This window comes from Hyperoodon ampullatus, assembly GCF_949752795.1.
Source record: "Hyperoodon ampullatus genome assembly, chromosome: 3".
In the NCBI taxonomy this organism is placed as follows: domain Eukaryota; kingdom Metazoa; phylum Chordata; class Mammalia; order Artiodactyla; family Ziphiidae; genus Hyperoodon; species Hyperoodon ampullatus.
Window position 1 is genome coordinate 179324279 of NC_136916.1, and position 60948 is coordinate 179385226.

At 64.8% G+C, this 60948-nt stretch overlaps 2 protein-coding genes and 1 long non-coding RNA gene across 5 annotated transcripts; 1 reads left to right on the top strand and 2 right to left on the bottom strand.

Moving 5' to 3' along the window:
* Positions 1-9629: 9629 nt before the first annotated feature.
* On the top strand, positions 9630-10841 carry LOC307050612. The gene is made up of 2 exons (XR_013810802.1): positions 9630-9765; positions 10655-10841. It is a non-coding gene; the product is annotated as an uncharacterized lncRNA (long non-coding RNA).
* Positions 10842-23680: 12839 nt separating this feature from the next.
* JAG2 (jagged canonical Notch ligand 2) lies at positions 23681-47252 on the bottom strand (the record flags this gene model as incomplete). 2 transcript variants are annotated; one of them, XM_079700962.1, is made up of 26 exons in its annotated part: positions 23681-25051; positions 25323-25479; positions 26919-27050; positions 27626-27874; positions 28245-28360; positions 28454-28567; positions 28909-28994; positions 29076-29103; positions 29561-29677; positions 29810-29923; positions 30017-30130; positions 30400-30513; positions 30598-30750; positions 30853-31003; positions 31847-32017; positions 32105-32151; positions 32234-32347; positions 32464-32577; positions 32754-32867; positions 33016-33135; positions 33244-33374; positions 36826-36886; positions 37029-37280; positions 39092-39149; positions 46670-47014; positions 47187-47252. In XM_079700962.1, 26 exons carry the CDS (start codon positions 47250-47252, stop codon positions 24588-24590), a joined length of 3702 nt encoding a protein of 1233 aa, XP_079557088.1. In that variant the 3' UTR covers positions 23681-24587. The 2 variants fall into 2 exon arrangements, with proteins under 2 accessions (XP_079557088.1, XP_079557089.1); XM_079700963.1 differs by lacking the exon at positions 32234-32347.
* Positions 47253-52700: 5448 nt separating this feature from the next.
* On the bottom strand, positions 52701-60688 carry NUDT14 (nudix hydrolase 14). 2 transcript variants are annotated; one of them, XM_079700299.1, is made up of 5 exons: positions 60547-60688; positions 57471-57514; positions 56795-56826; positions 56356-56593; positions 52701-53015 (listed from the first exon to the last, which is right to left on the bottom strand). In XM_079700299.1, exons 1-5 carry the CDS (start codon positions 60625-60627, stop codon positions 52775-52777), a joined length of 636 nt encoding a protein of 211 aa, XP_079556425.1. In that variant the 5' UTR covers positions 60628-60688; the 3' UTR covers positions 52701-52774. The 2 variants fall into 2 exon arrangements, with proteins under 2 accessions (XP_079556425.1, XP_079556424.1); XM_079700298.1 differs by having other exon boundaries at positions 56795-56859.
* Between the last annotated feature and the right edge of the window lie 260 nt (positions 60689-60948).

Sequence of the window (60948 nt, forward strand, 5' to 3'; positions counted from 1 at the left end):
GGCCGGCGCTGCGCCCTCCGGGCCTCGCTCCCGAGCTGCCGCTCGGCCGCCGGCGGGCGCGGGCGCCTCCCTCGCCTCGCGGCCCAGAGCCCCTGTCCGGGAGGCGTCGGTGAGGGCAGAGGAAGGCGGAGGTGAGGTCCAAGACCACCGACTCAGCCAGTGCTCAGGGCTTGCTCCTCCCCCCAGTGCCGCCAGCGTTCCCATCAGCAACCCAGGGGGTACCCCTCAGCCCCCCGGGCACAGGGACACAAAACCCCAGCCCCGCCAGATGCGCTGCAGACCTGGACCCTTCGTTTCCCCCGCAGTGAAACGGGCGTGCGGCGCCCAGGGGCACGGGGAGGGGCGGGGCATCCACCGGCGGGAGTTGAGGGTTCCGGGTTCTCAGCCGTCCCGCAGCCCCTCCCCCATGGGGGATCCCGAGATTCCCTTCTCCCTCCCCTCCTCCCCTCGCCCCGTCTAGACCCTGAGCCTCCTCGTTTCTCCCCCGGCCCCCGGCCCCTGAGCTTCCTTGCCCCCTCTACCCCGGCCCCCGCCCGGACCCTCCCAGCCCTTACCCCCAACTCCCTGCCCCTTTCACCCCCGACCCCTCCACCCCTACCCCCTTCCATCCCCTACCCCGACCTAGAGCCGCCGCTGCCCCCTCCGATCCCCGGCTCGCCCCGGGCCCGCCGGCGGGGCAGCCAGGCTGCGGCGCGCACCCACCCTCGCCCGGCGGCGGGCCTGAGCGCGCCGGGACCTGTTGAGGCCGCCGGCAAAGCAGCGCCGGGGCGGGCCTGGGGCGAGCGAGGAGATTTCGGTCTTGGCGGCCCGGAGGGGGCTCCAGGCAACCCCCAAGGGAGCCAGGGCGGACAGAGGCGCGGGGCAAGCGGGCGTCCTGGGTCCCCGCACGAACGCGCGCCGGGGAGGACCGCGACCGGGTTCCCAGGCAGGGCCCCATCCCGGGCACAGACGGGGTTCCCCGTGGTGTCTTTTATTTGCACAATACTCTGCAAGGTAGGTACTGCTATGGTTCCCATATTCCAGATGCGAAAATCGAGGCACAACTAGGATTCGCACCCAAGATCCAGACGCCGCCCTCAACTCACGTAGAGGTTTGCACAGAAACAGTTGGTGGGTCATGACCTGGGGGATCGTCACCGAGCCCCAGGGTCTCACCTGTCTGTCGGGCAGGACCCGCCTCCCCCAAGGTGGTGAGAATTCCCGACGCACGTGCCGGCACCCAGGGCCAGGGGCGTCCACTTCCGCAGAGTTATCCTGTGCCAGCCCTCCCCGGGGGAGCGGCGACCCATCGGGGCGTGGAAACTGGGAGGCGGCGGAGGGGAGACCGGCTCCTGCCAGGGCCGCTCTGGGGGTGCAGGGCTGGGCCCCCGATCCCGCCCTAGGCCCGGGGGTCTCCCCCGCCCCCTCGGGAATCCAGCTCTCCGCGGGGGCCGAGGAGGTGGCGAAGCCGAGCGCGCTGACACACGCGCCTGGAATTCCCAGGGGGGCCGCCGGCCTCGGCGACCCCTCCGAACTGGGCCGGCCCCAGCCCGCGGGAGCAAGAGGAGGCCAGCTCCCCGACGGGGCGGGGCGCGCACCGAGCTCCTCCTCCCCTCAGGGCCGCCGGGCGCGGTGCCTCCAGGTGCTGCAGCCCTGCCGCCCTGCGCGTCCCCGCCCGCACCTCACAGCCAGCGCGTCACTGGTGCGCATTCCAGCTGCCTCGGTTGCCCGCTCTGTGCCAGGGGCGTTCCTTCCATCACTGGAGGGTTCACCAGGGTCTGGGAGTTGATACATGAACGGTGTCTGGAACGGTGTCTGGTGAACCCCCAGTGAGGGGGGCTTGTTACAGCTGCCGTGGAGGAGAGACGGGCCGCAGGACCCAACGACGAGCCGTCCCCACCCCTTCGGGTCGGCTCACACGTGCGTGTGTGGGGATGGGTCATACAAGGGTGTGTGCCCTGTGCTCCTTTGTGTGTGACGGTGTGGGCCTGTGAGTGCGTGCTGGTGTGAATGTATGCTCACGCGAGCGTGCCTGTGTGTCCATGTGCCCACAGGAGTGTGAGTGTGTACACACGCACATGTTGGCCACTTCCATGGGGAGTTGTGCAATGCAGTGGGGGGTCACGGGTGCCACACACACACACACACACACACCCTGTCAGCCCTCACCAAGGAGCACTTTGCCATCTGGGGGTCCAGGTGTGTGTGGTGGGCCCAGCTCCTGGGGAGGGCAGACCTGTGCCCCGGCCACAGATATTCAGCCCAGCTCATCCTCCAGGCCAAGGGATCCCCTGGGCTCAGGTGACAACAGAGCCCAGGAAGGGGAGCCAGCGCAGGAAGACCCCACTCCTGACGCACTGGCCACGGGCACCAAGGATGGGGGGCACTCATCGAAGGCCAGGACTGGCCGGTCCCAGGGGGGAGGGTCCTCTGGGCAGAAATGCTGGGGAGCTGGTAGCCTGCAGGGGGGCTGTCAGCAGAACCAGAAGAACTATGGTGCATGGAGCCCCCTCCCTGGAGGATGCTGGGAGTGCCCTTGAGGTGAGGGGGAGAGCCAGTGTCTGTCCTGCCCCGCACCCACCGGTAGTGGAAGGAGCAGGGATCACAGGCTACAAGCCAAGACTTGTGCTTTTGCCCTGTGCCCAGAGGCCAGGCAGGTGTCCCTGAACCCCAGCCCAGCCCTTTACCCAAAGGCCAGCGTGGCCCCATGGACTGGCCCGGCCCCTCTTCGGCCTGTGAGCCCCGCCCTTCAAGCCTCCTCTCTGTGCTCCCCCCCGTGGTTTTGGGGGCCGGTGGATGACCCTGGGTTCCGTCCACCCCCAGCCTCGTCCCTCCTGCTCCGACCATCAGTCTGCTGGCTCTGACCAGACAGGCAGCATGGTGCCTGTGGCTGGACCCCAGGCGGGGGCGGGCAGGCAAGGGGGGAGCCCGGGTGGACAGAGAGCCCCACCATCTATTCACTCACCAAGGCCCCGTTCAACAAGCACTGTGGGCCTCCCAGGCCAGCGTGCTGGTAGCTGCTCAGGGACAAGTTAGGGTCAGGGTGGGCCTCTGAGGGTGGAGGAGCGGGAAAGGTCCCCCGAGGTGACACGCACTCGGGTCTGAAATGGAGTGGGCGTTGCAATCTCCGGAAGACCTCGGGAGACTGGCCAGCACTTCCCCCAGCCTGGACTGGCAGAGGCCTCAGACTGACCACACCCCACAGCTGAGTACCCCCAGGGCATCTGCACCCCGCATAGCTGGGGCTGCCCTCCTCTCATGTGCAGACCCAGCCCTAGTCCCTGCTTCCCCTGCGGTCATCCTCCGGGGGACAGTGTGCCTCAGCCCTAATGGCCTTCAGCTACCCACAGGATCCACTCCAAACTCCTGACCGGTTGTTTGCAGCCTCCCCTGCACGGACCAGCCCCCAGGGACGCTGCTCCGGCCCAGCAGCCCCACTGCCTGTGGCCCCCACAGCGCTGTCCCCAGGGCCTGCCCACTCCCCTGCCCCTCTCCCCCTCCCCTCTTCAGGTCCTTCCTCACCCACCTGGCAAAGGCTCTTCCCTCACCCAAGGGCAGAGGGCAGATGGCTTCATGCCACAGTGGCCACCAGGGGGCGCCATGTTTTGGATGTGGAGTTGGGGTGCATCAGAGCCTCTTACCTGGGAGCTGGGAGTGGGGACTGGGGGCAGAAGAGACTGACTGTTGGCTGTCGCCTTCTGGGCTTCTGGAGGGCTCTGCCAGGTGGTTACTGTGAGCCCACTCCCCAGATGAGGAAACTGAGGCCGGAGACGGGGATGCCACCCAGCCTGGCTCTTGGGAGAGTAAGGTTCGGGTCTCCAAGGGTTCTCCAAGTCCACCTTGTATCTGCTGTGTTGCCTCCACCTTGCTGTGTGACTTTGGGAAAGTCACCTGACCTCTCTGGGGCTCAGTTTCTCCACCTGTAAAGTGGGGGTGGGAAGGCACTGCCTTGGCTGGGCAGGGCCAACTACTAGTCAGAGCACTGGGCTGTGGCCTCCAGCCTGTGCCTGGCTGGTCTCCATCCCCCTCTTCTGGAGCAGGGCTCCGCCCCCCACTCCCCCAGCACGGGGGCCTCTGAAGGCTGCCACCTCAGCAGGCCAGGCCTTGTGCCCGTGGGGTGGGGGTCTGCAGGGCAGTTCAGCTCGGCTCCAGCCAGCAGGGAACAGACTCTTCCAGGGTGCTTCTGGGGCTGCAACCAGGACAGGCGAGGTCAGCTTTCTGCCAGCAAGCAAGTCACCGCAGGCTGCGTGCGTACGTGTGTGAGCACATCTGAGTGTGCCAGGATCCTGTCCCTCAGCGTGACCCCTACCAGGGCGGCCCACCAATACCCTCTGCCTTCCGAGGCCCCCGTTTGCCCAGACGGGGCAGGCTCTGCGCCTCCCCTGGGTGGTGAGAGTGACCCTGCCGTGAGCAGAAGAGACCCAGGCCCCACCCACTGCCTTGCACCCTGGACCCCACTTTGGCCCAGCAGAGGCCCTGACCCCAGGCCGGCAGAGGGTGCCGCCTGCCCAGGTGCTGGCAGCAGCAGGGTTCCCACACTCCCTGGTGCCAGCCTTGGCACTCCAGCCCTGCCCCACCCTTGCCTTGTGGCGACCAGGGCACCCGGAATGTGGCTGTGGATTCCGTCCCCCGGGGCCACAAATTCCTGTCTCAGTGGGCGAGGGTGGAAGACGGCTTTCCACCCTTTGATCCTTGCCAATTCCAGGGAGCTGGGCACACCCAGGCCTTGCCAGCCAGGCCACAGGGGAGGCTGGGAGGGGGGCAGGGGGCAGGTCTCAAGCCCCTGCTCCCCCAGGCTCTGAACCCCAGCTCCCCGGACGCCCCAGGGAACTCCTGCCCGCCGGGAGGTGGCCCCTGCCTCTCACCTGGGGGCCCAGATCTGCTCCCCACCTTCAGCCTGCGAATCTCCAGCACCAGCCCTGCCCCTCCCCCAACCCACCCTGGGGTGTCCGGAGGCCCACTCCCCCCTGCCAGCTGGGCCTGCACCCTCACGCCCCTGCCACAGCTGACCCATTCTGAGACCCCGGGACGCCCCGGCCTCACCCTCGACCACAGTGGAGCCCGCGCTGATCCTGGGCTCGTCACCCCCAAATGTGCTTGCTTCCTGCCCTTCCCCCACATCCTCTCGGAGCCCCTGACAGTTGCTACTCACTCAGTACAGTGGGTCACCTACCTACCCCATGTTCCAGCGCCACTGAGCACCCTCGGAGCCTCGGTTGGGGGACAGAATCTCAAAACCCCAAGCGGGAGGGCTGGCGGAGGGGTCTCATCGGGAGCTCAGGAGAGGCGCCTCGGCCCTGCCTGTCAGCCAGCTGTCCCTGGGTTTCCACACCTGCAGATGTTAATTACCGTAATTAGCACCCCTCCCAGAGGCCAGTGGGCCTTGGAGCTGGCCTGGGACCTGCTCCTTCAGCCTCCGCCACGTGCCCCCAGCCAAGGAGAAGGGAATCAAGGAGGGCTCCACCGAGGAAGGGGAGGGGCCGGCCTCAGAGCCACGCCGCAGGGCTCGCAGGGCTCGCAGGGCTCGCAGGGAACCTTCGGTGTCAGTCACTCTCCTGCCCATCTGGTGTGTGCACACCCTCTCCATCCGGTCAGGCCTTGCCCCCGACCCCTACCCAGCCACGGGACTGCCAGAGACTTGGGGTGTCCTTTCCCAACCGGGTGCCGCCCTCTGGGGACACGGAGAGGACGAGGCCAGGCCCTCAGGGTCTGCACGCAGGGGCTGAGGAGAAGGCATCCTGCGACCGGAGCAGCCAGGGACGCTTCCTGGAGGAGGGGGCACGGCGAGGCCCCTTAGGCGCAGGAAGGCATTCTTGAGCAAAACCGAGGTGGAAAGATGGAGCGCGGCGGGGCCCACGGAGAGGCGGGCCCACGGGGAGGCGGGCCCACGGAGAGGCGGGCCCACGGAGAGGCCGGGCCTTCCACGCGGCCGCGCACCTCTCCCCACGCAGCGGCCGGGCCGGCTGGGCCTGCAGATTCCTGCGCCACCGTCGGGCACTTGGCCGGCGCGGGGGAGGGGAGGGAGGACGGGACCCCGATCCCCCCACACCTGCCCGGGCCCGGGGATGGCACGGCCCCCTGGCCAGACGGGGCGGCTCGGGGCGCCGGGCGGCGGCACAACGCGGCGTCCCCTAGCGTGTCGCGGCGGGCCCGGCACACGGCCGCGCTCCAGCGCCCGCCCTCAGCCCGCGGCCCGGCCCCGCGCGCATTCCTGGCGAGGCCAGGCGCCGCCGGCGGGAGGGCGGAAGGCACCCCCGGGAAGAGGTGAGTTCCTTCTCCGACAGCGGGGACCCCGAGGCCGTGTCCACCTCAGTCCTGGGCCCCGGGCACGCTGGGGGTGGTGACGGGCCCAGGGATGGTCCCCAGAGGGGTGGAGTGACGGCGCCAGGTGGCAGCCGGTGGGGACGGGCGCTGCTGAGCCCGGGGAGCCTGTCTCGACGCTTCCCAGCCGGCGGGGGTCGGGCAAGGAGCGAGGCGAGAGCGGAGGCCGAAATGCGGGCGGCCTGTGTGGTCGCGCAGGGAGTGGCTGGGGTGGGAGGTCCGAGCAGGAGCTGGGAGGCTTGATGCAGCTGGTGTCCATCCCTTCAACCGTGCCTCCACGCCTCCGTTCGCTCACTCAACACGCACCTGCTGGGCGCCAGCGTCCTGCTGTGAGCTGGGCCAAAACATCCGCCACGACCAGGGAGGATGCACACCCTCTCTGCCTTCAAGGGAGGGGGAATCTCCACGAGGTCTGCAGGGGCCGCCAATAGCCGGGTGCGGAGTGCGGGAGGGCGTTCTGGGGCCCTGCCGGAAGCGGGGCCCACCAGGAAGGGCTGGGCCCTGGGGACCAGCTGGAGGGCCGGCTGGGCTGCAAGGCTGCTTCCCCCAAGCGCCCAGGTCCTTTCTCATTCCCATGTGCTCAGCTCACCTGCAATGACCACCGCTCCCCCAGACCCAGGTTGGGCACTGGACGCGCCCGCAGGCCCCAGAGGGAGGGGATAACAGAGGAAGTGTCGGGGGAGAGCATGTGGTGGCACAGGGGAGAGAGAGGCCAGACGTGCGGAGAGGGCAGGAGGGTCGGGGTGAGTCCTGAGAGGTACAGGAAGGGGCCCCAAGGAGTGAAGGTCGACCTTTGAGAAATGCCTGATGTGGTGCACAGGGCAAAGGTTGAATGCCAGCTCGCAGGTGAGGCTGGATGGAGAAGCCTGGGCTGCAGCACAGTCGTGAGGGCAGTAGGGGCCATGGGAGGTGCTTGAGCAGGGCAGTGATATGGTCAGATGCGAGTTTTGGGAAGATCACCCCAACAGACACCGCGAAAGCACGCTGCACGGGGTTGTAGAATAATCCGTGTTTCAGGCTGGACCCATGTTTATTGAAGAAATCCCCTAATATTGGATATTAATTAAGATGGTTTCCAGATTTCCAGTTACAGGTAGTTCTGCGTGGAGCATCACTGTCCATTCATCACTGATGCGTTTTGACTCATGAAGACAGATTTCTAGAAATAAGTAAGGATTCCTGATGGTCCTCACCTGCCTGCTGGTGAAGCTGGGCCAGCTGCACATCCCTCCAGTGGCATGTCATAGGGCTTCCCCTGCCTCTCTGCCCGCCATGCCTCGATCCTCCCCGCAAGCCTCTTCTCTGTCACTAGGACCTGACACACCCTCCTGGGTGACTTTCAGGAACCCCCAGCTCTGATCTCTCTTATGTGCCAGGGACCCTGCCCTCTGTCCCCAGCCCAGACTCCTTCTGAGCACCGACGGGGGTGCCAGCTGGCCTTGGGACACTCACTGATCCCGCCCCCCAACTTCAGAGGCTCCCCCTCCCCCGGCTGCTCAGGCTGGAGCCTGGGGGGAGTCATTCCTTCCTGTCCAGGCTCCTAAACTTCCATCCACTCCAGCACACCCCAGGTAGTCCTTCCTCACCTGCCCCCTCCCTGCCCTATTCCAGCTGCCAACACAGGCACACATGTGACAGAACCCTCCCCTGCTTTAAAGCCCACCATGGCCCTCCAGTGCCCACGGGAACAAACCTGCGCTCCCGTCAAGCCCCTGCTCAGCTATTTGCACACACCCCTCCTATGTCCATCCTCCGTGCTGGGGGACACAGAGTCTGACCTAGACTCGGGGGTGGGATGTGAAGATGTTGGGGGCTCTGGGGCCAAGCTGAGGAAGCTCAAAGAGGCAAGGGCTCAAACATGGCCAAGTTTGCAAACCCTGTCCTGATGCTGCCCCTCTCCTCCCCTACTCCGGACTCACGCAGCCTTGGCACGCTCAGCCCACAGCCCCATACCTCCTCCCTGCCCCCGGCCCTTGCCTCTGGCCTTCCCAGGGCCCCAAACCTCTTCACATGTCACCCCTGAGCCTGAGTCAGACCCTGTGTCCCCAGCTGTGGCAGGGAAAGCCCTCACCAAGGGTCCGCAGAATGAGACCCTCAACCAAGGCCAAGGCCCGTGGCTGTGACTCACATCCCAGAAAGATCAGGTGACTGGCTTGGTGTCGTGCAGCCAGCCCAGGGTCCAGGTGGCTGGGCAGAGGGGAGATCCCCTGGCCTGCCCCCTCCAGGCTCAGGGAGGAGCTGACTCCAGACCTCCTGCAGGGTGCAGGCCCAGGCCCCATGCCCAACGTGCACACACACACAGGAAGCAGCTCTGCTGAGCCAGATGGCAGACGGGCATGCTCCAGCACGCCCTGGCATTCCTGGCCAGATGGTCTGGGAAGAACCAGTCAGGCCTGGTCACACCACAGTGTCTCTCTCAGGAACTCAGACCATGGAGGGCTGAGCAGAAAACACCAACATGGCCCACTGACCTGTGACCAACTGGGTGGGGCAGAGGGGCCAGGACGTCCTGTCCCAGGAGCCACAAAGCCCAGCATGGGATGGGCAGCTTTGGGGAAGGCCAGGTCCCAGCACCATGGATTAGGAGACTAGAGCCCAGCCCATGGATGCAAGTGCTGGGGGCCAGGGCAGCTCCATCCAGCTGTGGGCCAGCTGGGATCAAAGGCAGACCCAGAGGGGCCACGATGCCTACAGAGCAGAGACCCACCCCACTGCTCAGAGCCTCCTGCAGGTCTCCAAACCCACAGAAATTTGGGCACCAGAACCGGCAAGTGTAGCCAAGGCGACAGCAGCCTGAGGGCAGCAGCATCACCCTCACAGACTGGCCCCAATCCACAAACATGGCAGAAAAGTGTCATCTATTCCAGTTTTCTGTTAAAGCTTGGAAAGATATTTCAGGGTTTTTTTCCCCCATAAAGGACTTGTGGATTTCAAGATTAACTCCTGAATATTTTACAATTTTTGTTCTTTTTTTTTTTTTTTTTTTTTTTTTTGCAGTACGCGAGCCTCTCACTGTTGTGGCCTCTCCCGTTGCAGAGCACAGGCTCTGGACGCGCAGGCTCAGCGGCCATGGCTCACGGGCCCAGCCGCTCCACGGCATGTGGGATCTTCCCGGACCGGGGCACAAACCCATGTCCCCTGCATCGGCAGGCGGACTCTCAACCACTGCGCCACCAGGGAAGCCCCAATTTTTGTTCTTTTTGAAAATAACATCTTTCCTGTTATATATGTATTTTTCAGTGACTTAAAGGAATACTATTGACTTTTGTATTGGGCAGCTCTGTTAAACTCTTATTAGTACTAATAGTTAATCTGTTGACTATTTTGGCATTTCAGCATAAGTTAACATGTTATTTGAAAAGACATGATGATACAATTTTATCTCCCTTCATCTAGTTCCCAAACTACTGATTTCTTTTTCTTGTCTTATTGCATTGGCCAGGACTTCCAGAATAATATTGAACAGTAAGTGTGAGAATGAACATTCTTACGTTATTACCAACCCAAAGGGAATGCCTGCAAAGTGTCTCTGTTAAGCTTGCCACAGATTTGAGGGAAATAGTTCTTATTAGTTAGGAAAAGTCCCTCTAGCTTCTATTTCCTAAGTTTTTGTTTGTTTGTTTGTTTGTTTTAAATCATGGGTATGTGTTAAACTTCATCAAATGCTTTATTCTGCATCAGTGTAATGATTATATTTCTTTTCTTCTTTAACCTGGTGAATTGCTGTGTTAAAATTTCTGACATGAACTATCCTTATATTACTGAGAAAAACGTTATGTGACTTTAAATATGGTTAGATTTTAGTTAGCTAATACTTTAAGATTTTAAAAATTCATGATCATAAATAAAACTGGTTTAGAATTTACTTACCATGTGCTTTTTTTTTTTTTTTAATCTCTATACTAGCTTCATAAAATGGGTTGGACCATTTTCCCATTTCTCTTTTTCTGGAATGACTTATACATCACATGGGTTATCTGTTCCCTGAGGGTTTGGTAGATATAACCTGTGATAACTGCTGGGTTAGGAGCTTTGGGTAGTGTGTGTGCATGTGCACGCTGGGAGAGAGGTTTGGTTACTATTTTAATTTTTTAAACAATTATTAAGCTCTTGTGGTTTTTCTCTTCCTTCTTGTTTGGATTTCAGTATTTTCAATTTTCTATGCATCTATGCATTTTGCCTAGGTTTTCAAACTTATTGGTGTATACTTAAAAAAAACACCTCCTGTGTTTAGAATAACGATCATATGGCAAGAGTTATTTACCCCCTTTGTCCTATATTTTGTTTTACCTCTTTTTTCCTTAATCACTCTTTTTTCTAAATATTTATTTATTTATTTATTTGGCTGTGCCAGGTCTTAGTTGCGGCATGCAGGATCTTCGTTGCAGCATGGGAACTCTTAGTTGCAGCATGTGGGATCCAGTTCCCTGACCAGGGATGGAACCTGGGCCTGCTACATTGGGAGCGTGGAGTCTTAGCCACTGGACCACCAGGGAAGTCCCTCCCTTAATCACTCTTGAAATAAACTATTTAGAGGCCAACTTTGATTGTGTCATCACTTCGACTCTTCATTTTTGTTCCCTCTTGGTTTATGTTTTTATTATTTCCTTCCTTCTTCTTAATTTCTTTGGATTTATTCTGTGCTATTTTTATAGATCCTTGACTTTTTAATTTTCAGATAAACATAATCAAAGGTATACAATTGTCTCTAATACTGTTTTAAACGTGTCCCACAAATGTTAACTTGTAAAGGTTCCATTATTGTTAAATTCTAAGTATTTTGTAATTTACCTTATGAATTCCTGTTTAATCCAAATGTTATTTTAAAACATAACATGTTATGGGAGGAGAAGGGAATGGGGGAGGGGGAGAAGGTCCATCACGCCGCGGTGGACAGCACAGGACAGACCTGCGGGGCCTCCTCGCTCCCCCCCTTTTCCAGGTCAGAGGGCACTTGGCTGTGACCTGCTGCTGTGAGGGACTCCCCTCTCCCTCCCGCGTCCCATGTCCCTAGAGGCTGACTGGCCCTGGGACCTGGGAAGTTCTGCCCTGAGAAGATTGTTGCCATGTGGCTGCACTGAAATAATCAGGTTGAACAGCATGAAATCATTGTTATGTGTCTGATTTGACCTAAAAAAGGCAATTTCCCAGGGTTCAATCTAATGGGAAAAAGGCCACGTGGCATGGAGCGCGGATGGGATGCCGCTCGGCAGGGCAAGGATAGATGTGCTGCCCACAGTGGGTGAAGACACGGGGGTGGGGGCGGGGGTGCTGCCCCCGTCTCTCACTGCAGCCCCCGCCATCAGCGATCACACCGCTCCAGTGCTCAGGTTTAGAGACCCATTTAAAAATGGAGCTTCGGGGGCTTCCCTTCCCTGGTGGCGCAGTGGTTAAGAATCCGTCTGCCAATGCTGGGGACACAGGTTCAAGCCCTGGTCCGGGAAGATCCCACACGCCACAGAGCAACTAAGCCCATGCGCCACAACTCCTGAGCCCGTGTGCCACAACTACTGAAGCCCGTGCGCCTAGAGCCCATGCTCCACAACAAGAGAAGCCACCGCAATGAGAAGCCCGCGCACCACAACGAAGAGTAGCCCCCACTCACCGCAACTAGAGAAAACCTGCGTGCAACAAAGAAGACCCAACGCAGCCAAAAATAAATTAATAAATATAAAGAAATTCACCAAGACCTAAATCAATGGAAAGGTACACTACAGGGATGGGTGAGAAGACCCAATTTTGTTAAGACACGGAATCGCTCCAAATTCAACACAACTCCAATCAAAATCCCAGCAGGAGTGGTAGGGCCATTCCTTAAATCAGTCAGACAGCTTCTTAAAAAGCTAAACATACACTTACCCTACAGCCCGGCACTCGCACTCTTGGGCATTTATCCCAGAGAAGCGAAAGCCTCCATTCACACCAGTGCCTGAACACTAATGTCTATGGAGCTTTCTGTGTAACAGCCCAGACCGGAAACAGCCCAAACGTCCTTCAGCAGGTCAACAGCTGGACAACTCTTGGGGCGTCCATGCACCGGAGCAGACCTCAACGATACATGGGGACAGACTGTCCATCACAGCTCGATGGATACAGAGGAGAGGACGCTGTGGGAAGAAAGCCCATCTCACATGTTGCAGGTTGTGTTGTTCAACTCACACAACAGTCCTGAAACGACAAAACTGCATTGGTGGACAGCAGATTAGCGGCTGTCAGGGGTGGGGATGGAGGGGGACTGGGAAAGGGCAGCAGGGTGGGTGCCTTTGTGGTGGTGGTGATCTTGGTTATATCTAACTTGCGGCGGCGGCGGTTGCAGGAATCTACGTTTATGATAAAGTATCAAGGAGCGATACACAAAGACACACCCAAAGAGGAACGTCTGCAGAAACTGGCAACGTCTGAGGAAGGTCTGTGGGCAGGTTCCTCATCTCGTGTGGGTCAGCGCGCTGCCTTTGGTAACACACCACAGTTACGGAAGATGCTGCCAGAGGGGGATGCGGGGGTATGGGCATGCAGGACCCCTCTGTACTGTTTTTTGCTACGTCTTGTGATTTTATAATTACTTCAAAGTAAAAAGTTAAAAAACAAAACAATCTCAGCAGGTTTTTTTGGGGGGAGGGGGTAGAAATTGACCAACTGATTCTAAAATTCAGATAGAAATGCAAAGGACCTAGAATGGCCAAAAGAACTATGAAAAGGAAGAACAGAGTTGGAGGAAATTCCCTGGTGGTCCAGTGGTTAGGACTCAGCGTTTTTGCTGCTCGGGCCCAGGTTCGATTCTTGGTGGGGGAACTAAGATCCTGCGAGCTTCGCAGCACAGCCAAAAAAGGAAAAAGAAAAACAGAGTTGGAGAACGAACACTACCTGATTTCAAGACCTATTATAAAGCTATAGGAATCCAAAAACTGGAAACAGTCCAAACGTCCACCAACGGGTATGAATGGATTAACCAATGGTGGTCCGTCCATACATGGAAAACCACACAGTAATAAAAAGGAATAAGCTACTGACTCGTACGACAGGGACTGACCTCAAAATAATTAAGCTGAGGGAAAGAAACCAAGTCAAAAAAGAGTACATCCTGTATGATTCCATTTGCAGGAAATTCCAGGCAATGCAAACTAATCCATCATGAAAGAAAGCTGATGAGAGGCTGCCTGGGGCTGGGGGGGTCACAGAGGGGCACAGGGACACGCTGAGGATGATGGCCGAGTTCACTCTCGATTGTTGCCATGATTCTGCAGGTGTATACTCATGTGAGAACTTACCAAGTGTGTACTTGTAGCATGTGCCATTTATTGTATGTCAAGTACACTTCAATAAAGCTATTTTATAAAGGAAGGAATGTGTGATGGTAACTGTAAATTTTTCTTCACAGTTGAGCACATATTCTGTTCCTTGGGAGAAGCCCTGGTTCTTACAGCAGGATCTGCAGGTAGAAAGCGTCTGCAGCATTTATGTCCCTGAAGCCTACGGTCACTGCCGTCCAGTTTGGGGAATGCCTGTGAGGTCATATTATATGCACATAATGCACATAGATGGATATGCATGTATGACACAGATAGTCATGATTTATTTTTTTTAATTATTTACTTATTTATTTAAGTTTAGGCTGCGTCAGGTCTCAGCTGTGGCATGCAGGATCTTTCATTGCGGCGTGCGGGCCTCCTCTCTAGTTGCGGCACTTGGGCTCCAGAGCGCGAGGGCTCTGTAGTTTGCGGCACGTGGGCTCTCTAGTTGAGGCACGGGCTTAGTTTGCCCAGAGGCATGTGGGATCTTAGTTCCCTGACAAGGGATCGAACCCATGTCCCCTGCATTCTTAACCACTGGACCACCAGGGAAGTCCTGTCATGATTTCTTTTAAAAGAACACACATAGATCATCTCAATATCACTAATCATTAAATAAATGCAAATCAAAACCACACTGGGACACCACATCACACCCATTAGGATGACTACTATAAAAAAAAAAGACAGAAAATATTGAGTGTTGGCGAGGGTGTGGAGAGATTGGAACCCTTGTGCACTGTGGATGGGAATGTAAACTGGTGCAGTCACTGTGGAGAACAGTATGATGGTTCCTCAAAAAAATAAAAAATAGAGCTACCATATGATCCAGCAATCCCGGTGTGGGTATTTATCCAAACAATTGAAAGCAGGATCTCAAAGAGAGATCTGCGTTCCCATGTTGATAGCAGCGTTATCACAACAGCCAAGAGCTAGAAGCAATCTGAGGTCTACAGACGGATGGAAGGATGAACGAGGTGTGGTCCGTTCAGACAACAGAATGTCGTTCAGCCTTACAAGGGAAGGCAGTTCTGACACGGGCTACAACATGGATGGCCCTCGAGGACATCATGCTGAGTGAAATAAACCAGTCACAGAAAGATAAATACTGCATGATTCCACTTGTATGAGGTACCTAAAGTAGTCAAATTCCTAGAATTTGAAGCCAGGGGCTCTAGGGAGGAGAAAATGCAGAGGTGCTGTTTAATGGGGATCAGGTTTCAGGTTTGCAAGATGAAAAAGCTCTGGAGAGCTGTTGCATGACATTGTGAATTTACTTAACATTACTGAAGCATGCACCCCAAAATGGTCAGTATGGAAGTTTTACATTGTGTTTTTTGCCACAATTGAAAAAAATTTTAAATAAATCGTGATGGTTACACAACAGTGTGAATGTACTTAATGCCACAGAACTGCATGCTTTAAATGGCTACGGTGGTAAAGTATTTTATGTCTATTTTACCACAATTTCTTAAAATGGAATTAAGAAAAGAACACAGAATAGATATCATGACTCCTTTTCTGGATCTTTCCTTTCCAGCTCAACCATCCAGTGGGGCAAGCTTCCCAAGGCCGCGGATAGCGCTTCAGTGCCCTCTTCGTAAACCTCGCCACGTCCCACACCGCATAGGCTGTCGCAGCTTAGGTGACCTCCCCGACGGATGGCATGGCTTGGGGTCTGGTCCTTCGTGACCACTGGCCACGCGCTATACACAGCCCAGACTTAGGACCCTAACGCTCAGTGCTCTCAGGCTGCGCCAAAGGGCACAAGCACCGGACGCTCGTGATTTCCCGACGGCTGCAGCTCTTCCCCCTTCTCGGCCACCAACCGTCGGCTCCTGGCCACCCCCAGCTTCCCTCCACCAGCCAGGTGCTCGATCCTGATGAGGTCAAAGTGCTATTTCACTCTGAACTTAACTCGCATTTCTCAGATGGTTATGAAAGTGGAACCGCTTTCCTATGTTAGTTTCCTAACACAACAAATCACCACACACTTCACGACTTAAAACAAGACACACTGATGATCGCGTGGTCCTGGCGGTCAGAATTCCAACCTGGGTCTCCCTGGGCTAGGATTAGGGTGTCAGCAGGGCTTTGTTCCTCCCGGAGCCTCCAGGGGAGAATCTGTTCCTCACCTTTTCCAGCTTCTGGAGGTGCTGAGTGTCCTCGGCGCGTGCCCCCTCCTGTGTCTTCGGCAGCTCTCAGTGGACGTGTCTCTGCCCTTTCCCGGGGTATCGTCTCCCCAGCCTCACTCTCTCCCCAGCCACCAAGGTTTTCTAAGGACTCATGAGAAGACCTGGGCCCCTCCCGCGTCTCCCAGGACCATCTCCCTAGTCGCATCCACAAAGCCCCTTTGCTCAGGTACCGTCTCATCCTCACCGGTTCCAGGAACCAGGACACGGAACTGCCCGGCACACTCTTCCCTCTGTTGCCGTTTGATTTTCTCTTCCAAGAATTCTTTCCTCGCATTCCTCACCTAGTTTTCTATTGGGCATATTTGTCTTCCTGCTCGTCTGTAGAAGCTCTCTGAATATAATAGATAGTAGCGCTTTGTCAGCGTTATATTTAAGTCTTTATGCATTTTGTTGTATAGAAGGTGGAGCCATGTGTGCGAACTCCACTTACTAAACGATCGATCCATCAAATCCCACTTTGTCACGTGGGCTCTCTTTATATCAGCGTCTAATTTTATTTTATTTTATTTATATTTATTTATTTATTTTTATTTTTTTTTGCGGTACGCGGGCCTCTCACTGTTGCGGCCTCTCCCGTTGCGGAGCACAGGCTCCGGACGCGCAGGCTCAGCGGCCATGGCTCACGGGCCCAGCCGCTCCGTGGCATGTGGGATCTTCCCGGACCGGGGCACGAACCCGTGTCCCCGCATCGGCAGGCGGACTCTCAACCACTGCGCTACCAGGGAAGCCCCTCCGCGTCTAATTTTAGACTCTCTTCCGCCGAGGAGTCAACGTGAGTGCCTGTGAGCCCGATGAGCACACACAAGTGGGGTCTTGGTTCCTAACCCAGTTGAGCACCGGCCCCTCCGAGGGAGCACTGCTGGGTGTGCTGGGCCGGGAGCCGGGATGGCAGGACTCACCGCGTCTCGCTCCTCCCGTGCTCCGCCCCTGCCTGGCTCCTCTTCTTCCTGCTCTGGATCCCGAGGGTTTGATGCCCCTGCTGTTCACTCCGTCTCTCCCTGTTCACAGGAAGCTCTGCTCTCCATCCCTCTCATCCCCCCTGTGAGTGGAGACTTACCTGCTTTTCTGTTCAGACATGACTCTCCTGCTGTTAGCAGCTGGCAGCCAAACACCTGTGCCCTGACCTGCTTCCCGCCACCCCACACAGCAAGAATGAGCCTGTGGGATCACACTCCCCCCACCCCCCCATGGGATGAGATGTGCACACGCCCACCGCCCCTCCCCCCCATGGGATGAGAGGTGGACACGCCCACCGCCCCTCCCCTCCCCCCGAGGTCCTCACCCCGACTCTGGCCGAGCTTCCCCTCATGACATCTTCCCCCCCCTCACCGTGTGGTTGCCGGCAGCGTGGCCACTCCCGCGGGGCCCTGCCCCCTCTCCAGCCGCCCAGCTGGTCCCACCTGCGCCCCACAACCAAGGGCAGCAGCCAGGCTGCAGGGTCCCTCGTGCACTCTACACTCGTCAAGCCCCCCACACCCTCTCACGTCCCCACCTCGGGCGTCCACACCGAGGATTCCTGCAGCTGGGCAGGCCCCCAGCCAGGGCGAGGGGCAGGCTCCCTCCTCCAGGCGCCCCCATCTCTCCTCACAAGACCCCGGGGTCGACCCCCACTCCTCTCCCCGAGGGATGGGGAGGAGAAAAGCCACCTGCCCCCAGGACTCCCTGCAAGGAAGGCAGGTGTCTCTGCAGCCCCCGCCCCCCAGGCCTGCAGCCTGCACCTCGGCCTCGGGAGGGAGGCGCCCTCCGGCCTGGTGCCCCAGGTGGGGCCTGGGAGCCCACTGCTCTGACGCGGGGGCCCAGCTGGGTGGGGAGCCCCACCCCACACCCGGGCAGCCTCTCCTCCTTCCCTCTATCGGGTGACAGGTGCGGGAGGGAGACAGCCGTCCAGCGTCCTCCACATCTGCTCGTCTGGGGCTGGCCTGGCTCCCTGCTCTGGACACTTCCCTCCTCTTTGTGGGTCGTGAGGCACTCTCGGGGCTCCCAGACCCCAGGTCTCTCCCGCGCCGGCTGCAGTGGGGTCCCCGCGCTGGTCCCCCTCCCTTGGGAGCCTGCAGGGGTCTGGGCGCCCGGGGTGGCGCTGGACGTCTGGTGCCCCGTGCGCGTGTCAGGTCGGGTCAGGGGGCGGCCGGTGGCGCTTTTAAATATGTTCCGAGTCCTCCTCCCTCGGGTGTGGGCAGGACGCCCAGGTGGAGCTGGTGCAGGGACGGCACTGGCAGGTCAGTCAGCCAAGCCTCGCAGCTTCTGTCCTGAGGGTCCCGGCCCCCGGCCCCGCTGTGAGGACGCTGTGGGGGCTGCCGGTTGAGGCGCTCAGGCCCCACCAGCAGCCACGTGAGGGAGCTTGGAGGCAGAGCCCCTGGTTGCGGCCAAGTCTTCAGAGGACGTGGCCCTGGCCGACACTTTGGCCGTGACCTCGGGAGACCCCGGGCTGGAACTGTCCCACGAAGCCTCTCCCAGACCCCTGACCCACAGAAACTGTGAGATGATAAAGGTTTGTCATTTTAAGCCACTACGTTTGGGGTAACTTCTCACTCAACAGCAGATAACCAATCTTAGCACAGTCAGACCCTGGAGACGTTGCAGTTCAGGTCCAGACAACCCTGATAAAGCAAATATTGCAAGAAAGTGAGTCACATGAATTTTTTTGGTTTCCCAGTGCATATAGAAGTTATGTTTACACTATACTGTAGTCTATTAAATGTGCAATAGCATGACATCTAAAAAAAAAGTGTACAGACCTTCATTTTAAAATAATGCTGTTGGATGTACTGAGCCTGCGCTCTAGAGCCCACAAGCCACAACTACCGAGTCCACGTGCCACAACTACTGAAGCCCGCGCGCCTAGAGCCCCATGCTCCGCAACAAGAGAAGCCACTGCAACGAGAAGCTTGCGCACTGCAAGGAAAGAGTAGCCCCCGCTCGCTGCAACTAGAGAAAGCCCGCATCAGCAACGAAGACCCAACGCAGCCAAAAATAAATTAATTAATTAAAATTTAAAAAATAATAAAATAAAATAGTGCTGTTGGATGAATGGCGCTGATGGCCTTGCTCGACACAGGCGTGCCACAAACCTTCAATTTGCAAAAACGCAGTGTCTGCGAAGTGCAGTGAGGCGAGGGTGCCTGCACGTCGGGAAGTCCAGGGCCCTGGGCACGTCGGGCTGGGAGAGCAGGCGCAGCCGGAAGCAGCAGCCCCCAGTCTCGGGGTTTAACACACATGTGGGCTTCTCGCTCCCACTGAGGCCAGCTGCGGGCGTGCTCGGCTCCCAGGTCGTTACGGGTGGCGGGTCCCAGTCACCACGGGGCTTGGGGGGGTTGGAGGGCAGAGAACCAGGGCGACAGGTCACTCATGTGTCACCTGCCTGGGGAGGGAAACGCCGGGGGCGTCAGTGCTGCCTGCCGCACAGCCCACCTCACTCTTGTCCTTCGTGGGTTGGGCTCATCTCCCTGGATCCACGTGAGCCTCCTTAGGCCCGGCCTGGGGCAAGGCCCTTCCCTTGGAGCCAGGGCTCTCACGCTGCGCCTGCTTCTCCCCCTGCTCCTTTCTCTCTTCCTGGAGCTCCCGTTACTCATGTCACCTCCCCTGAATCTCTACCTAAGAATTTCATCTTTTCCCTTGTCATCTTCAAGACTACTTTGCGTCGCAGCACTGACCACCTGTTCTTTCGATTCTGCTGTTGAATCTCTCGCTGGGACCTCATGTTTTAGCTGCAGAGCCATTTCGAGCCATCCTTTGATCTCCTGCAATGGTTTCTCTCTCTCTCTCTCTCTCTCTCTCTCTCTGGCTTTGATAATTAGTTCTGTGGCCAGTTTTTCCTGCAGCCGTTGTCTCATGGGGCAGGTGCTGGGGGTCCTGACAGGGCCTCCCTCTAGATACCGACCCCCACTGAGGGCTATTTTTGTGTCTGGTTCTGGGGGCCCGTGGGAGTGGATGGCGCAGCAGCTCTACCCACAGGTAACGGGGAGGGTGCAACAGCCCCCAGCCCCATGGGGACCTGGGAGGACGCAGGGAGGTCTGGGATGTGAGGTGTGGCTGCCACAGGGCCTCTTGCAGGTTTTCTCCCAGGTGCAGGTGCGGGGGGGGCGGGGGGAGTGGCCTAAGTGTGCAGAGGACGCCGGCGTTCGGGAGCTCGGGGGCGGGGAGGCTGTCTCTGAACGATCCCCACGTGGCGCACCTCTGCTTGATGAGCGGTCTCTCCCACCTGAGCAGACACCCGCCCCCCACCTCCCCAACTCAGAGCCCGTTTCCTGACCTTGTCTGAGCATCACCGGCGCCGTCCTTGCCAGCTCTCATGCTCAAGCGCCGCCCAGCTGCCACGCTGGCCTCATTGCTGGCCCTGAGCCTGGCCGAATGTCAGCAGGGTTCTGATGAGCCCTCCGTGGCCCCATGGCAGGCTTCCAGAATCTGCCGGGACCAGGGAGGCCACAGACAGTTGCAGCCAGGTCCTTCCTCTCAGACCTCAGTTTCCCTTTTGTATAGTGGTCTCCACGCCCCTGGCACCCAGATGCTGTCAGTTGGAGACCCTCACAGGTCCCTGACGACCCAGCACCTTGGAAGATCTGGGTCTGGGGGTCTGATGAGGCAGGGGCAAGCCGGGCTGGGTCCCAGGATAGCTGGAGCTGGGCCACCACGAGGCCAACACCAGCCCAGCCCGCAAGGGTTAATGGGCCCGGCAGCCCTGGGGATGAGTGTGGGATCTCCTCCCTGCTCCCCAAGGCCCGTTTTCTTTGGAGACTGAGCAGTCAGAGCTGTCGCCAAGCAGAGCCACCTGGTGCAGTCCCTGGGGCCGAGCACTGAGGAAGAGGCGGGCAACCCTGGGGTGGCGGGTACGAGAGGCCCCGATGCTGGCCTCGGGGCTGCCCCACGCCTGCAGTGGAGGCTGGGTCGTGACACGGCCCTCAGTCCAGGCCCGGCAGTGATGGAGAACTGCTCCCGGCTCTGACCACGTGCAGATGAGGGGGTGGGAGAGGCTGATCCGACGCAAGCCTGAAGGAGACAGTGTTGCCATGGGTGGGCGCACCAGTGCCGCTGCACCCGTGCCGTGGAACGTGCAGTGATGACCGCTGTGCACTGGCCACCCTTTACCCGGTGGGCAGGCAGAGGCTCCCTGGCCTGGGCCCCCTGCCTGGGGAGAGAGTGCCCGCTGCCCAGGGCAGCTCCCAGCACAGTCTCCAGCACCTCTCCCAGCACAACCCGGCCAGGCTCCCACCTGAGGCCTCGGACTCCGCCTGGACCCATCCCATAGGATGGGACCCATCCCATCCCCAGGCCAGCGCCTCAGCGCACGGCTGAAGCCCACCTCCCTCCGTCCCGATGGCTGCCCTGACCCCACCAGCATCCTCTCTCGACTGGACAGCATTGGGGTCATAGATGCAAATGAGGGGGACATGGAGACCCTGCTGGGCCCACTCAGCCTCCCCAGACCCCAGCTGGGAGCAAACCAAAGGTCCTGGCCGGGCTGTCCTCTCAGGGAGGCCCGGGCCCCCCAGGCCTACAGCCCTGAGCCTCGCGCTGCCCCAAAGCCCACTGCCCACCAGGCTCCGGGGAGGTCCAGATCCTACCGTGGTGACACGCGCCTCAAGGACAGTGAAGAGGCCCACTCAGCCCCTCCCGTCTGGTTCCCCCAGACCCATCGACCAGGACGGGGAAGAGGTGGGGCCGCTGGGAGGAGGCCCTCAGGTGCTCAGAGCAAGGTGGCTGCAGAGGGGACCCGGGGACCCCTCACTGCTCCTGGACTGCACGTCCACTCCCAGCTGCCACGGCTTGACGCTGCTGCATCACACAGGCAAACGGAGGAGCCTCAGTCTGGGGGCCAGCTGTCCCTCGGCCACAGCTTCTTGCCCTGCCGGGGGAGGCGCAGGAGCCCAGCGCCAGCCTCGGGGAGACGCGGGGCAGCCTCGGGGGCAGCACAGGCGCCCGTGAGCGTGCTTGCCTTTGAACTTCCTAATTAAGCGGCTGTCCCTCTGGGGACCACCTGCCCACCTACCCACCCAGGAGAGGGCAAGGTGCTGGCAGGGGTGGGACAGAGGTGCTTGACCCTTGCCGCAGGGGCCGGCCTCTGTGCAGCCAGCCTGAGAGAGGGCAGAGGCTGGCAGGGAGAGCAGCGCCCTGGGGGCCGAGGGGCTGCGATCCCACCCACCCTTCGTGGCCTCACCAAGAGCGGCGGAGGGCGCCGTGCTGAAAGTGAGAACGAGCCCCACCAGCCAGGGCCACGCCAGCACAGACGGCGGAGGACGGGACGTGCCAGTGCGGCCGGCAGTGTGAGCTGGGCCTGTGGAGGCACGTGGACGGCCAACCCTGCCGGGCACCGGGTCACGCAGGCCAAGCCTGAGGTGGGCTTAGGATGCTGGCGGCAGGCTGGGAGGGAGGGCCAGGCTGCACGTGAAGGTGCACACGTGGGCGTGGCGTGCACAGTGGCCTGCGACAGCCAGCCTCCCCCCAAGCAGGAAGTATCCGGTGAGCCCCCCAGGCCCAGGCCAGACCCACCCCCTCGAGGTCACGGGGGCTTGCCCAGAATGTGGGGGACCCGCTGGCATCGCCCGCGGCACATGTCCTGAGGAAGGGACTCAAGTGGCCCAGCCGCTGCTGCCTCTGCCACCTCTGCTTGCACCACACCCGCCAGGCTCCGCTCGCCTCGGGACACCCCACGGGCCCCTGCAGCCACACCAGCCGCTTACACTCTTCCCACCTTCTGCCTCTGGGCGGCCTCGGGACCACTTTCTTCTGATCTCTTTTTCACTAATTCTTTCTTCAGCAGCATCTCAAAGTGACTGCTGAGTTTTCAGTTTAGGGGATGGCGCTTTGTCATTTCTAGAAATTCCACTCGTTTTTTTTTTTCAAATCCACTTGGTTATTTTCCAGCTCCCATCCAGCCTGTTGGCATTGCTCAGCTGTCTTGTTTGAGCACGGCCAGCAAACACCTTTTTTTAAAAAACATTTATTTATTTGGCTGCACCAGGTCTTGGTTGGGGCATACGGGATCTTCGTTGCTGTGTGCAGGATCTTTAGTTGCAGCACGTGGCATCTAGTTCTCTGACCAGGGATCGAACCCAGGCCCCCTGCATTGGGAGCGTGGAGTCTTAGCCACTGGACCACCAGGGTAGCCCCAGCAAACACATTTCATACTCTGGGTCCGAGCACCCGATGGGCAGCTGCAGCCTGGCAGGGTTCTGATGGCTGCTCTCCTGGCGCTGGGGTCCCTTTCGTGCTGGGTCTGGACTGTGGTCTGTTTACTGACTTTGGAAAATCACGAGGCGTAGACAGTTCCAGGACAAAGGCCATTGGCATTTGTTTCTCCCAGGCACCTGGGGGCCCAAGTTAGGTAAACATGACTTAAAAGGAAACTGGAAGCTCAGGATCTTTCTGGCTGACCGGCGGTGGCAGCGTGAGCTCCACACGTGCGCGAGGCTGGCGTAAACCGTGACTGAGTTAGCGACCACCTGGTCTTCTCAGCGACCTGTGCACAAACTGACAGGTGCCAGAGCCTCCAACGGCCGCCCCGAGGCCACCACGCTGAGTCCCAATTTGCCCAACCCACGGGAGCCAAGAGCCACTCGCGGCGCAGCGTCTCACACTCTCAAGTTTTGACCTAATTCCCCGAAACCTTGAGAGCTCTTCATTGCTAAGCGACTTGACACAATTTACAAAGCTCCGCTCACCTGTTTTCAGTTCGGAGCGGATGCAGAGTGCCTCCCCTGCCTCATTTCCAGGAAAGCTCGTGTCAACCACACGGATGCGAACGTGTTCCCCGCCCGCAGGAGCCCTGGGGCCGCAGGACACGCCCACTGCTCACACACAGCCCCCCCCCGCCCCCCCGTGCCTGGCTCTGTGCCGTGGACGCCCCCATCCTGCCCTGACTCCCAAGTAACAAAGGAACAGCACCCAAAGAACAAGTGAGGACAGAACATTTAAGTTATTAAATCAAATATACAGAGGGATTCATTTAATATGTACATATTTACAAAAATGCACTTTCACGAGGAGGGGGGGCCGGGGCCGGCAGGTGGGCAGCGGCCTGGTGCCCACGGCAGACGGTGACAGTTGCGAGGGGAGAGTCTGTGTGAAGGCACTTGTCACAAGCTTCAGTACTGCCACCGTCCCGGGGAGAACAGAGCAGTCAGGAAGGGCACTTCTGAAAGCACAGTTGAGAGATCTCTGGGGCGAGTGCTCGGGGCAGCAGCGAGCGAGGACGGCGGGCTGGAGCGGACGGACTGGCGAGCTGGCGAGGGTCTGCCTGCCCACGGGCCTCAGGCCACGCCGACCGCCACGGGCCCCACCAAGGACCTCAAGCCCCACTGCAACCGCAGGTGCCACCAACAGCCACGGGCCACGCCGAACATCACAGGTCCCACTGAGGGCCACGGGTCCCGCTGTCAGCCTCGGGTGGTCCCACCGACAGCCACGGGTCCCACTGGCTCTTTGGCCTGGAGCCACTGAGAACCCCAAGTGAGGAATAAAGGAAGATTCTGTAAACAGTGCGCCACCTCTGGGAACAAACGCTCAACGATTTGGTGAGAACACAGACATCCTTGCTTTTTCCTGCCACACGGCGAGTGCGACACACAGAAACGTTACAAAAATAGCAACTATCCGAGAATACTCCGTTGTTTTCCGCCTGACAGTTACCCAATAATTTATACAAGCTTAAAGAAACATAGAAAATAAACATCTGTTTTTCGTTTTTGGTGGTTTCTTTTTTACACAAAATAAAGAAACTATGCACACGGCCTCGGCCTCCTGTGGTCTGGCGGGCGGCGTGGCACCCGGCGAGGGGCCCTGGGTCCCGGCCCAGCTGGCGGCTGCAGTCCTACTCCCGGACAGCACGGCACGTGGCGCCGAGGCTCCCGACGGCGCGGTTGTCCACCTTAGGGCCCGAGGCCCAGCGGGCCGGCCTCCCCGGCGAGTGGCCGGGGTCTTTGGTGAACTTGCGCGAGAGGAACTTCTCGGCCTCCGGGGAGTCGTCCTCGCCGCGGCCGGGCTCCTCGTCCTCGTCCTCCCTGCTGCCCGCCGGCCCGGGCAGCGCCTCGCCCACCCTGCGCGGGGCTGGCGTGAAGTTCTTGCAGGGGAACAGCACGTCCTTGGGGCCGCCCGGCCGCTCGATGGGGTTGCGGATGGGGTTGAGCGGGGCCCACTGGTTGTTGGCGCCGTCCTCCCGCGGCAGCCGGCTCCTCTCCCGCTCTTTCCTGCGCTTGCGGGTCCACCACACGCAGACAGCCACGCACGCCAGACACAGCACGCTGAACACGCCGCACAGCACGGACACCAGCAGACCTGGGGCGGGGGCGCCGTGAGGGGACCGTCGGGCGAGGGTCCTCTGGCTCCCGGTGGTGGGGAGGGTCCCAGGATCGGGGCTGGGGAGGGGGTGCGTGGAGGGCTGGGGGCCCTTCGCTGGCAGGTGCGGAGCAGTTGCAGCGTTCTGTGGGTTGGACGGCCCCCCGGCAGGGCCGGGAGAATTCGCAGCCCCTCCCCTCCAAGCCCCGCGTGCCTGAAAGATTCCCACCGCCCAGGGGGGCAAGGAGCGGCCCCCCTTCCTCCTGCTCACCTGTGGAGGAGCTGCCCACGACGACCGTCTCCACCTTGACCTCGGTGACAGCCAGCAGCAGCGAGCTGTTCCCCCGTCGGGTGATGGCCGCCACGATGGCGTGAGCTGCACTCTGGATCAGGCTGCTGTCCGGCAGGTCACGTGCTGGGCTGAAGGACTGAGGCAGAGGACGGAGCTGAGGGGCAGCCCGCCCGCGTCCGGGGGCCTGTGACCCCCAACCCCAGTGGGACCGCGTGCCTGGCCCCGTGTGCCGCCCCAGCGCACACGGAGGTTCCCGTCCAGGCCGGCGGCTCTCGGTCGGCGGCAAGGAGGGATGCGGGTGGCTGTGGTCCCACGAGCAGGGCCGTCCTGGAGCAGAGTGAGGGGCTTGGGAACCTGCGGCCCCAAGGCTTCCTGGAGGGAGGCTCATCGAAGGGGGGGGGGTCCTTGGGAGGGGTGCCCCACGCTGGGCAGTTCATGGGGAGGTAGATGAGGCCTGGTCTGCACTTTCCTGGTCTGGACCCCCTGCACCTGGGGCTAGGACGGCTGTCCCTGTGGATAGGCTCCCAGCCCCAGCCAGCCACGCCTGGAGTCCAGAGGGTGCCACAAACCCAGCACTGGCCCCCGATGCCAGGGCTCCCCCAAGCCCTGCCGGCACCGTGCGGCCCTGCTGCCCCAACACCGGCACCCAGCCAGCACCCCGAGAAGCTGCTCTGCCCGTCCCCTCGTCTCTCCCCGCACACGCCCAGCCACAGCCTCCCCCAGCCCCGTGGTGCCCATTTACATCGGGTACCCACCTGGGCCCCAGAGCAGGGCCCCAAGGACACCCGCTCAGCCGAGGGCCCAGGCAGGTGGCCAGGCCCTGACCGCACATCCCAAGGCGGCCTGAGACCACGGGCACCCCTGCTGCCACAGACACCAGAGAACACAGCACAGGTGAAGCAGGGGGCCGGGTGCAGCCAAGGCGGCAGGAAAATGAGGCTTCCACCCACAATCCCGCCCACCCCGTCCAGTCGGGCAGGCCCTGGCCTTAGCGCCGCACCCAGGCCACAGCTGACCCCCATGGTCTCGAGTCAGGATCCCACACGAGGGCTCCCCATCCCGAGGCCCCGGGCTTCGGAGCTTCCTCACTCCCCCACCCTCCCCTCAAGGAATCCTCCAGCTACACCCCGTCGCTGTCCACCCTGGCCCCTGACCACTCTCCTTCCTTCTCTGGGTGCTGCCTCTGTACCCCAACTCCTGCTGTCACCCAGGGCCTCCCACAGTTCTGGGCACCCCTGCCCAGAGTCCCCAGCTGTAAGCGCTGGCCCCGCGGAGCTGCACATGCGCCCTGCCTGGCCCCTCCTCCCCGCCTCGCGGGGCTGACAGTGCCTCTCCTGCAGGCCCGCCCCGGCTCCGCCGGCCTCCAGCAAGGGCACGGGGAGTTGCCACAGCCCTACGCCGCGTAACTGTGCCGGAGCGGACTCCTGGGTCTGTGGTCACCCCGTGTCCCCAAGTACCTGGGAGCCAGCCTGGCCTGGGCCCTCTGCCCCAGTCCCCACCAGGCGCACGTGCAGAGGGGGGCCCTGGAGAGGGGGGCGCTGAACAAGGGTGCCCAGCCCACCCGCCAGTACCCACCATAGCCACCTCCACCGCGCTGGCCTCCGAGGACGGCCGGTCACAGAGCAGCACGAGCAGGCGGTCCCGGGCCACCGCCCTCGTGGCTGGTAGAGCGCGGATCCCTGAGCAGATGGCGCCCACGGTGGTACCCTGAGCAAAGACGGGCTGCACGTGAGCACGGCCCGGGGACCGAGGATCTGAGGGCGTTCACCCCCAGCTGGCACCTCGGGCAGATGGTGGGACACGCCTTACAGCCTGTCTGAGGGATCAGAGCAGGGATGTGGGGGGAGTGGGGGGGACTGGCTCCCACAGCGGTCCTGTGCCTCCTCACCCACGACACAGACCACCACCATGGTCAGGGCTGGGTGGGGCCTCACCCGGTGCTCAGGCCAAAAAGACGTTAAGGACAGGGATGCGGCCAACGTGAGAAGTGCCCGCGGAGCTGTGGGCTGCCCCAGCCTCCCTGGAAGGCCACCTACAGCCCAGGTCCCTGGGACAACTGGAGGAACAGGCACCTCGGCCCAGGCTGGCCACTCCTGGCCACTCCCCTGGGACCAACACTTCACCTCATCTGACCGCACTCGGCCAGGCTCCCCAGCCTCCCTGACCCCACAGGCGCCAGGCAGCCAGCAGAGGTCTCGGGCCATCTCGGTGGCCACTTGAGGAAGGATGCGGCGCCGGGGCTCTGCAGACCTTCGCGGTGCCCAGTGGACGGCGCCACTCACCTGGGGCACCTGGTCACGGTTGAAGTGCAGGGTGAGGCGGGCGCAGTTGTTGTCCAGGTGGCCGGAGCGCGGCCGGCAAGGGGTGCTGGGCAGCAAGGGCTCCTCCGTGCCACACTCCCCCCAGGCCATGCAGGGCGGCTGCAGGCACTGCCCCGGGGCCTTCTCCTGGCACCGCTGCCCAGGGGGGCACTGGGTGCTCAGGGCGTCAGGACGGCCAGCCAGCAGGCAGGGCTTCCAGCCGCACCACACCTGGGCACACGCAGATGGGACCCGCAAACACACCAGCACCACGCGGGGAAAAAGACACGGTCGGGTCAGCAAGTCCCAGGGCAGGGTGCCACCCTACCCCACCCCACCCCACCCCCAGCGCTCCCAGGTTGAATGGCACCAGAAGGACCCCCATCAGAGCAGGGCAGGGCAGAGCAGGCCCAGGTCTTCCAGAGCCTGGCTCACCCGTCCCCCTCCCCCAGCACTCTCACAGGATGAGCAACAGGGTCACGGAAGGATGACGGGGACCCCAGGGCACTGGACACCCAGCAGGGCAGTGCGGGGAGGCACGGCAGGGAGGGAGGGCCAGGCAGGGCTGGCTGGAGGGGCTCTGGGGCAGGAGCCCCTGTACCTTGCTGCAATCCCGGCGGCCGTCCAGGCAGCGGCAGCTGTTACAGTCCTCTGCCCAGGAGCTCCCGTGGGGGAAGGGCACTCCCTGGGACCAGCAGGGCCTCCCGAACACAAGCACTGCAGGGAGGAGAGGTGGGGGCGGCCGTGACGGCCAGGCCGCGCCCTGACCCACCCAGGCATGGCCCTCGCCCGCGACGTCCCCCCACCTACCCTCCTGGCACCGCGGGCCAGACCGGCCAGGAGGGCAACTGCAGCGGTAGCCGTTGATCTCATCCACACACGTGGCCCCGTAGGCGCAGGGTGAGGACTGGCACTCGTCAATGTCTGCAGGGAGAGCAGGCGGGCTCAGCGGGCAGCATGGGAGGCCCTGACAAGTGGGAGGAGCAGCCCCCAGCCAGCTTGGGCCTCGGGTTGCCCTGGGGGGCCCTCTGAGCTGGGCCTGGCGCCGTCACTGTCACCAGCCCAATAAGCACCACCCCCATCTGCCTCTGGGACGGGCGGGGTGGGGGGCCTCTGGGTACAAACACCTCAACCTAAACTAGGGTCTACCCCTTGCCGGGTGGCGGGAGACAGACAGAGGAAACTGCAGCTCAGAGTAAGGTGGGAGCAGCTCCCACGGCTGGGGTCCCATGGCACTGCCCGCCCGGTGCCCCCTGGCCCCTCACTGATGCGGCAGTCAGGGCCTGCGAAGCCCGGCGCACACTCGCAGCGGAACCAGTTGACGCCGTCCACGCAGACACCGCCGTTGTAGCTGCAGGGGAGAGGACGGGCGTCAGGGGGCCCAGGACAGGCCGAGCTCCCCGGCCAGCCCGCCTCAGGGGCTGCCACTCACCAAGGCAGAGGATTGCAGTCGTTGGTATCTGTGTTTGCGGAAAAAAGAGGACAGTGGGCGTGGCATCCATCCGCCTGGCACCCATCCGTGCCGAGCCTGGGGCACCCCAGGCACGCAGGACGGGAGGATGCCGAGCTCCCCAGCCAGCCCACCGTGACCAGGATGGAGGCTGGGCGGCCAGGGCCGCGCTGGGAGGAGAGCCCATCCTGGAGGGGACTGGTGTAGGAGGGTGGGGTGCACGAGCAGGACGCCCAGGCCACAGGGCGAGTGGTTGGTGGGAGACGGACAGAGGGCAGAACACACAGGGGAGGGGGCTGGGCTGCAGAGCTCAGGGGGTGTTGGAGGTGGCACGGCAGATCTTGGGGCTCAACTGGACTCTGGTGGCCAAGTGCAAGGGGCAGGTCTGTGAGGCAGATTCGAGAGGAAGCAGGACCCGGAAGCTGGGGGAGAGAGAAGCGGGTCCCACCCCACACCCACGGGCTCACTGTGTGTGCAGGTGCGGCCCTCCCAGCCGTCCCGGCAGATGCAGGAGAAGGAGTCCCCGCTGCCCACACAGGTGCCCCCATTCACGCAGGGGTTGGGCAAGCAGCTGCTGTTCTTGGCTGCAAGGGCGGAGGAGGAGAGAGGTGGGAGGGGGCTTTCATCTGGGCTGGGCAGACCGGGGGCTCCACCCCACGCCTCCAGCCCAGACAGCAAGGGGCAGGTGTGGCCGGCGTGTCCTCAGGGCTCCTCACCGACGGTGCAAGTGCTGCCCTTCCAGCCCGGGGGGCAGGCGCAGCGGAAGGTATCGCCACTGTCGTAGCACGTGCCACCGTTGCTGCAGGTGTAGGCGTCACACTGGAACTCACCTGCGGGCACACGGCCGCTCAGGGGGCGCCCGGAGCAGTGGGCGGCATCCCGGCGGGCGGCCCCCGGCGCAGCAGGGGCTCGCGGGCACTCACGCGAGTGGCACGTCTTGCCCTTCCAACCGTCGTCACACGCGCAGTAGAAATCGTTGACCAGGTCGTAGCAGCGGCCGCGGCTGTGGCAGGGATCGGGAAGGCAGTCGTTGGGATCTGGGGGCGAGGACGCCGGTCAGCGGGGGTCCCGGCGCTCAGGGAGGGCTGCCCGGGGGAGGCGGCGCCAGAGCTGGGCCAGGGAGAGACGGGGCCGGGGAGGGAGAGCGTGTGCCCCCCCGCCACACACACACCCACACCCCCCCCCCACCCCGCTCCCGGTCACCAGCTCGCCACGTGGAGCCGGTGACCGCCTGGGGCCGCTGGGGCTGAGGTGCCTGGTGACAGGCCACGCGGGGCCCGAGGAAGGCGCAGCACGGCCCACTCACTGGTGTCGCAGAGCTCGCCCTCCCAGCCGCTGGGGCAGAAGCAGCGGAAGGCGTCCACCTCGTCGATGCACGTGCCCCCGTTGCGGCACGGCTGGCCGAGGCAGTCGTCGATGTCTGCAGGAGGCGGGCGTGAGCCAGGTCCCCAGGCCTCCGGCCCCCTCCCGGCCCCCGCCCAGCCCCCAGTCCACAGCCACTCACTCTCGTGGCAGTAGGTGCCTGTGAAGCCGCTGTCACAGACACAGGAAAAGTTGCCCCCGGGCTGGCTGACGCAGTGTCCGTGGGGGCCACACACACCGGAGGGAGCCACGCGGGCCACCCTGGTCCCCGCCTCGAACCCGCAGCCATCAACCACTGCCACAGAGATGGGAGGGGTCAGCCCCACCTCTGCAGGCCCCACCCACCTCTCACCTCACCCCACCCCATCCCCTCAGGCCCCACCCACACTGCACCCACCTCTGCAGGCCCCCCCAGGGCACGGCTCCCGGGGCTCAGAGCAGTTCTTGCCGCCCACGTCTTCGGGGCACGCACAGTAGTAGTCGCCCTCCAGGTTATAGCAGCGGGCCCCGTTCTGGCAGGGGCTTGGCTGGCAGAAGTCAATGTCCACCTGGGGGGCGGGGGGCATCCATGAGAGCCCAGGCCCTACTGTTGGTGCTGGACAATGAGCCAGGCCTCACTTGTGTCCATACAAGGAATCCCCAAGATCCAGGCCCCATCTGGACTAGACACCCAGGCTTCCGCAGCCAGAGCCTGGAGGACCGCCCAACCCAGACTGTCCAGGCCCCTCAGCTGGACGGAAACACCTGCGGGGGCCAGGCCCCTCCCACCACCCTCGCCTCCAGGGCAGCCCTCTTCCGCTGCATCCGGCCTCTGCCCCTCCTACTAGCAGGAAGGCCAGCTACTGGCCCCCCTCCCCAGCCACCAGGGCCGCCCTGAGCCCCGTCCATGGGTCCTTCCCAGAAGCATCACCGCCAGGCTCCACGGCCCTAGACAGGACCTCTATCCTGGGCCCCAGGAAGCTTGCTGGCCGGGAGACCCGCCCCCTTGCACCCCTGCAGCCCCACTACTCTCCCCTGCAACGTCCAGGGCAGGTCAGAGGGCGGTGGGTGCGCGAGCCTCTCCTCAGACCCGCGTGTGGCACCCCACCCCACCCCGTCAAAAACCGCCTGCCCCGCCCCGTCAAAACTGCCTGCCCTCCGGCCACAGTGGGAATCAGACAGACAAGGTTTGGGGCAGCCGGCTGACCTGCCAGGGCTCCCGGCTCACCCCGCCAGGAGGGGCTCGTCATGACAAGCAGTGACCCTGCGAGTCTCCTCTGCCCCTGCCCAGCCAGGCAGCCCGACTCTCTGTAGGGCCGACGCCCACTGTGGCCCCCTCCTGGCCGCTCGGACGGGCCACCCGGGGCAGCGGCTGGAGGAGGGGGGTGGCAGGCAGCACACGCAGGCCTCACCTCGCAGAGAGGCCCCGAGAAGCCCTGGGGGCAGTGGCAGCGGAAACCGTCGACCAGGTCCTCACAGAGGCCGACGTGGCAGGGGCTGCTGGCACATTCGTCCAGCTGGCGCTCACAGTGCCGGCCCCCGAAGCCCCGTGGGCACGCGCACTGGTAGCCGTTCACCAGGTCCTGGGGGGAGTGGGGGGGTGAACCTCCCGCAGGCGGCTCCCCCCGACGCTCCCCCGACATGCGCGCACGGCACGGGCCGGCCCTCACCTTGCAGGTGCCGCCGTGCTGACACTGGCCCCCACAGTCGTTGACGTCTGCGGGCAGAGGCGCGGGTCACGGCTGGGTCCTCCCTCTCCCCCAGCCCTGCCCGCCTGCGGCCCGCCCACCCGTACTGACTGATGTGGCAGTTGACGCCCATCCAGCCCGGGATGCAATCACAGTAATAGCCGCCAATCAGGTTTTTGCAAGAAAAAGCGTGAAGGCACGGCTTCCCTTCACACTCATTGGCGTCTGTGAACGAGACAAGGGCAGTGATGGGGCCCGGGCCCCACCTACCCCGGCACCCGCAGCAGCAGCGCATGCCCAGTGCACAGCCCATGCACACACGTGCCCCACGGGCCCCTTACCCAGCTGGCAGGTGGCCCCCCGCCACTGCTCGGGACAGATGCACTCGAAGCCGTCCACCAGGTCCACGCAGGTGCCCCCTGCCGCACACGGGTTGGAGGTGCACTCGTCAATGTCTGCAGAGGGTCAGAGGGAGAGGTGTGGGGCGGGAAGGAGGGACACGGGCCTGGCTCTTCCTGTCACCCCTCCCCTGACCACTGCCGCCCACGTGGACGCGGCCACTCCACCCCCACCCTCCAGACCCCTCAGATGCCAGGCTGAGTGCCCCAGACGCACTGGAGTGGGCACTCACCGAGCGCACAGGTGGGCCCGCTCCAGCCGGATGGGCAGTGGCACTCGAAGCCTGAGGGCGCCTCGTGGCAAGAGCCCCCGTTGGCACACGGGTTCGAGGTGCAGGCGTGCTCGGCTGTGTCGAGAACCACAGGAAGTGGGTGTGGCGGCCCAGGCCCCCTCCTTCCTCCCCAAGCCCCCGAGGCCCCGAGGTGGGAGCGGGGGGTGCCTGCCGCACAAAAGGCCAGAGAGGTGGGCCCAGCCGGCTCCCAGCCCCGACGTACCCCGCTCGCAGTTCTTGCCCGAGTAGCCGTCGGGGCAGGCACAGCGGTACTGGTCGGGCTCCGCATTGATGCACGTGCCCCCGTTGGTACAGGGGTGGTGGCTGCCGCAGTAGTTCAGGTCTGGGGGCAGGGGTGGGCGCTCAGGGAGCAGACCGAGCCCCTCGCCCCCTACCTCCCCAAGGCGCCGGCCTGGGGCCTCGCCACCCGTCCCTCGCCCACCAGGCGCACCTTTGTTGCAGAGCAGGCCGCCCCAGTTGGTCTCGCAGCTGCACTGCCAGGGCTCCACACAGCTGCCGTGCACGCAGCCCGGGTACGGGACGCACTCGTCACAGAATCTCCCCTGCCAGCCATAACTGCACCTGGGGAAAGCCGAGGGCCGTGAGGCCATGTGTGAAACAGCAGACCCCGGGAGCTCTGGCCGCTCCCAGGGTGGCCTGGGGACACGGGCGCAGAGTCACATGGGCTGCCCAGGGCCGGCAGCCTCAGCCTTTGAACTGGAACAGGCCCCGGGCCAGGCGGGGGTTGTGGTCCCGCCGGCCAGCCCGCACCGTCACGGGCACTCCCGGCCGCTGGCCTCGCACGGTTGGCCACAGCTGTCCAGTCACTCCTCCCGGAGCTATTTTGGGACTCACCCCAAGCAGGGCCCCGAGAGCAAGCGCCGGGAAAGGAAGGCGCTGCCGGGACCCCAGGAATGAGAGGGCCAGGTGCTGCCAGGCCTGGGCAGGCCAGTGGGGCATCAGGAAAGGACTCCTGGCCTAGCCCCAGCTGGTAACCTTGGGCACAGCACGTGACCTCACCTGTGACTCAAGGGCAGTAACTTCTCTCTCCTCAAGGCCCAACCACGGGCGCATCTCACAGATGGGGACACTGAGGCCCACAGGCTGCCCCAATCCAGCCCTGAGAGAAGCCAGATTCAGGGCAGTTCTTGAGCTAGAGGAGTCACCCGCTCCCTGGCAAACGGCCTCAAAAGGCCTCTTGGCTCCAAGGCCATGACCCCGAGGCCTGGCTCTGCCTGAGCTGTGGGCCAGCGTCCTCTCTGGGAAGTCCTTCAGGAGGACGGGCAGAAAGACACCCAGGCCGGCAGCGAGGGCCCGGAGCTCAGCCAGCCGGGGGCACTGCTCGTGGGGGAGAGACCAGCACCCTGTGCCGGACGCCCCAGGGCCCGGCGGGCTGCCCTTCAGGCCCTGGACGTGACCCCCAAGGGACCCTCCCTAGAGCTTCGTCCCGCAGGATGGAGTGACGTCCGTGCCGTCACCCACCACGTGGATTTATTTTTGGAAAAGGAAAGCGCCACGGCCCTTCCCGGGCCGCCCCCGAGTCCCACGGCCCCCAGCAGGGACGCGGGCCAGCTCAGCCAGTGCAGGACAGGGAAACCAAGGCCGGTGAGAAGGGGCTCCTCCAGCCCCCCGTACCCGGGGCGGGGTGGGGGCGTGGTGTGTGTGCCCTGGGCCGCACGCCCCCACCCACCACCCTCCCTCCGGGGGACCCCTGCCAGGGAGCACGAGGGTACCTCGGGCGTGCTCTCGGCCCTGGGTGGGGCAGCCCTCTCCAGGCACCCCCCCACCCCAGCTTTCCTGGCCCCAGAAGCCCAGGGAGGAGACGGCAGGAAGGCACGGCCATCTCCGCAGCATCCGGTGGGGGTTTGTCCTGCGCTGAAACCTGAGCCCTGAGCCACGGGCGGCAGCTGGGCCTCACCCACAGGCCAGGGAGAGAGGCGGCTGGGGCTCACCTAGAGCCTCTGTCCCGAGAGGCCCGCGCCGCCCCCCGCCCCCTCCACACCTTCCTGCACAGCCCACACTGCAGGGGGGGGCGGGCCTCTCCCACCCTCCTCCCACCGGCCACCCAGAGCCGTTAGCGCGGCCCAGCCCCATTGTGCTCAGGACCCAGGTGGGGACCTGTCTGCCCGGAGTCCTAGGGCTCATGCCCACCACACAGGTCACAGGGCAGGGCTTCAGGGGAGGGCCCTGCCCAGGGCAAAGAACAGTGCTGCACCCAGTCTCCCACCCAGGATCTGGTCCCTGGAGGTGCCTGTCCCTCAAGACATGAACCCACCCTGGGCCAGGCCCCCAGGTGACCTCTCACCGGCACTGTGCCCCCGACGCCCCTGGGAGATCCACTCAACATGTCGTGGCCGGGTGGGTGCGGCCCTAGCCCCGTCTGTCCCTGGGCAGCCCGCCCGCCTCCCTGCCCTGGGACTGGTGGGTGTGCTCCACATGCCACTTCCCAGACCAAAACCACCACAGGAAGAGCAGAGGGTCACCCTCCCGGCCCGGCCCCCGGCTCCCAGACACTGCCCTCCTGTCCAAACTCAAGGGGGGAGTTACTGAATTTCTCGCTTAGCGCCCTTATCTGAAAAACACACCTGGGAGCAATCCCGCCCTCCAGAAGGGGTCCTGGGACGAGTGAGACCTGAGGCCGGGGCAGGGGCCTCACTCACTGCGCTGCTCACCTCTCTGCCAATGTGCAGGCCCCTCCCAGGGGCTCGCCCCTGAGCGTCCACCTGGTCCCCCAGGCCCAGCTCCCGGGCCATCCTCACGCAGCCCCGGCGCCCACCCTTGCTCACACACCCTCGAGAGCCCTGCTCTAAGCCCTCCCGGCTCCAAAGCCCGGCCCCGCCCCTCCAGCTGTCCCAACCCCCCTTCTCCGCTCACTACCTGGCAGAGCTACTCCTCCGTTCCCACAGCCGCCTGACCCTGCCCAAGCCGGCAACTCTACCTGCCCCCAAGTCAAGGTCTCCGATGGCCTCCACTGTCTGCATGAGGCTGCGGGGACCCCTCGCTCTCTGGTTCCCTCTGACCCCTGGCCAACCCTGTGTCACTGCCCGGTTCCCTCTGACTCGTGGCGGCGGCCTCTGCCAGCTCCGCATCGTACACTGTCACCAGCAGGAGGCTGGGACCGGCTCCTGAACCTCTTCTCCTCTCCAGCTGCCCCTGGCGGCTGTCAGCACCGCCCGCGTGCCTCAGGGGCCCACCCATGTCTCGGGCCAGGCCTCTCCCCACAAACCCAGGGCAGGGTGGGCACCTCCACATCACCTACTGCTCTCAACCCTGCCTGCTGCGCCTGAGCCCACCCCTGTGTCCGGTGGCACAGGGTATAGAAGGCTTGGGGTCCTCCCCGACCCTCCCCCCGCTCCAGGACGTCCGCAGGACCTGCCCACCCTTCCACCTCCCACGGGACCGTCACCATCACACGCCCCCCCCCCCAGCCCGGCCCCTCCCACACAGCAGCTGCTCGGGTCCTTCCACGCCACCTCGCTCAGCTCCAAACCCTGCAGCAGCCCCCCTTCTTTTCTAGGTCCCCCCACGCTCACCACCCTCCCCCGTCCTCCACCCACGAGCACAAGCCGCTGTGCCCTCTGCACCTCCTGTGCTGCAGACATCTGCCCTCGGGTGACTCTCTGCCCCCCGGCCTCGGCCCCTTGTGTAAGACCGTCCCAACCACGTTACGTGAAACGGCCCTGGCCGCCCCCCCTCCCCAGGCCCCCGCCCTCCGTCCTCGTGGGGCTGTCACTGTCGGGCACGCCCAGGCTCTGAGGCCGCGTGCGTCCCTGCGCCGATTATAAGCCGCGTGGGAGCAGGGCCCGTGTCCCCACTCACTGCGGCCCCGACACCCAGCTCCCCGGCACCGCGTACACAGCAGGCGCTCAGCCAAATCCTGCTGAGGGAGCAAGTGTGCCTGGAGAGGCAAGAAGAGGCAGCGCCGGGCACTCCCCTGCACTCCCCAGGGGCAGCGCCGGGCACTCCCCTGCATTCCCCAGGGGCAGCGCCGGGCACTCACCTGCACTCCCCAGGGGCAGCGCCGGGCACTCACCTGCACTCCCCAGGCACGGAGCATCCCCCGTGGAGCAGGTTACATCCTTGTTTACACACGGCTGCAAAGACAGAGATCAGAGAGGCGCCGCTGCCGCCAGCCATGCACGGGCCCCCACAGCCCTGAGGCAGGCACGGGGCGGGGGGGGGCCTCCAGGTGGCACCCCGCACAGCCCTCCGCGGGGCCCCGCGCAGCCCGCTCACCCTCCTTGCACTCCTTGCCCATCCAGCCGTCCATGCAGGCCTTGTTGCCGTACTGGTCGCAGGTGTAGTGGCCGAAGAAGTCGTTGCGGGGCCGGCAGAACTTGTTGCAGGTGGCGCTGTAGTAGTTCTCGTCACAGCGCACACGGATCTTCAGCTCCAGGTGTGCCACGTGGCCACTGAAATGCAGGCTCTTCCAGCGGTCCTCCGGGTTGATCATGCCCGCGTGCGACACCCGCTCGATCAGCAGTTCCTCTTGGGGGGGCGGCAGAGTCAGCCGGCGCAGCCGCCACATCCCCCTCGGAGGCGCACAGCCCGCCAAACCAGGCGGCCAGCGGCCTCAGGCCACAGAGCCGGGACAGCAGGGCCACCGCAGGAAGCGCGGGGCTAGAGGGGCCTCCTGCTCTGCCAACGTAGGCGGGTTCGGCAGGGCTGGGCAGGGGCGTCCCCGCCTGTGCCCCGCAGCCCGCGGCCCTGCTCCCACCGGCACCCCCACCTGGCACCACGCCCACCCCTCACTGCTGGACGTCGCTGGCCACCCTCCCACCCCTGCCGGGACCCCCTCTCTCCGAGGGCCTTCCCGGCAGCAACCGCACCGTTCACTACCGCCCATCTGAAAACAAGCCTCTCTCAGCCCTGAGCACGCACGGATCCAGCAACCCGATGGCTGGGCATCCCTGCCACGTGGGTGGAAGCACCCCGAGCTGGCAACCACAGGCACAGGGCTCATGGTACGTCTCCCTACACGTTCATACCAGTTTGGGGAAGTCTGCAATGAGGCTAAGGATCCCGCACGCCCCCCACCCCCGAGCTACAGGAAAGGCCAGGCCCCTCCCTGAAGCGTCTCTCCCTGGGCCAACCCATCGCTGCCCTCCTCCGGGGAACGCTCCTGCCCCGGGCGGCCTGTCCCCACGCCCGCCCAGCCCCGCTGACCGCCGCTTCCAGCCCGGCCCCTCTGCGTCCCCACAGCATCGTCACCTGTGGGACCCAGGGGCTCGGTCTGCCTCGGCATCCAACCGCCCGCGTGACACTGCCCCCAAACGCAGCGCGTCCAGACTGTGCTCCGGCCCGTCCGCTCGACGGCTTCTCGGCCCTGTGGCTGCTCAGGCCGCCCCTACCCACTCTCACCACGTCCAACCCATCAGCAAGCCCCGTGCCTTGACCTTCAGAGCGACCGGAGCCCCTCACCCCGCAGGCTGCTCCCGGTCCCAGCACCCCCAACCGCCACCTGGGTTCACACAGCAGCCTCCTCACCCGTCTCCACGCTGGCCCTGCAACCCGCCCTCCACGCAGCAGCCTGCGCGACCCCGCTCCAGGAGAAAGCCAGCCCACGAAGCCTCCGTGACCTGACCCCGGCCGTGCTGACCTAATCGCTGCCTCCACCCCCGCCTCGAGGGCCCCGTGCTCTTCTCCAAACTCGTCGGGCTCACTCCTGCCTCAGGGCCTTGGCACTTACTGCTCCTGCCACCCACGCAAACGTTCTTCCTCGTTTGTCCACGGAAAACCTCTCTGCCCTACCACCACAGGGCCCCGCAGATGCCGTGCAAGGTCGGCCAGCTGCCAGGTGAGCCTGCGGGGGAGGGCCACCAAGCCCCACGTTCCAGGGCAGATGGGCAGAGAGGGGCTCAGAAAGCCAGAGAGCGCTCTCGGCAGCGAGCCACTCCGCTGTGCCACTGACCCGGCCTCAAAAGAACAGGCTTGGGTTTGGGCGTCAGCAGGAGGCTACGGGAGCGCTGGGGAGGCCCAGGTGCGGGCCCTCAGCCCTCAGCGAGGACACATGCCCATCAGAACAACACAGAGGAAGCTGAGACTGGGGAGGAGGGCAGCGCACGCGCAGCTCAGCAAATCACAAGTGTGGCAGAGCTTCCTGGCAGCCAGGGCAAAAAGGGAAATAGCACAAAGATCCTCAGGGTAGAGGCAGCTTTCCTGCCATGTGGGCCTTTGTCCCCAGCAGGCAAAGGACCAGGAACCTGGCTATGTGCATCTCCGTGAATGAGGGGGTCAGCCTCCCAGTGCCCTGAGGAAGGCCTTGCAGGCAGCGGTCCACCCAGCCGGGGCTAACTCACCATCCGGGGTGGTGTCATTGTCCCAGTCCCAGGCCTCCACGATGAGGGTGAAGGAGCGCTGCGGACACAGGGAGGGACCCGTCAGGTACCTGAGGCCCCGCCCCAGCCCAACCCTCCCCCACCACCCCAACCCTCCCCCACCACCGTGCCTCGGCCACACCCCCACTTTACCCCTCAGCTCTGAGGAGGGGTCTCCTTAGCAGACCCCGAGATGACCCCCTGGAGAAGGGAGACTGCCCCTCCAGGTCACGAAGGCTCGGGGGCATGAGCTCGCGGCTCCCGCAGCTCCGTGGCCCACCGGCCAGCCTGACTGGCTTGGGTCAGGACGGACAGAAGGGAGAGTGACCCAGACAGAGCAGCGGGCAGAGGCGGGCACAGCTGGAGCAGCTGCAAACAGGGGTGCCGGGTGGCCCAGGACCAGAGGGGGCTGAGCGGGAGGCCCCTCGGCAGCTCACGGGGGCCCCACCCACCGTGGGGAACAAGAGGTCCCACCCCCAGCCTGCCCGGGAGGGACGATGCCCCGTCACCAGGCCACAGGATGGCAGGGGCAGGCCTAAGCGCTGGTGCCGCCCACGCCGGGACACAGTGAATGTCTGCCCCACTAGCCCGCCTCACCCGAGACCAGGAAAGCGGACCCCGCTGCACAGATAGGAAAACTGAGGCCCAGGGACTGCCCAAGGCAGCCTCAGCCTATGCTCTCTCCCCCTCCCTGCCCCCAAGACCATCCGGCCCTCGGGCACCAGGCAAATGATGGGGTGAGTGATGGGCTGACACCACCGCCCCGCCTGCCGTGAAGACAGCCGGTCGCTCCCGGGCACAAGCTCGCGCCTCGCCTCGCCCCTCCCTGCCCAGCCCTTCCCCGGCCGGGACCCTCCGTGGCCCCCCCTCGGACCAGCCACGAAGGTGCCGACTACCACCCACCCAGCCTAGCCCCACCCGGGCTGGGGGCCCACAGGACAGGGCCACGTCTGGGACACTGGGCTGGCCGGCTTCCTGCCCGAGGGCTACTGCCCTGGGGAGGCCAGACGCCTCTCCACCCTCGGCGCACCCATCTCCCAGCCCCCGCAGCTGCCTGCCGGCACCCCACCCCCCTCAGCCCTGGCTCTGCTGTCCCCCACATCCCGGCCCCAGGCAGCTCCCCGCGGGCTGCCTGCCACATCCAATCACAGCCACAGCCCCTGGACACCCAAGCGTGGTCCTCCCTCGGGGACCTTCCTCTTGTCCCCCCACCCCGTGCCTCCAGCTGCCCTCCCACGACACAGCCTCAGGGCCCAGGACACACGTGCCCACCCTCAACTTTGCTCAGCTCACCTACACCGCTGCCCCTGCCCTGAGCCCAGCCCCCCAGCAGCGGCCTCCCAGACACCCTGGATGACCCGCAGGAGCTCATGCTCACAGCCGCCACCCTAGGACCCACACCCACCCAGGACGCCCAAGCAGGAAGTGGGGAACCATCCTCCATCCTTCTAGAACCCCGCCCCCCGCCCCCATGGAGCTGTCCCCAGGCTCTCAGTCCCACCTCTGGAGTCTCCCTGAAACCCATCCCCTCACTCCTGCCACCGCCCTCTGCCAGGCCATCAGGATCCGTGCCCAGGCTGCCCATCTCCACCAAAAGGGCCCCTGGCAAACACTGGGGCCTCCACACCCCCGTCCACAGGAGCCCCAATGACCCCCAGGGCTCTGTCCACATGTCCCCCACTGCTCAGCCCTCTTGGGGCTCCCCGTGGCGTGCGCCCTCCTCACAGGTACCCAGCACGCCCACCCTGCCCCTGGGCCTTTGCACACACAGCTCCATCCCCCTGCCTGGAATGCCCCCCTCAGGCCAGCCTTCCCCTGGCCATTCCCACTCCTGGTGACAGCCGGAGCGCCCAGCTCCTCCCTAGCCCGCACTCACTCATCCATCCATCCGTCCACACATCCATCCATCCATCCATCCATCCATTCGTCCGAATATGCACCAGGCACAGCTCTACCACCGGGGACCAGAACCTCTGCCCTGGCGGACGGGTGAGTCAGCAGGGTACGGAGCTGCTGTTCTAAAAGGGGGTCAGGGCAGGCTGCGGAGAGGGTGCCTCTGGGCACCCTTGAGGCTGCAGAGTACGGGAAGAAGCATCCCAAGCAGGAGCCACGCGGCAGGGCCTCGGGCTGGAAGAGCAGGGATGTGGGAACAGGGGTCTCAGAGTCAGACTGCGGGGCTGCCAGCCCCCGTGCCAGTCTTGGTGCTAACGCTTTGGAGCAAAGTGGGTGGCTGCCAGGTGGGTCTGAATGAGGCCAGAGACCAACGGGGCTTCAGCAGTCGTGCTGCCCACCTGGCAGAACGGGGCATAAAGGAGGACACGGGAGGCAGCAGGGAGCTGACGTGGGCTGCGCCCACGAGGGCGGGACCACGGCGGCCAAGGCCCCCAGTAGGGCAGGCGGAGGAACGCCCCAGGCCGGGCTGCCCATCCCACGGGGCGCTCACCCCTCGGGGCAGCCGGGTCCACCTCCCCACACCTGGGCTTCGGGGGGCAGGGAGCGTCTCCTGGCTCCCAGGAAACCCCACGCCAGCCACTCAGGTAGGATTACCGCCACCTTCGCCAGAGCCCAGGGCTCCGGTTACCTGCTCCCGCGGGGACATGCGCTGCCCGCCCACCAGCAAGGGCCCCACCGCCCGCCAGCTGGGTTCCCTACACCTGGACGGCAGGAAGTCATCCAGAGAGAACCTGAGCCAGTGGGTGGGGCGGCACCAGTGCTGGGCCTCCACCTCCTCTCCTCCTCCCGACTGGCCTCTAGGACTCAGTTTCCCTCCTGCAAATGGCAACCTTTCATTCCAGTGCTGCTGCCTTTGGGCCACGGGCCCGGCAGGGCTCTGTCAACCCCAGATCCCTACAGAACAGGGAAAAGGCAACAGACCTGGACAGGAGGCCTCGGAGGGCGCCCTGTCATCCCAGGGACCGGGCTGGGGGTTGGGTGCCTGGGCAGGGTCGATGACAGCTAGGGGCCGGGGGCGGGTTCCCTAGTAGGCAGGCAGAGCAACACCCCTGGCCAGGCACAGTTGGGCCACCAGCCTGCCCAACCTCGAGAGGCCCACCCAGCCGGCTGGCCTTAGTCCCTGAAGACCCAGCCACACCTCTTCCAGAAAGCCCGCCCTGACCTACCCGCACCAGAATCCCAGCCTGACCACGGCCCTCTTCCTGGCCCACCCCCAAGGCCAGGTCCAAACCCTTTGTCTGACCCCCCAGAAAGAATGGTGAGGCAGCCGCCCAAAGACATGGAAATGGCACAGGGCAGACATGGGGCCGGATGTGCCACACCCCACGGCTCAGGACACCCCAGGCCAAGAAGGCCTAGCACAGACCCTGGTCCACGGGCTCCACGCTGGTTCCTCTGCCACAGCACCCTGCATCAGCGCCCGGCCCCCCACGGGCAGAGCTTGATGCCGGCGCCAGGAGCTCTGAGCACAGATACGTTTCCTGAAACCCGAGCTTTAGAAAGGCCCAAGCCTCTGCCTCCATTGTCACCCGACAGGGAGGGGAGGGGGCCGCCTCCCCTCAAGGCGCTGAGCCCCGGCGCCCCGGCAGGAGGAGCGGACCGCCGGCCTCCCCACAAGGGAAGCCAGACGCCCACACTCCGCACCAGGGACCAGAGAGGGCCTTGCCTGGGCGTGCCCCCCCGCCACCGCGGGCCAGCAGCCTACGGTCTCCCGACACCCCACCACACACACGTTGCGGGACTGCAAAGCCCACAGTCAGGTCGACTCTGGTCACACCAGGCTCATGGTAAGCCTAGAGGACGAGTACCCCCGTGCACCTGGGGTCTGGGGGGATGCGGACCCTGGCTCAGGCCTGAGGATTAGAGATGCCCGTCTCCACCAAGAAACGCCTCATCGGCCCAGCCTGCCCTCATCCAGACACCACCCCTGAGAGGATCCCTGAAAGCCACAACCCCTCCACGGAGCCCCCACCCAAACCCTCCAGCAAGCTCTTCCTTGCCACGCCACAGCCTTGCTCCCCAAGCCACCTCTCAAGGCCCAGGGACAAAGCCCCAGCCCGTATCCAAGCGCTCCACTGGCCGGTGCAACCCTCCCAGTGTCTCCACTTTGCCCGAGAGCCCCACCCCGCTGCCCCAGCATCAAAGCCTTGACCAAGACCCCTGATGTACGAGGCAGGTGACTGGGCACGGAGCAGGTGCAGCCTGCCGAGCCCCACCTGAGCAGGACCCCAAGGCCCCGGTGGGAAGGTATGGAGAGACAGGCGGCAGAGGAGGCCCCGGGAGCAGTGTGGGGAAGGGGCCAGGGCCCACGTTAGCCCCCCACCCCAGCCCCCAGCTCCTCGGGGGTCGGGGGCACATGGAGGGTGGTGCCACATGCCACCCAGGGCAGCTGAGGCGCTCCCAGGCGCAGACCTTGGCCTGGCCCACCTTGGGATGGGGGCTCGTGCCGCTGACAAGCCCCCTTGGCAGTTGGACGTGGGGGGGCTGGGCCCTGTGTTCACATCCTGGCAGACCTCCCCCTTGGGTGTGCATGCCCCCAACTGGCCCAAGTCCCCCGCCCACCGCTGAGCACATCACAGACCCCACAAGGGACTCCGCCCTTCTGCTGGGCAGCCAGCGAGGAAGGGGCGAAACTAGGCCAGCCGGAAGGCCAGGCTGGGCACTGAGCCCTGCAGCCCCGTCCCCCACTCACAAGACCACATGGTTGCACCACGCAGCCAGGTCCCAGGACCTGCTCTGGCCCACGACCTCAGGTTGGCTACACCGTCAGAAACGGGATCAGGCCTAGGCCCACCTCGGTTCTCCTCACGACTCCAGCTCGGCCTTCACGAGCGGCCACACCCCATCTGTGCCACCATACGCAGCCACCCCCTCGAACCCACAGGGCTCGCTCCAGGAGAGGGGCCCTCGACCTGTGGGCCAGGTCCTGGGGTCCCAGGTACCACAACGTAAACCAAGTAGGCAGGTGTGGCCTCTAACTAGGCAGCAGAGCCCCTCACTCAGGGCCCCCGATGCCACACTGCACCTCCATCGGCCAGCCCCACCCGGCCCCTCCAACACCCCCAACGGCCACCTACCACACCCAGAGGGAACTCACGCGTGTGCATGTGTGCACACACACGTGACCAAACGTGGCCTCCGCCCTGCTAGCTACAGGCCAGGCGCTGGGGCTGACACGGCATCACCTACCTCCTGGGGGGACCAGCGGGACGCACACGGACATCCATGGGGCGGGATGAGGAGAGAAGACGCAGGCCGCTCACCCAGGCTGACCCCACCTCCCTCACCTCCAAGAGCCTGGACACGCCCCTCTCCAGAAAGCTAAGCCTGACACCAACCAGAACCCACAGGCGGTAGACAGCGCAGGGACCCGGGCCTGCGCGGCCAGGTCAGGGCGCCCCAACCAGGCCTGGGGCAGTGGCGGAGGGGGGCGCTCGGGACTGGCTGAGGGTCACTGGGGTAGGCGCACAGCCCAGACCAGCTGCCGGTCCTCCCCCTCCAGGGCCCTGGGCCGGCTCCCCACACCCGGGCACCTGCAGCCACCTTCAAGGCCCTGCTCACACCCCTCCTCCTGGGTCCTGGACGGGAGCCCTCCCACCTGAAGCCCCGAGGCAAGGCCCGGCCCCCCCCTCGGTCCCCAGGGCACCAAACACGGTCCTCGCTTTCTCCGGTCAGGGTCAAGGGCCCCAGTGGGCACACTGGGTTCCAAACTCGCCCCAGCTCAACTCACCCCAGCTCACGGGATGGAGCTGGACTTGCAGCAGGCAGAGGCAGTGTGGCCCCAGGGCTGCCGCCGGCCGAGCGGAAATACCAGTGCGCTGGCATCGCCGCGCCGGCTGCAGGCCTGGCAGCCAAACCACACTACTGGCAGGGAGAAAAGGACAAGAGCAGCCCCCCAAGCACACGGCTACCCCCCCAGCCTCACCCCCGACCAGAGGGTGGGCCACCTGCTCCCTCTGAGAGGATCCAGCTGGGGGCAGGAGGAAGGGGGGAGCTGGCCCAGGACCTGGTGCCCAGGCTGCAGGCTCCTGCCTGGGGAGACCAGGGCCTGCCCCGTCCCGTTCCACCCCTGGCTGGCCAGCGGGGCCGAGCGCCTGAGGGACACGCGTTGGCCCGCCACATTCCTCCAGGCCTCCCTGCCCCCACGGCCACTGCTGCCAACTCGAGCCGAAAACACATCCTCAGGTAGCGATTTCGAACCGTGCTGGCTCCGGCCCAAGCGCAGATGACAGGCTGCGGGCCCTGCTCAGACCTGCCTGCCGCGCCGCTGCGGGGGCGGGGGGGGCTGGGCCCATCCCCGCGCCCGGGGCCTCCCAGGCCGCCCCTGCCATTTCCACCCCAAGGACACATTCCCCGCCTGAGGCCCCTGGGCCAAGGGAGACCCCAGAGGACAGCCAGGTATGTGGGGGTAGGGCTGTGGCCCCAGGGGGCTGTAGCCAGGGGTCAGGAAGGGGGTAAATAGGATAGGTGAGGCCCCCGGTCCAGGCTGAGGAAAAGGGGCCAGCACACTGCTCAGAGCCGGGTAGGGGAGGAGGGTGTCGGGCCCAACTTCAACCAGTCCGGCCTCAACCCCCCATCGCTTCCAGGACTAAGACATCAGGTGGACATATTCCTGTTGGCTTCCGCTGGCTGGTCCAGCCAAAGGTCCTTAGTCAGAAGAACAGCCTCTCAGTCGGAGCCTGGCATCCTGCTACAGCCCGACCCAGCCCAGCTGTGGGGACCCGCTCCTGCACGCCGAGGCCCTGCTTTCCAGGGTCCTCTCTCATCCCTGCCCCCACCCACTTCCATACATGCAGCACAAAGACCTGGGAGGGCCACACCAGGCAGCAGGAGGCCTTCACCTGCCCAGCCACAGCTCCCTGCAGCCCACGGGGATGGACCACATCCCTACCAGTTTTCTCGGGCCCAAGGCTCCTGCCTGACAGGCCAGCCCCAAGCCCCCTCCCAAAACAGAATAAAACCAAAAACCCCAGGCTGTAAGATGTAAGGAGCCTGATAGAGAACCACTGCGCCAGGGCCCACTGAACCTTCCCCCCGGGTCTGGGCCAGGGGCAAAGGCTGCCACCAACACACGTGCCCGAAGTCCGCCCGGACCCAGGTCCCCCGGCGCCCGCCGGAGCTGCCACCCCCCACCCCCGCCCCCGGGCATCCAGGAAACTGCAGGGCGGGCGCAGCCTGGCCGAGGGCCCGGGAGGCTCCGCCGGGGCCTGCCCCAGACCAGCCTCAGCACGCGCGGCGCACATGCCTCCGCGGCCTGCCCGGGCCCGAGGCGCCTGGCCGCGCCTCCCCACCCAGACAGACACGCGCAGGGCGACGCAGGCACACGTCGCGGGCCGCCGTGCACGCGGGCCGAGGCCACCCCGCCCCGCCGCGACCCCCGCGCGCCCACGTGGCCGGGCGCGGACCCGGCCCCACGGAGCAGGCGGCCGGGGTCCGCCCGCCGCGCGGCGCCCCCTGCCGGCCCCACCCGCCGGGTCCGGGAGCGCGCGGCTCGCACGCACGGCCGGGGCCGCAGGTGCCGGGAGGCCGAGGGGCCGAGGGGCGGCGGGCAGGGCGGGGCCGGGGGCCGGGCGCCGAGGGAGGGGAGGTGGGTGGGGGCGCACGTACCGGCCAGGCGAACTGGAAGGGGATGACGACGAGACCCGGGTCGTGGTCGCCTCCGGCCCGGGCCCGAGCCCGGGCCCCCGCGGCGCCCGCCGGCGGCAGGTAGAAGGAGTTGCCGCCCAGCACGGGCGTGGCGCCGTGGCCGTAGCTGCAGGGCCCCGTGGGCGTCACCTTGGCCTGGTACTCCTTGAGGCACACGCGCACGTACGTGTCGCACTCGTCGTGGCCGCAGCCCCCCGCGCGCGTCGTCCGGCCGTCGCCGTCACAGCAGGCGCCGTTCAGCAGCTCCCCGTTCACGTTCCGCAGCGCGCTCAGCTGCAGCTCGAAATAGCCCATGGGCCGCGCCGCCTAAAAATAAGGCAGAGGGAGAGCGCAGGGAAGCGCGGGCCGGGGTCGCGAGCCGGGGCGCCCCGCCCCCACCCGCCGCACAGCCTCGAGGGCTTCCGAACCGCGGCGCCCACAGGCGGTGCCGCCGGCCCCGAGGGACGGCCCGGTGCGCCCCGTCCGCGCCCCCGCTTACCTGCACGCAGAGCGCCAACAGCAGCAGCAGCTGCCGGGGCAGGCGCCCCCGGCCCCGCGCCCGCATCGCCTCCTCGACCCCGCCCGCCGACCCGCCGCCGCCGCCGCCCCTGCGCGCCCGGCCCCGGCCTCCCAGTGCCCGCCCGCCCACCCGCCCTCCGAGCGCCGGCGGCAGCGGCAGAGGAGGCGGCGGCGGGCGGGGTCGAGGCGGCGCCGCGCGGGCCCGGGCGGCGGGCGCGCTGGGGCTGCGGGCGCGCGGGGGCGGCGGCGCTCGGGCTCGCAGGCTGCCGCGCTCCGGCCCGACCCGGCTCCCTCGCGGCGGCGGCGGCGGCGGCGGCGGCGGCGGCGGCGGCGGCGGCGGCGGCGGCGGCGGCGGCGGCGGCGGCGGCGGCGGCGGCGGCGGCGGCGGCGGCGGCGGCGGCGGCGGCGGGTCCCGGCCTCGGCTCTGCGCGCCCGCGCTCCCGGCGCCCGCAGCCAACAAGTTCGGGACAAGACTGACAGCTCGCTCGCCCATTCGTCACCCACGTACCTGCATATGCATGAGGGGGCGGGGCCGCGCCGCGGGGTGGGGCTGGGGGGGGTGTTGCCGGGGGCGCCCAGGATTTAAAGGCGGCGGAGGACTCCTCCTGCCAGCGCCTGGACCCGGCGCACGTTTCCCGGCGCCCTCGGGCGGCGGGGCGGCAGCGGCGGATCCACTAAAGCCTCCGCCGAGCCGGGAGAGCGGTGCTGGGCGCCGCAAAGCGGCTTCCTCTCGCCCGAGCCCCGCCGGGTGTCAGGAGCCAGGGGGTGGGGCGACCCCTGAGGTCACCGCCGTGGTCCCCTCCTATCGGTGCGCCTCCGCCGCGCTGCTCGCGGTCCCAAAGGAGATGCCGCCTCCTGCACAAATCAGGGCTCGGCCCCAGGCGGGGCGGGCGCGGCCTGGGACCCGAGCCTGCCCGGCCCTACTGCGCGCCCCCCTTCCCCCGTGAGTGCCCCCATCCGTGCCGCTCCTACCACCTCCACTCCTACCACCTCCACTCCGGCCGCAGGGGGCGCTGCACCCCTCCCACGCCCCGGCGCTCCCCTCCGATGCCCCAGCCCTCTCCTCCTCACTGCCGGCGGGTCAGGAAGCCAGGGAATGAATGTTCTTCTGCGCAGACTGTGTGCCCAGTTCGGTGCTGGTGCGGGGCTCGCCAGGCCATACTTTCGAGGAACGCCCAGGATGGGTGTCGGGGCTTGGGCGGGGGGGTGCGAATAAAGGACCGTGGTGCACCCCCGAAAGGACAAGGTGAGGGCCGCCCGAAGAGGCTCCTGCTGCTGTCCCGGTCGCCAGGCCCCCATATCCCACTCTGTCATCACCTTGTTGCCCTCTACTGGAGTAACCTCGCCTCGCCTCCTCCGAGGCACCTTGTCTCCAAACATCCCAGCCTGTCCGCCAGTCAGCGTCCTTTTCAAGGCTGGAGCTCGCCTTTGCCGTTAGGGATACCAATTCGGTCCAAAGGGGTCTTCCCGCTCAACCTCCATAGTAACTGGGCTTTCTTCATTCCCCTGGCTCCTCCGGCCCTGGGCTGGATGCTGGGAGTGCAGCCCCTGCCTGGAGCTAGTCACTGCTACAATTTGGTGGGGGGGTGGGGTGGCTGGAAGCCTTCCTGGAGGAAGAGAGCTTTGAAGGAGGCCAGGTTCAGGGCCAAGGGCAATGGCAGAAGGAACTCAGGAGCACAGGCACTGCCTTTTCTCACACTAGGATATGTAGGTGCAGCAGCAGCCTAAGGGGCCTAATGCCCTCGTTTCACCGCCCAGCCTGCGGGCCCAGGCCTCAGGGGCCTAAAGAGATGGGCCTGGCTTTGCTCACTCCAAGCGCCCATCCCTACCTGAGCCCCTCTGTAGGCTGGGAGGGGGCAGGACACAAGCCAGGCACCGCCATGCACAGTGACCCCCACCAAATAAGGGAATGTGAGATGTGTTCAGAGCCTTCCGGTTGCTTTCTTCCTGAGGGTGGGCAGCGGTTACTGCTGTGGGGACAGGGGGTTCCCCGGGGAGAGGCTTCCTCCTCTTTGCTCTGGCCCAGAGACAGCACTGAGTACTGGAGGCTCCGTCCCAGGGGTCCAGGGCTCCAACCCTGCCCACGCCCACTGTCCTACAGCCACTGCTCTCCTGCACTCAGTCAAGCGCTGAGCAAGGCAGACACAGCCCTTGCCCACCCTCAGGCAGTTCCCAGTGGGGGCTGGGGATGGGGTGGGCAGAGAACATAGACAAACAATGCAGAACAGCAAACTGTAAGGGTGGGGCATGCAGCAGCACACGGGGAAGAAGCCTGCTAAGACCCAGAGGGCAGGCCAGGCTCAGCCAGGTGAGGGGCTGGGAAGAGCACATGCAAAGGCCCTGGGGCTGAGGAGAACACATGGCCAGGGCAGAGCCGGTGAGAGGCAGACGGGGAGGCTGGAGGTGGTGGTGAGTGCCAGCTGTCCTGGGCCTGCCTGGCTACAGTCTTCCTGCTAAGACTGACGGGAAGTCACAGAAAGCAGCTGAGCTGGGTTGGGCTGCACGTCTGTGATTTACGTTGTCACAAAGATCCCTGGCTTGGGGGGAAGGGCAGCACAGGGCGAGGTCAGACAGGGAGGCCATAGGCGGCCACTGCTATAGCGCAAATGAGAGGGGCCGGTGGCCGGGCCAGGGCCTGGCCGTGGAGAGGCGGAGGAGGGGGCACTCCCAGCGCAAGTAAGAGGCGGAATCTGGAGAACAGCCCCCCGCCCTGTGCCCCTCCCTCGTCCGAAGCTTCCTGCTCCTGGCCAGCTGTGGGAGGAGACGATGGCCTGGACTAGCTCACACGGTGGGTGGTGTGGCTGATGCTGGGCTTGCTGTGCGGCCGGTTCCAGAAGCTGCTGCGTTTCAGCTGAGGCTCTTCCCTGCTCAGGGCTGTCTTCGGCATGAAGGCACCAGTGAGGGATGCTCACCCATCTCAAGGTTCCAGCTCCACCTGCCAGGGGACGCGGCCGCCCTGGAGCCCTTCCCACTGGCCAACCCTGCCTCAGGGATACAGGGAGCCCCCGCCTGCCCTGCGACGCTGGGGAGACAGTGGTCCGGCCCCATCTGCCTCCAGCCAGGCCCTTTGGGAATGGGATGGGCTCCCTGCCTCCCGGCCCAGGGCACAGAAACCCCCTCGCGCTCATGGTCCCCTTCCCCCTCCTGCCCCCTAGAAGCCACAGCCCAGACCTAAGGGACCCAGGAGAGGTTCAAGACAGGAAGCTGGCCTCTTGAGGGAAGGGGCAGGCATTGGGGCTGCTGGCAGAGGGGATCCTCCCTCCTGGGGTCCCCTCCTACAGGGATTCCTGCACCCCTTGGGCCAGAGGGCTGGAGATCCAGAGGCAGCCAGGCTCCTGCCTCTTCCAGGAAGACCCCCAGCATTGTCCTGGGGCCCACTGGGCCACAACACCCCTCAGTCTCCCCGCCCCGCCTGCCCCCTAACCCAAGGGCTCCCTCTCCAAGCTCCTCACACCAGGCAAGTTTCTGGTATGGGTTTCAAACTTGCGCCGGACAAGGCACAGACGAGGTGGAGGCTGCTCCGCCTGGCCAGGGGGCTTCAGGACCAGGCCGGGGTACAAGCTGCTGGGCGTTTGGACAGAGCCGGCTGGGCTCAGGAGTGAGCTGCGCTTCCGCCCGTGTTCTGCGGTGCTAAATATAGCGGCCAGGGAGGGGAGTTTCCGGTTACAGCCCCCCCACCCCTGTGCCGGGAAATCGATGCCAGCTCCATTAGGTCCGGCGGTGGTGCCTGCTGACCCGCCCCATCGGGCTGCCAAGCAGAGTGCGGGGCTGGACTGCACCCAAGTCCGGGGCCCTGCCCCCACCCCCCGCCCCGCCAGGCTGGAGCCCGGCATGCTCCCCAGGGCACAGAGAGCCCCCAGCCCCAGCCAGTACCCACTAGGGCCCCCTCTGAGATGGTGGGCAGCTCCTGCAGCCCAGCCCAGAAGGCCAGCGGAGCTCAGGAGGTGGGCATCAGGCAGTCCGCAAGACGCAGGCAGGGTGGGGCGTGCTGCCCTGGGAATTCTCCAGGTGTCCTGGGGCCCGGGGCAGCCCACTAGGCCTCCTCTGGACGGGGCGGAGCTGGGCTGCTCAAGACCCCAGTGCAGCGCGACCCTGCCGGCCCCCTGGACGCACACCCATGCCTGAGTGCCCCTCCCCAGCAGCGTGTCACTGCCTGGCTGGGCTCCCAGGAGGCCCCACCTGGGTGGCCCCACCTGGGTCACAGCCGGCATTTGCATACAGGTGATGCTGCTTGAGTGGGCCCCTTGGGCGCAGCTGTCCCAAGGCAGCCTCGAATGCCAGGCTTGGGGGCTGTTGGCACTGAGCCACTCCTGGCGGGGCTCAGCCACACACACTCCGAAGGCCAGCAGGAAGGAAAGTGCCCGCCTGCCTGGGGTGGGCCTGGGGCGGGGCAGGGGGGCACAGGAGGGCAGGGGGACCGGGGAAGTGCCCCCACCTGACAGCAGGGTCTCAGCGGAAGCCAGGGCATCATGTCCTGCCTTGGCATCCTCTACCATTCCAGCCCAGTGTCCAGTCCCAGGGGACACTAGGCACAGGGCACGAAGTCAGGTTCACGGCAAAGCTCCCGGTCACTCCAGCTCCCCAGTCCCCACCTGCCTGTCGGGCAGCATCCCCTGGACACCTTGCCCTCTCCAGGGTCAGTGGACCATGACCCAGACTGCCCCCATCCCATCCCCTAGGGCACTGCCCAAGGGGCTGACCAGGATTTGGGGGCCTCTGGGAAAAGGCTGGGCCAGGTCACCACCCTCAGAAGGGGTCGGGCCGGCCTTCCCTCCAAGAAGCCTGCCTGGCCCTCAGGCTGGGCCCTCATCCCCAACTGATGGCCCAGCCACGCCCACAGATGCCCATGACCATGGTGACCAGCACACATTCTTCACGGTGGGCTCCAGCCCACCCGTTACGTACAGAGGTCTTACTCGGTGCCTGGCTGAGCAGACATCCAGCCCACCTGCGGCCCCAAGCGTGTGCCAGTGTGCAAGGCAGGGGTCCTATGGGGCTTTCAGGCTACACCACACACAGGTTGGCATGTGGGGTGAGACCTCATCACCAACACAGGGGGACACAGGGCTACTGAGAGCCCCAGTCAGGGAGGGGACCCCTCACTGGCCCCAGAAGCAGGGAGCACGTGCCCTGTGGGTCTGTCCGCATCCTCTCCTGACGTGGCTGGTGCAGCCACCACTCCTGAGGCCACAGCTCCATCCACTGCCCTGTACCCAGTGGCCCCTGAGCGCTTGACATGGCTGAGCCCGTCCCCAACCTCTCCTACCCCCAGAAGTGGCACTGCACGGCACCATCCTCCCTGCCCCCCACTCAACCTGGGGCACTACCCAGGGCCTGGCCTAGCCCTCTGCCAGCTGCCAACTCCCAGTTGCCCCCTGCACAACCTGCAGCCAAGGCTTCTGCTCCGGTGGAGCTGAGGGGCTTTCACAGAGACCGCACCCTCCCCTGCCCCCCAGCCCACCCTGGTCACAGCTCGGAGTCAGTAGACACAGGCTAGAGCTACACCAGCCTTTATTGGGTTTGCGGGGCAGGTGTCCAGAACTGGGCTCGTCCAGACCCCCTGGGGTTTCAGTGGGGACCCAGGCCAGGGGCCACGCGGCTAAGGAACCACGAGATACCAAAGATGACGCCGAGGGTCTTGGGAATATCCGGGTCATCTGCGAAGGCCTGGGCGCCATCCAGGGGCAGGTGCACAACCTCAATGAGCTCACCCTCCTCCGCCAGGCCCCCGCCTGGGCCACCCCGCTGGGCATCTGTCACCTCTGCGTAGAACATGGTCTGGCTGGAGCTGGTCAGTCCCACACCAGACCTATGGGTCGAGACAGCATCTGCTGAGGCATCCACACAGGCCCCGCTGGCCACCCCTGCCCCTTCCACAGCCCTCTCTTGTCCACTCCTTCCAGCCCCTGGTAGGCAGTGCTCCAGGATGCCCCCTGGCCCCCCAGATTCCCCCCTGTGGTGTACACACTCCATGTAATCCCCTCCCTTCAAGTGTGGGGGAAACCTAGGAACACGTTGGATGTGACCTCCCACTGTGATTAGGCTCCCATGTGATGAGGTTAGGTCAGGTGATGAAGGCGGAATTCTGCAGATGTAATTAAGGGCCCTAATCAGGTGACTTTAAGTTCATCAAAAAGGGAGATGATCCTGGGTGGGCCTGACGTAATCAGGCGAGCTCTTCATTGCCGGTTTTAGGGGTCAGAGTCAGAGGTGGAAAGAGTCAGAGACGCTTGAAGACGAGGTAAAGCCACCATGTGCTGTAAGAGGGCCACGTGCCACCGTGCTGTAAGAGGGCCACGTGCCACCGGCTGTAAGAAGGCCACGCGCCACCGTGCTGTAAGAGGGCCACGTGCCACCATATGCTGTAAGAGGGCCACACGCCACCATATGCTGTAAGAGGGCCACGTGCCACCGGCTGTAAGAGGGCCACGTGCCACCGTGCTGTAAAGAGGGTCACGTGCCACCGGCTGTAAGAGGGCCACGTGCCACCGTGCTGTAAGAGGGCCACGCGCCACCGGCTGTAAGAGGGCCACGCGCCACCGTGCTGTAAGAGGGCCACGTGCCACCGTGCTGTAAGAGGGCCACGCGCCACCGGCTGTAAGAGGGCCACGCGCCACCGTGCTGTAAGAGGGCCACACTCCAGGGCCTATGGGCTAGGAGCCGGCCACGGGCCCCTGGCTGACAGCCAGCGGGAGACAGAGCCCTCAGTCACAGCCACGAGGAGCTGGGAAGACAACCCTCAGCCCCAGATCAGACCTCAGCCTGGCCAACGCCTGACCGCAGCTTGGCGGTCAGGCTGCGAGACCCTGAGCAGTGGGCCAAGTCCCCAGCAAGCAGACTGCTGACCCCCAGCAACCGTGAGGTTGTAAATGGGGGTCGCTGAAAGCTGTTGAGTCTGGCAGGTGGCTCTGCAGCACCAACACTCTGCTCACGCTGGGCCTCAGCCAGGCCTCTCCCTGCACAGTGGGCCCCGGTTCGCACCCGGGGCTCTGGCCGGTGCAGCCTGGGTCTGCGAGCATTCCCACGTGGGCACCTGCAGGACGCCTGTTCTGGGCTGGGTGGGGGGCTGGGGCTCACAGCGGGGTGGGGCGCGGTCCCCAGGGCCAGGACCAGGGTTCACAGGCTGGAGAGGAGTGTCAAGGAGTCCCCTCCCTCCCTAGGTGGTGGCCAGGAGGGGGCTTCTGGCCACCAGGAGGGGGACAGGCACCCAGGCAGAGGGCAGGGGCCCAGACTGGTGCCAGTGGAGGTCATGGTGACTGCTGGCCATGAGGACGGGGTGACAGACAGGAGGGGAAGGGCTGAGCATGGTTTGCTGGGGGAGAGGGAAGCCAGAGGGTGTCTGGGGAGATGTCCAGGGGATAAGGGAGACCCCAGGCCACCCCGGGAGGTTAGCTGAGGCCAGTCAGGGCCTGCAGGGTGGACGCGGACCCGAGGGGCGCCCCGCACACGGGGCAGGGAGCAGCGCTGGAGGAGCTGCCCTCCCACTCCCCAAGCCCCCCACCCCCAGGCGGGGGCCCCACCCAGACTGACCTCACCCAGCTGCTTCCTCCGCCCGCCGGCCCCTTATCTCCCTCGGACCCTTCCTGACAGCCCATTCCTGACAGCCCATTTCCGCCGGCAGCTACAGCCTGCGCCTTTGATGGAAGCAGCGGTCTGTGGGGTTTCCAGTCCCAGTTTCCGCCGGCGTGTGACGGGACACCGGCGCCGAGAAGAATGTGCCCAGCCAGGCCGGGCACTGCCTCTCCCTGCTCACTCAATCACGTCCTCAGCTGGGGGATCTCAGACAAGCCCTGGGCCTTGTCACCTGGGATGGGCAGATGAGTGGCCTGGCTCACCCCCAGGGCCACGGAAGGAAGCCGGGGGCCCTACCCCAGGGCAGCACAAGCTCCTGTTCATGCAGCCGGCCATCCGGCTCCCGGGGAGAGCTGCCCTGGCCTCCACGCCAGCCCCATCCGGCCATGCCTCTGCACAGCCAGCCACCCTCACCTCTGAAGTGCAGTCTGAGCAGGCCACTCGCTGTCCAGAGCCCTCCTTGGCACCCAGAACCCTCAGGATCAGGCCGTAGCCCAGCGGCCAGAGCCACTTGCCCCCTTGCCCCTGAGCCTTTGCCATGCAGCCCCTCTGCCAGGACTCCACCCAGACTCACCCGCTCGGGGGACCCCAACCCTCCAGGGCACCTCCACCTGCCTTCCTCCTGGCCTGCCCGCTGGCTCAACCCCTACCCGAGGTCAGGCCCCTTGGATTCTCCTGACCCCCCGGACCGCCAGCCCAAAGGCTCAGAGGCCATGTGGCCACTGGCCAGCCACGCGGAGGACGCCTGCAGATAACTGAGGCCCCTCACACCAAGATGTCTGGCTCTTTGGTGTAGAAATCCCACGTCTAAGTTCCCGGGACTAAACGTCAACTCCACCCCCACCCCCAGGCCGGGGGCGCCCGGACGAGGCCCTGGGTGTCGCCGAGGGGGGCCCAGACCCAACACTGAGCGGCCCCTTGCTGGGCCGAGGAGGGCCGCTCCCCCTCTGGAGAAGGCCGCCAGGGGCGCAGCATTGGGGCGACACTGTGAGACCCTCCTGCTGCTCCCGGACTTCACCAAGGTCAGGGACCCCTCGCGGCATCCTCAGGCCAAGGGTGGGCTTCACCTCGACATCCTGTCCTGGGACGGAGGGAATGAGGGGCGGGCGGGCACCTGGGCTTTGGCGGGGGCGGGCCGCACTTCGCCCCCCAACCCCGGCCCAGGACTCGGCCTTTCCCTCGCCCCTGAGCCGCTGTCAGAGCAGACCTGTGACTCACCCCCACCCCCAGTGCCCGGCGCTTAATCCCACAGGAAGTAGAGGCATCTGTCAGCAGCAGCTGCCACCCGGAGCCAGAGCCGAGCCGGCCCCGCCGCGGTGGAGGGCACAGGGCCAAGCACGCTGCAGGACTAGCCCTGAGGGCCCCGGGTTCCAGCCCAGATCACACCCTGAGGTGCGTTCCATCCAACCTTCCCCCAGTGTGGGAAGGTTGAAAAACAAGGAGCAATCGCCCTGCTTGCACACCCCTGGGAACTGGGTGCTCACTGCCTCCCAGGCAGCTCGTCCCATCCCCTGGGCTGCGCTGGCAGCAGACGGCCCTTCCCCAGCCCCCAAGCCCACGGGCCCAGCCCCACTCACTTGTATGTGGCGACCCGGCGCAGGCCGGAGGGGGCCAGGTGGTAGCCGCACTCCTCCCACGCTTCCTTGCAGGCCACCTCTTCCAGCGAGAGCCCGGGCTGGTCCACGAGGCCGGCGCACAGCTCGTATGTCACCCCTGCCGAGCCAGGCAGTGCCGGCTGCAGCTCCCGGGGCCTGTCCTGGTCCACGGCGGCCAGGGACCCCGGGAAGAGGCGCTCCACCTCACCAGCGTACACAGCTGGTTGGGGGAAGGCAGACCGCGGTCACCGCCCTGTGGTGGCCAGCTCCACGTGCCCCGCTCTGGCCAGACCCCCTTGCCGGGCCTCAGTTTCCTCTAGAGCCCTCTCCCCATGTCTGCACTCTGACCCTAGGACCCCAGGGGCCTGAACGTGAGCCTGCAGGCCTCCCCTCCCCCCATACCCCACTTGGGCCGCCTCACCTGGCCGGAACTGCTTCACCAACACCAGGCTCCTTCGAGAAGAGTTGAACATGAGAATGGTCACACTGCAGGGAGAGGGACCCAGCTCAGCACAGAAGCAGCGCCCTCACCTCACCCCCCTGGGGGCCCAGCCCACCTCCTCTCCTCCACAGCCCAGGGAGGTGGCGTCCCTTGCTCAGATGGGCAGACTGAGGCCCAGGCCAGGTCACAGCTTGCCAGGGTCACACAGTCAGGCTAGGACGCAGGCCTCCTGTATTCCAGCTGGCAGGGTGGGGGCCGGGGGTGGGAAGGACACGCTGGGCAGCTGGGCAGGCCGGGGGGTGGCAGCAGCTGAGGACGGGTGACTGACGAGACATGTGGCCCCCACTGGCCAGCTGCCGCCAGCCACGCTCCTGAAGCCACGCTGCCATCCGGCCCGTACTCCCGACGCTCGGGGGCAAGGGTACCTGGGCAGCCTCTCTCAGGTCCAAGAGGGCCTGCCCACCACCATGGTCCAGGTGGCCTGAGCTGGGACCCAGCTCGGGCTCCAGGCCTCGGGCTGCCCCTCAGTGAGACGACAGGGAAAGTGGGGACTTGAGACACGCAGAGGCGGGTGGGGCTCTGTGCCCCTGGGCCCGGTGTCCCTGCAGACATCAGCCTGGGGCTTCCCCGGTGGCCAGCCAGGCTGGGCCCTCACCTGTCATGGGTCTTCATGAAGTCCCACGACTTCTGGATGCCATTCTGCAAGAAGCAGGGCAGCGGTCAGGGAGGCCGAAGGGCTGGCAGCGCGGGCGGCCGTGCTCCAGGGAGTGAGGAGGCCACGCAGACCCACCGCCCCAGGCCGGTCCCGGCCCCGGGCCCACGGGAGCGACGAGCTGCAGCGGGTGGGGCCGGGGGTAGCCACCAGGGTGGGCAGGGAAGTCCAGGACAGCCTGATGCTCTCAGGGGGTGAGGCAGAAAACCGGGCCAAAGGGTGGGAAGGTGTCCCAGGCACAGCATGAGCCACCGCCCAGCACAAGCTGAGCATGAGACGCTGCAGAGAGATGTACGCTGCCACCAAGGGTGGGAAGGACCACGGGGCTGTGGGGGAGAGGCAGGCATGACACGTCCTCGCAGTCAGGGCGAGGAGCGGGAGGGGTCCCAAGCGGGTAGAGCAAGAGCAGGTTTTCGTTGCTGAAGCTCCCTTGGGCCACTGGACAAAGGGTGACAGGAGGGGTAGGCGGGCCTCCCGAGAGCGCGGCGGCCCCGCGAGCAGCCGGGGAAGGGAGTGCCCGCGCCAGGCAGGAGCCCGGCCCGCAGGACGTGACGATTCAGTGATGACGACTGGACAGCGGATGACCCTCTCCCGGGCCCGGTTTCTGTCTCGGGCTGTCTGTCCTGTGCCCTGTGGTCCTGCTGCTCTGTCACTTCCTTCCACCCCCCTGCTCCCCGACCCTGGACACCCTGTCCCAGCAGCTCCCAGGGCTCTGAGCAGCATTCAGTGAACAAAAGGCAGTGTGGTGGGCCAGGGCCTGGGCCAGCACCACCGGGGGTGGCCGGAACCCTTGCTAACGGGGTTCCAGCCGGCAGGGGGCATTGAGGGGCCAGAACCCTGCCAGCGGGACACCACTAAGTGAAGTAGGCTCCCGTCCTCCGGGCTGTTCCGCCTGGCCCTGACCCCTCCCCAAGGGGTCTCTGAGGATGGGGCTGGCCCTGGGGCCCTAGAGCCCAGCCCTGTGGACGCCCACCACCGGCTTGCTTAGCCCACTGCCGCTCAGCCACTGGGTCAGCCCCGCGCCCTGGCGAGCTGCTGGCCCCACACTTGGGGCCCCGTCCGAGCCACGAAACAGACATGGATCTGAGCACCAGAGACACCGAAAGTGCAACTGGGGCTGCGAAAGACAGAGGACACTAAGGAACAGCCTGTGTGAGGACGTCCTGGAGGAGGTGACACTGCACCAGGCCCCACAGAAAAGAAAGGGCATTCATTCCCAGCAGTGGGCCCTCACAGGCAGAGGCCCACATGCTGGTCTGAGGGGAGCTGGAAAAATTGGTCTGAGCTGGGCCTGGAGGCAGAGGTGTTCTGGACGGGCAGTAGCCTCGGTTTCCAAGCAGGAGGGAGAGCCGATGTCCTGTCCTGTGCAGGTCGGGCGGCCGGGAGGCCGCTGTGAGGCACCACCCCCAAGAGGCAAGCCTGGGCCTGCCTGCAATCTGGCCACCCCAGGGCCAGCCACCCCCCAGGATGAGCTCCAGGGAAGGCCTGCCCCCCAGTCCGCCATGTGCCAGCTGTGTCCCCTGCCTCCCTCAGGGTAAGTGTCATCTCATGCTGGTTTCAGGTACCCTCCTGGATCAAGATCAAAACAGTTGTCAGACCCTCAGGTCCAGCCAAGGCAGGGTGCAGGGGAAGGTCCAGGGGGGCCCACTGAGGCCCAGCCCGCCCCTCCCAGAGGGTCAGGACCCAGGCCTGGCGCACCTTCCAGGGCCCTGGGAGGGAGGAGCAGGACTGGAGTTTAAACACAGCCCCTTCCCGCTCAGAGCCATGTGGGTGCCCTGCCTGTGCCTGGTCTGTCTGTCCACCCACCAGATCTCCCCTGGCCATGGGTGGCTACTGACCAAAGGCTGCAGATGCCCCTCAGTGATGTTCACCACCCGGCCCAGGGTCCCATGGCCCCTGGGAAACACCACCCCGGCCCCCAGCCTGTGTCCATCGCAGCCTACGGCCCGCATGGGCTCAGCTTTGGTTACCAGCACCCACCCACACTCCACAGGAAGTGGGGGAGGGTGCCACAGCCATAGGCCACAGCGGTTACGTGCCTGGACAACCCTGTGCCCACCTACTGGCCCCAGAGCCCCAGCCCCTGGAGGCTGTGCAGCCACGATTAGGCATCCCTGCCCCAGGCCAACACCAGGGAAAGGGCAACAACCTCCGTGTCCCTGCACTCCGCCCCTCAACCAACCCCGGCTTCTGCCCCAGGCCGGTGCTGTCAACTTGGGTCCATCCTGGGGATAGGAATTCCCTGTCCCCTAGAGTCAACGGGACAGCAGCGACAAGGGAGGGGGGAGGGGAGTGCAGCCTCTCTCAGGCTGGGCGTCAAGAGGGCTTCACAGGTTAGTGAGAGTAGGGGGCCTGGGTGGGGGGGGGACAGGATGCTTCAGGCCAGGGACAGCCCGGCAGAAGGGCACCAAAGACCTGCACCACCTGTCCTAAATGAGGAGGCAGGGAGGGGCTGCACCAGACTCGGAGGAGTGCAGTCCTCACCTGGATGGCGTGCTGGAACTCGGTGGCGTGGCAAGCCAAAGGTGGGGGCCCGAACTGGACAAACAAGTGTTTCCTGTGAGCCTACTACTTGCACAACGCCACGGGAGGCGGTGTGGTCCTGCACTCCCTCCCCGGGCCGGCAGGAGGAGGTGACGCCCCGGTAGGCAGCCCACCTGGAGAGGCTCTCCAGTGCTCACCAGCTCCATCGCCGGCCTCCTCTGCCCAGAACGGAGACCACCACCACCAGGAAGCTTTCCCTGATCCCCGGGGCGCCCAGTACGTCCCACCGCAAAAAAAGGGCCGGGGCCCAGCAAAGCCTCCTTGGAGGAATGAGTGGTCCCCCGAGGTGTTGCTGCCCAGAGCCGGGCGCTCAACGGGTCTGCGAACCCGGAGTCAACGGGCAGAGCGCTCGGCGGAGAGGCGGGGCCCGCGGGGCGGGGGCACGAGGCCATGGGCGGGGCCATGGGCGCGTGGGCGGGGTCCGGCGCCGGCGTCAGGCCGCGGAAGGCGCGGAAGGCGCGGAAGGCGGCCTCACCTGGCGGTAGTGCAGCGTGAGCGGCAGCAGGTAGGGCGAGGCTGCGCAGCGGCCCACGGCCACCCCCTCGATGCGCTCCATGGCGGCGCGCGAGGTAGCGCGGGCCCGGGGCAGACGCGGGCAGGGTCCACTCGGGACTCGAGCGGGCGGGCGTGTGACCCGGCTCTGGGCATGCCCGGTGCGCGCGGGGCGGGGCGGCGCGGGGCGGCGCCGAGCAGGGAGGGCGGGCCCAGCGCGCAGGTAGCACCTGCCCCGATCCCTGTGCAGGTGCGGGGGCTCGTGCCCGCGGGGCACTCCCGGAGCCGCGCAGGGTGTGAGCAGGGCGGGAGGCTCGCGGGGGTCAGCCGAGTGTGCGGCAGGGCGGGGCGGGCGCAACTGGAGGGGACGGTCTGAGAGGTGACC

Coding starts and splice junctions, on each gene's coding strand:
- NUDT14 (XM_079700298.1), bottom strand. CDS start 60,627: ATGGAGCGCATCGAGGGGGTGGCCGTGGGCCGCTGCGCAGCCTCGCCC. Junction 57,515..60,546: donor TCACGCTGCACTACCGCCAG/GTGAGGCCGCCT, acceptor TGCTTCTTGCAG/AATGGCATCCAGAAGTCGTG. Junction 56,860..57,470: donor TTCATGAAGACCCATGACAG/GTGAGGGCCCAG, acceptor CTCTCCCTGCAG/TGTGACCATTCTCATGTTCA.